General features: G+C 40.3%; 2 protein-coding genes across 5 annotated transcripts in view; one reads left to right on the top strand and one right to left on the bottom strand.

The window, feature by feature from the left end:
• Positions 1–13,688, bottom strand: part of Kctd16 (potassium channel tetramerization domain containing 16) — a 293,096-nt gene extending 279,408 nt beyond the window's left edge. For 2 of the 4 annotated variants that reach the window (XR_008219151.1, XM_052742084.1), the window contains exons 1-2: positions 12,802–13,677; positions 11,297–12,455 (exon numbers count right to left, since the gene is read on the bottom strand). Coding sequence is in view for 3 of the 4 variants with exons in the window: in XM_052742084.1 (XP_052598044.1) it covers positions 11,297–12,128 (832 nt within the window). In the remaining variant the exon portion in view is untranslated. Of the gene's footprint in view, positions 1–11,296; positions 12,456–12,801 lie in introns of all 4 variants that reach the window. The other 2 variants (XM_052742086.1, XM_052742085.1) reach the window with 2 other exon arrangements.
• A 36,596-nt stretch (positions 13,689–50,284) lies between these two features.
• Positions 50,285–66,765, top strand: Yipf5 (Yip1 domain family member 5). Its single transcript, XM_052742083.1, has 6 exons — positions 50,285–50,420; positions 50,796–50,915; positions 57,737–57,909; positions 59,570–59,715; positions 62,513–62,694; positions 63,582–66,765. The coding sequence occupies exons 2-6, from the start codon at positions 50,806–50,808 to the stop codon at positions 63,742–63,744; spliced, it is 774 nt and encodes a 257-aa protein (XP_052598043.1). The 5' UTR covers positions 50,285–50,420; positions 50,796–50,805; the 3' UTR covers positions 63,745–66,765.
• Positions 66,766–72,089: the final 5,324 nt, after the last annotated feature.

The following is a 72,089-nucleotide window of genomic DNA, read 5'->3' as shown; positions in this document are numbered from 1 at the left end:
GGAATTAAATGAGATCTCCATGAGTAAACTGGGGGTGAGGGGTGGGCAATGGATGGTAGGGGACGGGGGATGAGAACATAAAAGAATGGAATGGTCGAGCTGGAACAGGGATGGAGTGGGAGAGCAATGAAAGAGATACCATGATAGAGGGGGACATCATGGGGATAGGGAAAAACCATGTGCTAGGGAAGTTCCCAGGAATCCCCAAGGATGACCCCAGCTTAGACTACTAGCAATAGTGGAGAGGGTGCCTGAACTTGCTTAACCCAGTAATCAGATCAGTGACTACCCTAACTATCATCATAGAGCCTTCATCCAGTAACTGATGGAAGCAGATGCAGAGATCAACAGCCAAACACCAGGCTGAGCTCCAGGAGTTCAGTCGAAGAGAGAGAAGAGGGACTCTGAGCAAAGGCATCAAGATCATGATGTGGAAACCTACAGAGACAACCAAACCAAACTAGTGGGAACTCATGAAATTTAGATCAAAGGCTGTGGAGCCTACATGGGACTGGACTAGGCCCTCCGAATAACCAAGACAGTTGTGTAGCTTGATCTGCTTAAGGGGCCCCCTGGCAGTAGAATCACGATCCACCCCTGGTACATGAGCAGGCATTTTGAAACCCACTCCCTATGGTGGGACACCTCACACAGCCTTGAGGCAGGGGGAGGGGCTTGGACCTGCCTCTACTAAATGTACCTCCCCATGGGAGGTCTTACCTTCTTGTAGGAGGGAATGGGAGTTGGGCTGGGAGGGGGAGGCTGGAGGGTTGGGAGGAGGGAAGGGGAGATCTTTGATTTGTATGTAAACTGAATAAAAAAAATTCTTTAAAAAAATCCCACTAAGGCCTGACATTGAAAGAGGAGTAGGATTCGGAGTGGTGGTGTTTGGGAAAGAGGAGACACAAGGGCAACATCTTGAAGTACAAAAGGAACTAGGCAGATCTAAGAACTGTGTAAAGCCCAGGGTGGGGACAGTACAAATGAACAAATGCTTTTAGAGGGGATGGACACAGTGAGCATGCCAAGGGAGCTAGAGAAATGGGCCACGTGATTGATTTTGTTCTTTCTTTAAGGCATGAAGTGTGTGGCAATTAGTCCAGAGTAAGACCCAGTGGCTAGCAGCTTGACTTCTGCTCAGTCATGGGCAAGGTCCTCTATAATAGGTTCACCTTCCATTCTCTTCATGAGTCTTTTATACAAACCAACAAAGCTTATAATGGAAATGTCGGGGTACCAGCTAGTCTAATGGCTTGAGTGCATCTTAAGTCTCATAGTTCTACCTTGAGAGAAGCTTCCTCATCACCTTTTAGCTGATGACTGTTCAGGCACATCCTGGCAGGATGTGATGGAATTATGGGGCTTTTTTGTGCGTAGGTTTGATGCCTCTAATGTATTTTACCATACTGTTACTATTGCTTTTAAGATACATCTGTGACTAAAGATAACTACTGAGTAAAATAGAGAGCAAATCCCATTAATTTTACAATTCGCATTTTCCTTTGTTAAAAAGTAGCATTATAAATTTATTCACTCGCTCAACACATGCCTATTGAGAACTTCCTGTGTCTTCAGCACTGTGGTACGCATTGGAAATGATTTCTGAATCAGATTGACAAGGCAAATTAGTAGTCCTTAAAAATTAAAGTATTAATAATAAAAAACGCCACTTTGAGAGTCTTCATAAATTAAGACTAGAGACATAAAAGTATAATATTTAAAAACAATTACTAGTCACATGGAATAGCATTTGGATTCTGATTTTGAACATACACGTTTACAAGCAATGTTTTCAACAGAAGAGAGAAATAAAGAGTTAAAAACGATGATATAGGTTCAGGGCATAAGTACAATCATTATACATCTATCATTGGGAAAATCTAGTTAAATGAGAAATGACAGGATTATTAACAACATCAAAGTTCTTCTAAGCCATGCTAGGATGTAACTTTTATGACTTCGTCAGTCAGCTAGTATCTTAACATCAACAAATGAATTGAAGATTTAAGCATTTTCTCTTTTCTAAGCATTAATATGAAAGCTAGTCTAATGTTCTGATATCCTTAAGTTCAGGTTAGGTGTGCCCTCACTATCCTCTTGTATGTTTATGTACATTTCCCATCACACAAAATTGTAATTTCCCCTTTCCTAATCTAATCTCTCCATAAACCATGAGCCCTAGAGAATACTATACGTGAATATAGTATTCTTTTCATGAAATCTCTCAGTATTCAAGGAGAATAACAGAAGTATCTGAGCCAGCAGTGAGTGGAGCAAGGTCCCAGTGGCCAGCAGGTACTCATGTGGCCAGAAGGAAATGAGTAGGACACTCCACAGACAACTGAAGTGAGAGTTCAGTCAGCCTAAAGATGAAGAGCATTCTAGTGAAAGGGGGTCAAGATGTTTTAGAAAACACTGCACTGCATCTTTTTGGTGCATGCAGATGGTACAGATGAAGGGAAGTTTGAAGTGCCTGTGACTTCCAATCAATGGCGTTTGTGCAGGTTGTCAATCACTTCCTCAGCAGATTGTGGAGAAATACTGGAAATTCATTAGCATGAAGAGTTCATGAATCAGGAACTAGACACTTTGCATACAGATTTCACATTTTCTACCCATCTCAAGCAGAAAGCTCTATGAAATGATACTTTACATGAGACGGATCCTTACAAAGTAGGAATTACTAAAATCTTTGCAAACAAACTCAGTAACTATTTTATTACTTTAAACTCCAAAAGCAGGTCTAAAGCTGTGGAAAGCACTACAGAATGTCAGTCGCCACATCCCTGTTCCACATGAATGTCCATCCAGAAAAGCAAAGCAAAATTCCTTATTTGCAAGGTATATTTTTCTTGGAAAAATAAAAATTAATACCTCCCCATTCTGTTGCCGCCTGACAAAGTTGAATTCTACACAGTTACCTTCTGTTTAAAAAAGAAAAGATTTCAACTAGTTGACTAGAAACCAATTAAATGAAAACTGGGTCCTATTTTCAATCACATTGCTGTGTAAATGTGCAGAACCATGCCTATAGAAAAATGGCTTCAACAGACGCAATCGGATGGTCAGTCTTTAAAGAGAGTGATCCATGATGTCCGCCCAATACTCAACGTACTTTATATGTCAGGTGGGCTCTTTTTCTCTTTGTGGAGTATTTTCAGAACTCCTCAGATATTTTCATCTGCCTCTTCAACACTCCAGCATACATGAGCACAACTTCTATTATACTGCTCACTGGAATTTTTCTGTTCCTCCAGGATCCCTTTAAAAATGATCATTACTATTATTTGAACTTAGTCCCCCCTTGCTTTGTTTAGTTAATAAGCAGTGTTGACTGGGTAGTTCACAGTTCCCCAAGACACAATATACAGAAGCTTGAAAGTCTTAGACTCGTCTTCTATTTTCCTGAGTGCAGCTTGTTCATAAAAACACTGTATCACACTCACTCGGTTGCTGTGCATTGTTCGGGGAAATGATTATAAGTTTCTGTCTCAGAATAGGGCTGAAAAAGGTAGGTAAGAGTGAATTATTTCACATGGAGCAGTTTCTGAATAGGTCACATGGTAGCACATGCTAATCAACAAGCTCATTTCCCTGTCATATCAGACCACAGAGCTACGTACAGGTGGAGAAAAATGTCTTCTTTTTGCTTCTGGAATAATTTAGATCCCATTGTCAGTGGCCTACTCAATAATCATTTCTTCTGTCACCACAAAGGACACTCTCCAGGCTGAGATTCATTAAAAGGGAATTCTAGTTCCATAGAGACTGAATCTATAATTTTAAGGTGTATTCTTACTTTTCAATCCCATTACATTGTTATCCTAGGCTCTGAAAGCCAAAGGTTGAAGTGCATTTGGGGAACTGGCCACTGATAACAGTTCCCAGTATAGAATGCAAAAACATAACTTTGCTGGATTGTCAGATCTATTCCTCTCTCTCTTTTTTAATATTTACATAATCTTATTTACATATGCTTTCAATTCATGCTTAGAAACTTTCATATTCATAGGATACAATGTGCCATTTAATTTGAAGTCTTTTGTGGTGTTTGCCTTTATAGTTATTCAATCAAATGAATAATCAGAATTTCCTTCTATCAAGTATACTTATACATAATTTTCATTCATGCATGCTTAGGTCAGTAAATGAGACGAAGAACTACCAACAAGAAACCGACAAGTTACTTAGCTGAAGTCCTGTGACTATTCCCTGCCCGAATTCCCAGGGGCCTGGGTGTTCACATCCTGAACACTGTCTGGTACCAGACATTCTCTTCTGTGTTTGTACATCAACCATTTGAGCCTCATAATCCTATCAATCAACTACTGTAGTTCTTAACCCCACTTTCCAGGTAAGGAAACTGATGCTTGCAAGGAAGGTCATTTCCTAATGTTAGCATTACTAATAGGGAACAAACAGGGATTGGAATTTGAGCACTGTTTTTAAGGACAAATGGCACACTTTCCACCTGTGCTCCAATCACCAGGCTCTTAACCACAGTGTATTGGTGAAATTATTAAGGCCACTCCACGTAGTTAAAAGGAGATTTATTTAATGGTCCCTGCCATTAAGGAACAGGATTGCTGATGGGAATCAAAGAAAGTAAATGGAACACTTGGGCAGAAAGAAAATAAAGAAGACAGGTCTCATAACATACTTGGTACTCAGTCAATTTCTTTTCCTGTTATGAGTATTTCATCAATTCTGCATACTTTTCTGAAACCTGATTCCCCTCTGGGCTTTTCCTTAAATACCAGTCCCACCCAGCTTCAATTTCCTCCCTCTAGCTAAAGGAGGACAGGAGACTTTGCTGCTGGTAAGTGTTCTTCTCATTCCCCTGGGGCTGGAATCACTGGGCAGGTGTGAAGAGTTAGAGCATCTTTCTGTGACACTTCCACTTTGTATGTAAAAGGAGCACTCAATGGACATTAGGAAGAGTCCTTACTAGTCATTACAGCATTATTCACACCATTGCTGGCCGCCAGCATTTCTTTTAAGAGCTATTCTAACAGTATTCCCAGACAGTGGCATTTATGGCCATGGCAGAACATTGCAGTCGACATTTTTCCATTTTTTTAAGAAATAGATCGACAGTGTACCTACCTGAGTGTTAGTACCAGGAATTATGATGAACTGGAGAGACACAATTTCTATTTTCACAAATTTGGGATATAGAGAGAGGCAGATAAGCAAGAATAACATATTAGGATTGGTGTTATGGTAGAAGAAACTAGGGGCCTGGGAGGCAAGTATAAGGCATGCCTTTTCCAATAGTGGATCAGGAAAGGCATCTAAAAATGTGACTTCCAGTTAGGACAGGTGGAGGCAAAGTTCCAAGCATGGGGAACATCATGTGTAAGAATGAAGAAGCAGATATTTTTTTTTTAAAATCCAGGAACTTAATGAAATGTATTCCAGTGATCTTGAAATGCACAGGTGAGATGCAACAGTAGAGGCCAGAGAGGGAAGCAGGGGTCATTTCAAATGTACAGGGTCCTGGTGTATAGTAAAGGCTCACCTCAAGAGCACTTCATGGTGAAGAAGTGGAAAAGTGGCATGGTCAGACTAACACTTTCAAAACCTCACCATGTCTGCAGCACAGACACTAGATCCAAAGGGGAGTATCAGGTGGGGAGGACAATTCAAGTGTCCAGCAATTGTCTAGAAGGGCAACAGTGATGACTCAGACAGGAAGGAGTAGCATCTATGACTGTGGAAAGACATGGAAGGGTTTTTGAAAGAAGAAGAAGAGAAGAAGAGGATGCACAATAAATTAAAGAGGTTCCCTAGGGAGAATGAAGGCTTGGGATGCATTCTGGGGTTATTTTTCCTGAAGAATTAGGTGACTGAAGATACCATTTCCTGAAATGGGGAAACACACAAGAAGAAACTACTTGGAAACAGATTGTGAATTCAGTGGAGCGTCACCACGGCTGAAAGAATCCATGGATTCTCAAATACAAAATTAGAGTGGGTAGAAGGTGACTTCTCCCACCCAGATGATTCCTACTCACAGTCAGCAAGACACAGTGCATATCCTGGGAAGCTCACTGTACTCCTAAAGGCAGCCTGATCCAATGATGACAGCAAGTGTGGAATAATGGATGTCTCCTGAAGGACTGGAAGGAAAAGTATGGTGCCCCTTGTAATGTTTACTTTGTCGAAACAATGGACTTGGAAAATGAATGGAGAGAATAATCCCCATTGCTGTCTATTCATATAGTAAATATAAAAGCTAACAATAAAAGGATATCCTTACTTTGCCTTCCTAACATGTAGCTTCCAGTCTGCCTATATAAATTAAAATTCACTTGCCATAAACAATGAAGAAGACTGACCGGAAATATTGAAACTCAACTGACCAGTTCAAATGCCTACATCTAACAGGTTAACAGTGCCTAACCAATTGGTTGCACAGAAGTTGCATGCAGTGTTATTAAATTATGAAAGAATATAAGGAAACTATATCAACTAAATGTGTCTCATATGGACACTGATTCACACAAACCAGCTAAGTTAATGTGAGGAAAAATCAGGAAAATTTGAACACTGGCTAGATATTTGATAGTGAAGACATTGATTTTCTGTGCAATAACTGTATTGCATATTTTTTTAAAGTTTCATTTTGTACAAATACTGGCTATAGTACCTGTGGATGAATCACAAGACCAATACCAGGGGTTTACCCCAAAGTTATCCAGAACAGACCAAAGGTAAGGTAAATTAGAGCATAGATGAAGGATGATTACCTCATGCTAACAGTCACAACCATCAAGAGATGGATGTTGGTTAGATCAAAGTGTCTCACAGACTGCCTCTGCATTTTTTTACACTTGAAGTATTTCTACAGTAAAAATTTAACAAACTACCCAAGAACTATGAGATTTAAGAAAAGCTAGAGCAAAAACCAGAGAAGAAAAGCAGCTGTGAGTAATGAAGCAGACCTTGTCTATCAGTTTTGAGGGAATGGCCTTCAGAAATGTGGACCTGAAGTACCTCAGGCATTTCTCTCTATGCTTTATGTGTGGATGTATTTTTAGGTGTTCTGTGTTGGGAGTGTTTGGGTATGCTCACAGCTCTCTTTATTTCTAACTTATTTGATAGGACCTAAGTGGCATTAGGCTATGGGTAATACTTGCTCCTTTCTTCCCAATTGTATGTGTATTTTTAACGTTTCAGGACATTTGAAAGCAATGTTAGAGACCTGTCCTCTTCCCTTTCTTCTCACACACTGACGCTTGTCTTGCTGCCGAATTCATTCAGTAATGTCATAGTCCCAGGAATAACCTATTATAATCACCTCCCACCAGGGATTGAAGTAAGGCAACAGATCTTATTTGGAATAGGAGTGAAAACAATATACAAATGAATTACTAGTATGCTTATTTAACTATTATATGGAGCCCATTTCTCAGCACACAACATCTTAAAGAAATAAGGAAAAAATGATGTCCTCCCCTCTGTACTTGGCCCTCCAATATCTGCCTGGCGTTGAACCTGTGCTGACTTCATCAGATTGCCTTAGACTAAAATAAATGGTGATTTGTTTTTAATTAAAAATTAAGTAAACTGGAGTCTCAAGAACATTACTTTCAGGGTAAAAGCCTGCCTGATACACAACTCTGGAAAGTTCTCGCATGTTCAGATACTTCTGGGAGAAGTAATGTCCTACCTTGAGAGCATTCTATATATAACAACAGTACAGAAGTTTTCCTGGCAACAAACCCTAGTTTTAGCGTGGGGAGATGGAACTTGACACTTGGAGGAGCTTTGACAAGGAGACAAGAAAACACCTAAGTTACAAGGTCAGAGGAAAAAGTCACAGGAAGAAGAGATACAGATAACAAGCATCCTTTACTCCATGATTTGGTCTACACTCTGGTTCAACTGAATGTGCCAATGCTGTGTCTCTATGAGGAATAAAAACTGAAGTTATTGCCAGTGTCTGCCACATAAACAAGATAAAAGGCACTACCGTCATTGGGGGTAGATGCATTTCGGCTTCCTCTTGTTTTCCTATGCAAGCATATCCTTTATTTGAAGTTGTGTGGTCAATATTGCAGAAATTATTCACAGTCGATACAATCACTCCTCAGTTCGTGGTCTGAAAATTGAATTCTAAGTGGGAAATAGTTGCATGATCTACTTTTTGACAGTCTTTCCTTAATCAACAGCATATGTATGTATGTATGTATGTATGTATGCATGCAAGAAATTTGAGACTTTTGTTGGTGTGACCCTTTAAATTTAAGGAAACAAAGTGAAAAGAATAAAGGTTAAAACATATGCATGTGCAGTCATTTGTACAAAAGGTGGTGAATGGGCAGCCATTTGTACAATTAATAGAGCTCAGAGTATACACACACTTCAAATACTATCTTCTGAACTAAACTCTCTACTTGTGGTCATGTTGTTCCATGAGAATGTTTTTAAAAAACCCCTGTGCTTTCAGACATCCACCTGAAGTTACTCTTGAGGCTCAGAAAAGATGTGTGACAGTCTTTGAAAAAGCCTTAGAAACCCAGTGCCCGTCCCTTTCTGTGTGTGCACTTGTGATTTGATTACAGTTGGGCCTCTGGTTTCCAAATTACTGAATTGAAACTTTATTTAAAGGTGAGCCAGGGAGCACTGTTGGCTCTTTATGGTGCTGCCTTTTATGAATTGCTTGAAGAACAAGGAGGTGCGACTTAGCTGATGGGGTGAAAAGGCACCTTTTCATTGCTTTAAATAAAGGTAAAAAAATGTCTAGAATAGCTTATGAGTTGATTCTATCACAGACACTTCTTTTTTGTGTCCCTGTCCTACTCATTCTCTAGTGACTGAGCAAGACAGCTTACATTTCTTCTGTCTCTCCTTAACATTTGCAGATACCAGGTAACAAAACACTCAGAATTAACTGACGCTGACCATCAGTTCTAGGCCCACATGAAAGGTTAAAGGCAGCAATGATGCTATCCATCTAATCTGTTGACAGATGGAATGCTAATCTTGCAAGACTTGGGTGAAAAAACAGACAAACAGGGAAATGGTTGGGAGGGCAGTCTTCACTCCCCATGGCCGATAACCACCCAAAGCAATGCATTAGTTCCTTATGTTCAATGGTTAATATGATGTGGATCCAGGCAATGTGCTTTTACATAATTCCTGAGTTATTAAAATTTTGATTGCTTAGAGTTAATTCCTTGCATCCAAGGGGTGTGTGTGTAGTGTGAATTTACTACCACTAAGTTCAGGAAGAAAATTAGTTCCTCAGAGAAAAGCATCTTTGCATGCAGTCAACTCCCTGATCTAGAGCACTTCCCATGGTTTCGGCCCATTAAGCGGAGCACAACAGCTTGATGAATTAATGCTTATATAGGCACAGTTGGCAGCTTCTAATTAAATAATTATGGCTAAGCAGCTGCACGGAAGCTGTTATGCACCCTAGAAAGCCAGCTGTCAGTTTTATTGGTCCTAAGACAGAGGAAGAGTTAATACTTAGCTCTGAATGTTGGGTACAAAAGGGAAGTCTATGATTTGCAAAATATATACTGTTAGTATGAAGCTCCTGTGCATTTGTGCCAGCCTATCCGTAGAGATACGGAGAGCAAACTACTGCTCCACAGCTCAACAAAAGAAGCAGCAATTATATGATCAGGAGATTGGAACATTTCCAGAGCATTCTAAAGAGGACATAGTGTCAGACAGATAAGCCCTTGATGAATGCGGAAACACCACTGACCGAGATGGCCAAAGTATCATTTAGGTGGGTAAATGATTGAAAGTCAAGTGTACAAACCTCCATTTGACCTATCTTTAAAGCACATTTTCCCCAAAAGTTTGAAGAAGGCGTATGTTCTACAGGATGACAGACAATGTCAGCTCCTTACAGAAGGTTTAAAAATCAAGAATCTTATCTCTGTATCCACAGGAACTTTGCCAGACAGAAGAAAGCAATATTTGTTGGTTAAGCTCTGGCCTAAACGAAGATACTGATTGCCAAGACCACAATTAAGGCCACTGGACCAAATAATGTTTGCTATTCCATACATATCGGTAAGTTCTTGGGACTGATTTAATTTTTTCTTCATGGGCCACCCTGTCCATGCAGTCTATGCATCCTCACTTCTGAGTAGATATGTGACGACCCACTTTGGAAAACTCCACATCCCATTGGCTTCTCCACCTCCACCAACTCCAAATGGAGAAACACAACTATAGGCAAAGCCTGGTCCAAGAAACTCAGTCTTCCCTTTATATTTAAACAAATGTAGACATCTTAATCCTGATTTCTGAAGGTGCTTTCAAAACAGCCGAAGGAAATGGAATGTTAACACTGAGAACACAGTCTCTGTGGAATGAACTCAACATCCAAGCCCAAATCCTGCAAGCATCACATTGTATAGACCAATTTACTGTTCATCCTCCAAAGACCAATGGCTTGTATTCACAACACCCTTCCATAAAACAAAACTATCCATACCATAAGTCTCCATTTAAGCACAAGAACAGACTTGGAGAGCCCTACTTGAAAGGCACTGACAATCACATCCCCTCATATGTACATACTGATTTTATTTTATGTCAGGAATTCTGTCAACTCAGTATCTGAGGTGTTTGCATGTGATTGGCAAGTCTCAGAGACCTAGTTCATTTTAGGTGGATCTTAAACAAAGTTCAGCTTAATTAAACCTGCAATGTAACTTCGGTCTCAGTAGAAAATGTTAGAGAACCAAACAACAGATTTGCAAAGCCCATAAAAGTGAATTTCAGGCCTGGGGGAAACGGGGGGCTTTTCAGCAGTCTGTACTGCCATCTAGCCAAGACCACGTCACTCTGTACAACATCCATTTGTGTTCTGAAAGCCACTAATGAAAGCAAGCCTGCAGCAATCCGCTTAACAGACCCCAAGAGTTTAGCGGAAAGGATTGGCAGTGGTACTTCATCCACACTGACTTTGCAAAACTCCAAACCCTGAGAACCCACAGCCAAGCTGTAATCAGCAACCTTACCTTCACAAACCACTATATAGAAAAAAGTCACTAATGCTTATTTACGAACTCTTCCAGCATCATTGATCCCTTCTAATTTTTGAAGTCTAACTATCCTGTGACCTCACTGGAAAAAACAAGAAAGATTTCTCTGGGACCCGGTAAGGCACAAGAACTGAAGTGCAGCCACCTCTAGGGCTCCATAGTTTTAGCATAGCTGCAATCCCAAACCAGTATCCTTAGACCCTAGCAAAAGACGAGACCACATACATCTGTGAAGAAAAGTCGAACACACAAAAATAAACAGAAGCCTTCCTACTTACGATAGAAGACGTATTCGGTATAGCTCGACCAGATCTTGTCCTCTGTATACTGGTTGACAAAAGATGCTGTCACGGAGGAGTTACAGGCCACCATGTGGAATCCACACTCTGACAACATATCAAAAGCTCTTTCCAGATGTTTGAACTTGAGATAAAATCTGGAGGTGTATCTTTCTGGGGCTCGGTCTGGGTCTCTGCTTTCATTCAAAGTTTCTCCAAAGACTTCCTTTGCCAAGGAGATCCTTCCGCAAACCAAAATCCGGGGAACTCTCCGAAACTTGGCATCTGCTTGCCCCTCTCTGCCCAAGGTACAGGATCCCCTGTAGCCCACAGTAATAAAACCCCACTTGCGGTCATGAGGCAGCAGTGAAGAAGGGGGGCAGATTCTTGTGTCGCTTCCTTGGGAGGCATCCTCAAAATCACTGTGACAGAATTCATCCGGGCTTTGCTTGACTTCCTCGGGGGCCAGGAGCTTGACGAGGTCAGGGAGCTGGAAATACTCAGCCTCTCTTTTCAGCCTTCCCCTTTCTGGAAAGTGATCAGGCAGTACTACCTGCCTGTCCCTGAGATAGTCCAGAATATAACGGAACAGGAAGCCATCTCTGTCAATGAAAAACCTTCCCTTGGAGTCCTTGGCTAGATCGTTAGCGTTGTCTCTCTTTGGGGAAAACATTTTCCACAAGAGGGAATGGGGGATGCTTATTAATGTGGAATGGCGGGTGAAGTAAACCTGGCCCCCAACATTCAGCTCTATGACTTCGGGGAAGGAGTTGGGAACTGCAGCCCCTTGATCCCGAGGATAATAACGACTACAGTTCCCACTCAGAGCCATTGTCCCTTTCTTGTGCAGCTTCCTGGACTTAAAGGTACAATCCGACGACAGAGTCACAGCCTCAGGCTTTGCATCCAGTTGTAAGGGAGGGAAAAGGTGCTAACTTGTTCAAAAATGACCTCCTCTTACCCCGGTTTTGCTCTTTATTCCCCCAACAAAGCAAATTTTAGGAGAGTCCACAGGTGAAGTAATGTTGGACAGGAAGTTTAAAGCTGTCTGGTCATGAGCTACTACTTCACAGAATGTAATAATCAGCTTGTCTACATTCGATCTTCCATTAGGCCGGGTAGGCAAGAAGGCCGAGTGCCCAGTTACTCAGAGGTCTGTCTGAGGGAAAAGAGAGAAATTATTTCTTCAGACCCAGAATGAGTCAGAAAGAGGGAGACCTCCGGGGAGAGGAGGGGGGGTGGGGGGAGGAAGAGGGAAGGAAAATGACAGGGAGGAGATTATTTTTACATAAGCAGCCTGTAACTATTGACTTTAATCACTCCTTAACAGAGTTAGTGCTTCCTTCAGACTGTGCTGTCTTTAAGTTAATCTTCATGACACTATCAACTGCTGTTCAAATCAATCCTGTTTGTAAATCTGATGTAAACGGCATATGCAATTTTCAACTTCCAAAGAGACCCGTTTTTTCAGCAGGACAGAGAAAGCCGTGAGTCTCTGCGCTTACCTTAGCGAGTGCTGGAGACTTAGTTCTTGCGAAGAAATAACCTTTTCCAGAGCAATCGGAAACCACAGCCACACTGGGTCTTGTCAAATCCCACACAGGTAAAGGACAGAGGTATCAGTGAAAAGTGCCAGAGAGGTGTGCTCTCGGAAAATAAACGATCCCGCACTTACGCGCTCGGAAAAGTACGTTTGTGTATATGTATGTGTGTGTGTACGTATTCACTCCCAAATCTCTAGTTAAAATGGATCGAAAAAAAAAAAAAAAGTTGAACCGTGAGAAGGAGGCTGAGTCGAAGAAGTGAAGCAAAGGAAAAAAAAATATTCAACCAAACCTTCGGCAGGAAGAGAAAAAAAATCAAAATCAAAACCTTTAGAGCAGATCCTTTACACCTGGGAGAGTTGCAAGAGGTAACTGGACTTTGAGGCGTTCAGAGAGCCCAGAGGCAGAGAGACAGACAGATGCGCCCAGCCAGGGTCGCAGCAGCCACCCCACCTGCCGGCAAGGGCAAAGGGACGCCCATATCCCCGCCAGGTAGGGGAGCGAGAAGAAGCCCGGGCGGCGGGGAGATGAGCTCCGGAGCTAGGAGGTCCCACGGTGCCAGGAGCAGTTCGGATGCTGTTGTGTGAGCAGTGCAGGCAAGAAACCATCCAGGGAAATGACTATTACATCATCTTAAAGGAATAGGGCTTGGAGAGAGCGGAGGCAGCTCGGAGTCACGTCCTCGGCGGTGACAGGTTGCCAGCGCTGACGGGGACGTGGCGCCCGCGGTGGGCACTGGACGGGAGGCGCTGGTTGCTGGCGCAGGGCGGGGACGCTGCGCTGCACCGACCCCCGTCCCGCCTGTGATCTTGAGTTTGCACAGCCACCTCTGGGCTCTTTCTTCCTTGTTTTCAACCCCACCTCCAACCCCCTGCCCCCCACACATAAACCTTCACACTGGCAGTGATTTTAATTTGAAAAACCTCCGGATGAGCTCTTCAAATGCATGACTCTGCAGAAGAGCGCATTTCTTCCTCTAAACCATTTCCCCTTTAATCCTAGGAATGTTCAAGTTACAAGTCTTTCGGATTCTTTTTAAGCCTTTGATTACAGTCATATTCATTCAGATGCTCTTCCCCCTTCATTCTTTTGGCCAACACACGCGCGCGCGCGCGACACACACACACACACACACACACACACACACACACACACACACACACACACACACACGACTGAGGATGCTCTCTCAACATGATTACTCAAATGTGCACAAAAAGCTTGGAGTTTTAGCAGCAAGTCACTATCTTGACTTACCTGTGAGAAACTGCTACCTGCAACCTGTTCTGAGGCTTCCTCCTTACTGAGACTCTCTTTGGATGTTCCTGCCCATCCCAACCCATCCCAAGAGGACTCCCGTGGAAGACACGCCTGCTAAGAGATGTTTTACCCCTGTCCCAGAGGGCTCCGTTAAGTGCATCATTAGAGTTTCAAGAAGGCATTTCCAGGGCAACCTAATACACTAACGAAGTGCTTCCAGTTGAGCCTGCCAGTCAATAATGGCCTAGCCAACTGCTTACAGTAAGTCCACCATTTCCCCTTAAAATGCCAAAGTCCTGGGCTCACAGCCCTGATAAGAATGCACTTTTTCATCAATACAGGTGAGGCACACACCATCCCAAACAACTGCTATTTTAAAAGCTGAAAATCAAAAATGAAGTTGAACACATTTGAAGAAATGTGTGTGCTCACTGCCAGCTTTTGCACCATGAATTAGCTTGAAGATCTTTCAACAGCTGACTAAATTGTGTGTGTGTGTGTGTGTGTGTGTGTGTGTGTGTGTGTGTGTGTGTAACAATCCTTTCTTTCAATAACCATTGGGTTACTGAATATATTCAGAGTATTAGCTCACTTTCAACCCCTGATTATATTTGACTTTGCTGCTTTAACTAATGCATTAACTTGCTCTCTCTGGCCTCCATTGCCTGATTTTAAAGCTGGAGCAATTAAGGAAAGGTTTATTATGTGATGCGCTTATATCGCCATCTAGTGTCCAAAACTATCAGTACAGTTGGGTATCTGGAAATTTGGCTGAACTAAAAATATTACCTATTTTTAAGTTTTTATACTGAACTGAACTTACTTTGTATTCACTATTCACCATGATGACAAAATAAGGATTCCATTTCCACCAGGTGAGGGAAAAGAGTGGATCTGAGTCTATGCTGACTTAAGTACAGGTTGGGGTGAATAAGAAAACAAGTGAATGTTGGGTTTCTCTTGCTACTGTTGTTGCTGAGACAGGGTCTTATGTAGCCCAGGCTGACTTCAGACTTACTATGTATCCAAGGTTAACTTTGACTCCCTGATTCTCCTTCCTCTTCTTCCAGGAGCTGAGATTACAGGCACCACCGTACCTAACCTCTGTGTGTGTGTGTGTGTGTGTGTGTGTGTGTGTGTGTGTGTGTGTGTGTGTGTGTTTCTCATGCACATGCATGGTAGTGAGAATGGACCCTCACATGTGGACAGTAAAACCTCTACCCCTGAGATTCATCCTCATTTTGAGCCTCTCTGCTTTAATTTTTAAACATGTAATAGTACATTATGGTCATTGCTTCAGAGCTCGAGTTCTTCATTATGTATTCTAGATCAAGGGTAGGAAGGATAGCTGATAAGAAAACAAGAATTTCAAGATTATTATATATTCTAATGACAAGTCATTTTAAAGAATTTCTAATATTAACTTAAATTGCAAAGCTAAAAGATCCTACAATTTCAAAGAAAATGTTCTCAATTCAAAACTGAGGGTAATTAAGTATACCTTTAATCCCAGCACTTGGGAGGCAGAGGTAGATGGATCTCTGCGAATTAAAGGCCAGCCTGTTCTATATAACAAGTTCCAGGATAGCCAGAGCTACATAGTGAGACATTGTCTCAAAAACCCAAATAGAGAGGGAGAAGGATCTATAGCAAGAATCTTAGAAGGTCTTATTAATAAAATCAAACCTGGAGCCAGGTATTGGGGTGAACGCTGGAAGGTCAGAGAGACAGAACAAGCCACAGCTAACCTCACCTGGCCAACTTCTCAGCTGGTCTTGTTTCCTCAGACTGGAAGCTTCTGTGTCCTCATCCCAATGGCTCTCAGCTGAACTGCTGCTCGAAAGCCTGAAGCTTAACCAGCTAAAAGCTTCCAGTGTCTGCTCCTCACGCCTTATATATCTTTCTGCTTTCTATCACCACTCCCTGGGATTAACCACCACAAGGATCTGTTCATTGGTCTTCGTTACAGAAGTTAGGTTATTTTCAGACCAATCATTCATTTGAAAGTGATAATTGCTATTAAATATAGCTATTGATGGCTTTGCAGCTGCCTCTATTTATGCACATTGCACTTTGCCTGTCTCTACCTTCCCCACCACACTCTTAACCTCTCCTCTTCCTCCCTCTCCCACAACTGCTCATCCCTTCCTAACAGTCCTCCCACTTTCAGGCCATCTTAAAATTTTTAATTTTTTTTTTATTTTAGATTCCACATATGATAGATATATTTATTTCTAAGTCTGGCTTATTTCACTTAGCATGATGACCTCTAGTTCCATACATTTTCTAGCAAATAACAAGTTGTTCATTTTTATGGCTACATAAAACTCCAGTGTGACCTGTGTGTTTGTATGTGTGTGTGGGGGGGGGGTGCTTTGTGTGTGTGTGTGTGTGTGTGTGTGTGTGTGTGTGTGTGTCTGTGTGTGTGTGTATGTGTGTGTGTGCTAATCTTTTCTTTATCCATTCATTTGTTGATAGACACCAAGGCTGATTCCACATCCTGGCTACTATGAATAATAGCATGACAATGAAAAATGGATGTGTAGGTATCTCTATTGAGTATGGATAAGATTCCATCTGGTATACCCAGGGGTGGTACAGCTGCATCAAATGGTAGTTCTATTTTTAGTTTCATGGGGAACCTCTGTGTTTTCTGTAATGTCTAAATTGGTACCCATTCCCAGTACATAACTGTTCCTTTTCCTCTGCATCCTTGCCAACAGTTATCCTTTGTCTGTTGGTAACAGTCATCTGACTGGAGTAAGAAGGACTACTGGTATAATTTTGATTTTGTTATATTTGTTCGCCAGATGTATTTCTCTTGAGAAGTGTCTGTTCAGACAGTTTGCTCATTTGTTGATTGGATTACTTGTTCTTTTGTTGCTATGGGCTTTGAGTTCTTTATATATTCTTCATATTAGTCATCTGCCACATAAATGGCTAGTAGAGATTTCTCTCCCATCCTCTAAGCAGGAACAGGGAGTTCCTAACTGATACTGGAGAATGGACTGATGGCACCTAGCAAGTTAACACACACAAAAAAAATGAGAAATGGGAAGCCTTGATTCGTATGTTATAACACTCCCCAGTTTTTACTGCAACAGTCCATTTTGAAATAAAATTATACTTACACCCTCAGAGACATATTCTGAGGACTAAAAAGTAAATATTCACCAGTCTACGTGATTTTAGGACCTACAGTTTACCCATACCACCTGAAACACAGTGTCCATTTTTAACACCATGAACATTCTGTAGCTATATATTATAGTTCTGTGCTGAATGTATTCTCTTACTATAGCAAATAGCTGGTAATTGGAAGCTGCTTTGCTAGCTCTCTTTGGTAATATTTACATTCTAATCTACTTTGAGCCTCAGAAATCTGGGCCTCTGTTTCATCGGGAATGGCCAGGAGTTAGGTTTGAAACTGCCCTGAAGCATATTTATGTTGACCCCAGTTACGTAGTACTCCCTATTCCCTCTGTCTCAGGGACAACAAAGAGAGGTGAAATGTAAGAGACAAAAGGCTTGAAGGAAGCACAGAATATGGACAGACTTAAGTAGTGTTAATGTAAGTGAGTATCTCCCGGAGGCTGGAGTAAGGCTGGCTGCTTGGTGCCTCAACAAAAGGCAAGAAGCCAAGTCTAGGCTGGAAGCGTATTCTGTCCTTCGTGTCAGCAGATCACACTGCTGGTGTTATTATTCCCTTCTGGCAGCTCTCCACTGAAACATTGCGGGATGGGACATGCAACCCAAAGGCCAAACAACAGATAGCAATGTATTTCTCTTAAGGGAAGCACGTAGAAGACTGTTTCATCCTGTTCTTTGTAATATTCAAGCATGTAGCACATCAAAACACTGATTATGTAAATTGAAGAACTATATCTTAGTCTGTATCTCATTCCCTACATTTCTACACCCCCCATAGATGAACTGTTGAAGGTATATTCAAGAAAAAGCAGTTTTAATTTGAGGATAATGTAATCACATTCCACACATTACATACTTAAGTTTCCTCTTCCATCCAGCAGAGATAACTTTTACACTGTCTTTGCTCTCAGGAAGAAAATTGACCTCATAAACCCGCTCCTAGTAAGGTGCTGTATACTCGTCATATTATGCACCCCAAGCACTCTGGCATTATCACTGCCATTGTAATGGCTGCTCTTTATGGAGGCTTCACCATGATCATTATGGAGGTTGACCATGATGATCGTTAGTCCTCCTCATGTCCCGATAAACTGGAATCATGACTTAGAGCAGTGGACTCGGTCTCCCAGCTAGAGTAAAATGGCAATAAGAACACCTGCCTCGTAGGTGTATTGTGCAGATTGAATGTTACAAGGTGCGTGGGTCCTCGGGCACATTCAGCAGCTCTCAGTGAACACTAAGTAACTGCAATCAGTATTCATAATGGTGGCGAAAGTAACTGAGTTCACTGTCAGACTCTAGCAGAGGCAGAAAGAAATTACAAATGTGGTTCAAGACTGAAACACAATTCTACTTTCAAAATCTCTGCTCTCACCAGCACAGAATGTCAGGTAATGACTAAAGTTCATTTGAGCAATTTTCCAGTTTATGGGAAATTTTAGGTTTTTGTGAAAGAGACAGAGAAATAGAATGGGGAATTGAAAATAATCCATATCCCAGTGGCTAAAACAGAAAACAGCATTATCTTTCACCAGGACAGGTCACATTCCACATGTACTTTTTAAGCGTTGACGTTGCATCCAGTATGGCACCAGGTAGTTGAGACACAAAGCTGAATGTGGACAGAATTTCACAAGCCCAAAGAAAAATTGTACCAATTGAAACATGATTAAACATCTCAGAATCCTGAGGCCTGCCTTTTATTTCCTTGAACATGCCTAATGCTAAATGCAGCCTTTGGTCCTGCGGTTCATGTAGGATGGGAATGAAGCATTTGACATGGGATGCCCTCTGCTTCCTTCAATACTGTCTTTCCCCTCAAAGACATCTGATGAGTGATGGCAAAATGAATTTAAAACACAACCGCCAAGTCTTCAAATACAACCCAGCAAGTGATTTGCTGTGTCAGAAGCAAAGCATGACAGTAACAAACAGAGGCACTTACTGTTAATGCGAAGCCTCACATTAAAGAGTTTACATGAGCCTTGAACAGTCAAGTTGGATCAGGGAGCCCTTGGAGGTCATCCAGTCCTGCCTCAGATCTAGCTAACAGTTTGAAGTAACAGTGACAGTTCATATGAGCCAATTCTTCCTGAAAACATTCTTGAAGTCTACTCTCAGAATACAAACAAAAATAGAAACAGTTTGTATCACCATGGTGCTTTTGACTAGAACTCTCCAGAATAAAGCTCTTCCAAGATAGCAATCACTGAGATACTGTTGTCAATAAAGCACTGTTGTTAAGGTGGAAAGTCGTGTTGCCAGCTGTAGTACAGAATGGGTGGGTGCAGGGTAGAGAAATTACACATTTCTGTAACAGAAGATGGAGCCCTATTTTAAGTTTCTGTTCAAAATCAAGAAGCTTTTCCGGAACAAATGATGAACATTAGGAGTGCACATTTTGACAATGAAGTTGAATAAATCCAACTTCCATGAACATATTTTCATACTAATCTTAGCATGGCCTAATCAACAATGACACTGGCTCCTTCTCCACCTTCCCCTCCACCCCCTTCTCCTCCTCTGCCTCCTCCACAGTTCTAGGGAACAAACATAGGATCTATGCATGTTAGGTAAGCATTCTGCCACTGAGCCAAATCCCCAGCTCCCAGTTTTTTTTTCTTTTCTTGCTTTTCTTTCTTTTGGTCTCACTATGTAGATCTGACTGGCTTTGAACTTAGAATCCTCTTGCTTAAGCCTGTGAGTGACTCAGATTAAACAAACACTCCACAACACCCAGCTCAACTGTATGTTTCAAATGGATTGGATAATGAGGAAAAGAAAAAATAGGTGCCTGGCTATTAAACAATTATTTCTAGTAGTTGAAACATTTGAATGAGGTAAAGGGAGCTTGCACTGATTAATTTTATGTCAACATGACACAAGCTAGTGTCATCAGAGAGGAGGGAGCCTCAGTTGAGAAAATGCCTCCATAAGATCTGGCAGTAAGACATTTTCTTACTTAATGATCATTGGGAAACAGTCCAGGCCATTGTGGGTGGTGCCATCCCTGAACTGGTGGTCCTGGGTTCTGTAAGAAAGCAGGCTGAGCAAGCCAGTAAGCAGAACCCCTCCATGACCACTGCATCAGCTTCTGCCTCCAGGTTCCTGCCCTGCATGAGTACCTGTCCTCACTCTTTGATGATGAATTGTGAGTGAAATAAACCCTTTCCTCCCAAATTGATTTTAGCCATGTGTTTCATCACAGCAATAGTAACACTAGCTAGGACTGGGAGAAAGACAGAGATCTACCTCTCCCTGCTCACCTCCATAGTCCTTTCCCTACAATTCACATACTGTATTCATTCATTAAAAGAGACTTATTACATATTGCATGTAATATGTGTTGACATACTTCTTATTATGATTTCTATTTATTATGTAGTTTCTCTCTTTATTGAGAAACAGTGTAATTTATATGCCACTAATTATCACTCTTCCATCTCCTTCCTAAGAAACCCGTTTTTGAAATGACATTATTATTGTCATTCCAAAATGTTAAGGATAGCTGAACAAGCCTAGATGTGATACTTAAATCATTTATCTTTTCTTAAATCAGGAAAATACTTTATACTAATATCTCTCAGTTCTCTTTAGCATATATTTTTCTTTTTCATAATCATTTCATAAATGTGTAAATGGAATCTATTAAACATCTTGAAGCAATTTGTAGGAAACAGAGTTAAAACCCCTAGTTGAAAAGAAAAACAGCTTATTTTAGAACCAAGGAGAATGAGGTTCCTGACACTAACAAAACCTCACTGATGAATTCCTCACAACTATGCCTCTGGTCAAAGAAATTAATAAAAATAACAAAAAATACTTACTGTAACTACCAGATGATTCCATGTACATTCTGCTTTACTTCTTGTAATTTCCTGAATAGTTGGCACCCTGAGAATGAAAGACTCTCCTGGAGGTAAAATCATCAACAGCAAGGTGCACCAGGCCTACCAAATCTCCCTTTAATTATGTCAGTCTTATCTGAATATATTTTTATGTTTGTTATATGTCCTCAATATGCAATGCTTAGGTTTGGCACCATGTAAGGTACCAACCCATTATGAGCATAGATCACTACTTCATCTCCAGGCCAAGGACATAGAAAGCACTTTAAAATTATTTGTCAAAAGATTGTTAAGAGTAAAGAATCCAACAGACAGATTCAGGGATGGATGGATGCTGGGTGGATGCATGGATAGATGGATGCACAGATGGATGGATGGATGCACAGATGGATGGATGGACAGACAGACTGGAAGGACGAATGGACAGACAGATGGATGGACAGATGGAAAGATGGATAGATGAATGCAAGGATGCATGGATGGATGCAGGGATGGATGTGGGATGGATGGATGGATGGATGGATGGATGGATGGATGGATGGATGGGCACAGACATATCTAAATGGAATGGCAGAAGTCACAAAGCCAGTACAGCTGCTTGACAAAGATCTAGCAGAGCTGAGCCTCATGATGGTTGCCATGCCAACTTTGGTTTTCTTCTCCACCTGTTGCATACTTGGGGCACTTCTAATATTTGTACAATTTGAGGATACTAGGTTGATAAAAAAATTTTCTTATGAATCGTTTATGCCTTCTCCCAGGAATGCTGCTTCTAAGCTTCCCCAGGAAAGTCCTGAACATACTATTCCCCCTGCTTTTAGGGAGATATCCTTATCTACTTGGAGGTCTTCCTTATGCCTTGGGGATTGTGACATATAAAGAAGCCAGAGGTCTCTTCGTGAGGCTATGAGACATTCTTGAAACATCTGTCCCTGTACTTACACAGGAAAGAGATATTCAAAACAATTAACTTTAAAAGGTCAACAAGATTTGGTGGGCTAGAATAATTGTCCACAGTTCAGATTACAAGCCTCTTCCCACTGTACAGACAATTTCATGGCATATACTTCTGCCCTACACAGAGACATATTGTGGAGGTATGTGTTCCCCAAAATATTGTGTATCCTAATAAACTTATCTGGGGTCAGAGAACAGAAAAGCCACTAGATACTTAGGATAGGCAGTGGTAGCACACACCTTTAATCCTAGCATTCCAGAGGCAGAAATCCATGTGTTCAAGGATACAGTCAAGCATGGTGACTCACACCTTTAATCCCAGAAAGTGAGCCTTTAATCCCAGGGAGTGGTGGTAGAAAACAGAAAGGTATATAAGGCGTGAGGATCAGAAACTAAAAGCTTTTAGCTGGTTAAGCTTCAGGCTTTCGGGCAGCAGTTCAGCTGAGAGCCATTGGGATGAGGACACAGAAGCTTCCAGTCTGAGGAAACAGGACCAGCAAAGGAACTGGCAAGGTGAGGTAGCTGTGGCTTGTTTTGTCTCTCTGATCTTCCAGTGTTCACCCCAATAACTGGCCTCAGGTTTGATTTTATTAATAAGACCATCTAAGATTTCTGCTACAACATATTGATGAGCATAGTATGAAATGGAAAGATGATAAAAGAATGAGATGTCAGGACCAACCTCTCTTAGAAAAGTTGGTTCATGCAGAGTCATTATGATGATGTATGACCAGGGAACAACAGAATGCCAGGATTAGACATATAGACAAATCCTATAAAGATATAAAATATAAACATTGTATTATGCCAGAATTTGAATAAAAACTGCTTTTGCCTGAGAAATTTTCCTAGGCACTCTGACCATTAAAAGTTAATAATACACTGCTTGGGACATGGCAAAATGCCCAGGGTGGCTTGAAGATTTTGTTTTGGTCTATAGTCCTTGAGGCAATCAAATCTACCAGCCTGAGAACTGGCTGTCATATGTCTCTAGATTCTCAAAAATTGGGTTATGGGGTTAATGAGTAAGAATGATAACTTCATTTATTAATGATGCCAAAACTTGAGGAAAAATGATTGGAAATGACAACTCTGTTCTGTCATAGTTTATTAATGATGACTAGAAGATAAGGAAATGAAACACATGTCCAAAACCAAAAATGTTTTGGAACATCATGAATGTATCCCTGATTACTAAATTCTGTATAAATAAAGAAGCAGCCTGGCTGCTAGGCTATCAGGCTGCAAGATTCTTCTGACCACCATGGCCTGGCTCACTTCCTTTCCCCTCCAACTCCTTACATCCTCTGCCGGACCCCTCCACTGCTGGGGATGGCAATGAATGGCTGGGGATGGCAATGAATGGATGCACGGATGGATGGATGGATGGATGGATGGATGGATGGATGGATGGATGGATGGATGAGTGGATAGATGACCAGTCAGAACAGTGGTAAGAAATTTCAGCTAGATACAGAAAGAATGTATTCTTACACAGAATACTTAATTTTCTACCTTCCTAAATTATTAGTACCAAATGATAGAACAATTCAAGTGTTATACCAGAATGAAAAAAATTAATAGTGATGATAGCATCAGAAAATTGTCCATTCATAAATATATATAGTGGGTAGAGAGATGTACATGTTTCTCTTCTAGAATCAAGAAGCTTATAGAAATAAAAAAATTGTTCTTGAGGGGACATCTCCCTTAAAGCAACAAAATCCTAATTTGGGGTTTCTTTCAAGTACTAAAAAAAAAAAAAACACTTCAGCACATTTGGGTGAGGTTCTAGACTAGTCTAACGTGACTGTTTTATGTCATGGTCACTCTGTTGTATTTCCAGAACTCTGTGTGGAGTGGGAGACTTCTTATCAGTTAACCTGCACAATGAGCACAAGACTGGGCGGGCAAAGCACAGCAGTCAAACAGGAACTGGAAAACAATGCCTCTTTCCTCTACAATGCAGAGTTTCAAAGCTTCCCCCAAGGAACCTGCATGTTTTCTTCATAGACAGTGATCTGAGCCTCATGCCCAATTCACAATTACCCTGAGGCCTCTCCAAAGCACATGCTGCTGTGCGATGTGCAGTTCCAATGGCTATCAAAGTGCATCAGCCATTTGAACGGGAGCCACTGTTTTACAACATCCTGATAAATCTGGTCGCCATTCGTCAGGAAAAAGAACACTTATGAATAAATGGAATGAAACAAAAAAAGATTTAAGTATCTGACAGAAAGGAATGCGGCCTGATGTCTCATGACCAAATTCTTGGGAATAATTAACATAACTGTGTTTCTGACATTTCATCACAGACACAGAAGCTACAGTTAGCCCTAGGTAGGATATACTGAAATCATATCCAATACCTAGTAGTCAGCCTTGAAATCATATACATACAAGCAACACTAACTATATCAACTTAGCATCTTGTATTATATGTTTACGCATGTGTGAGTAACAATAACACTCAAAGAAAAAGAAGCCATGAAACTGAGAGGGAGCAAGAGAACATGGAAGGACTTGGAGGGAGAGGACAAGAGAGGGTTGGAGGGAGGAAAGGGAATGAGTAAAGTTATGTAATTATATTTTAATTACAATTTCAAAGAAATTAAGGGAGGGAAGAAGAAAGTTAGATCAATTGCAAATAGTAGAGAAAAATTGTCTTATTTGCACTAAAGAGAGTAAGTAAATGTATCCTTTTATACCCATTTTATCTAAGGATACTTACACTTACTAATGTCAAATGGAAGTATTACCAGAGTCCACGTTAAGAAAACTAATGTTCTGTAATAAAGACAAAGTCGCATGCCCCAAAATATCATCTACAGTCACGGGTGAAGGCTGTGGGATGTATATTTGTTTTTATTCCCAACACCACACGTACACAGTGTGGGGATGTAAGAGGACAGCCTCTGGCTAATCAGAAGCAACATTGTCCTCTCTCAGAGATCCACTTAATGAGAAAAGCTGCTGAAATTCCACAAAGGAAGCTTTGGGCTTCTCTCAGACCCATCTTTCCCTTCCATCTCTCTTACCAACACTCACCAACTCCCATGTTTCTGAATACTTTTGTAAAGGAAATTAGGTCAGGCACTCCAGAGGCAATACCAATGAACCAGACACAAACTGACTCCTTAGCAAACTTACCACACAGAAGGGACTAACACAGGAAAGCATTCGGGAAGTGACTGATAACCAGGAAGAAAAAGAACAGTTTGTGTAAAAAGAAGCAGGTATTCTATGGAAAACAAAAAGCTATCTAAAGACAAAGTTACTTACTGAAACTCTAAGGAGCCTCTTGCTTAGCTTGAAGTGCCCATTAACAAATATTGATGAACTAAAGACAGTGTCATCTTGGACCACTTGTACCATTTCCTGGATTGGAAGTCAGAGGGGCACTTATCTAGAATTAATTTAGAACTGCTCCAGGCTGATCTGATTCCAGACCTTAGGAATAGTTTATGTGTGTATATAAATGCTAGTCCATTGCTGCAGCAGATCATGGAGCTAACGCATATCTGGTTTCCAGCCATTTCAGACTATGGCCATTGAAGTGGTACTTCCCAGTCTGTTTACATATCCCACCAGGTCCCACTTGTCATTAATGACTTGTGTGCCAGGGCAATCTGGTTCAACATGGCTAGCTAAAGGTGTGAGCCAAAATGCTGCTGATTCTCCAAAATGCCAAGGAAGATGCTGGACAGTAACAGGGGAGCTTCACTGTAACAGCTCCAAATTTCTCTAAGGGTATAGTCTAAGAAACCCAGATCAGCAAGTAATTATTGCCTAGGAGAAATCCTATGAATCACATAGAGCAGCATAAGCTTCCTGTCACAGAAAAAGCTAAATAGAAGAAATCTGTGGCATATTTCATCAGATTTTCAGAGAAGGAATGATAATTTCCAAAGACTGACAGTAGCATGTACCTAAAGAACTGTAAAATACTCACAGCACCATATGGTTCATGTGAGCATTCTAGCAGGAGAATGCTTGTAGGCTGGGAGGTGGAGTTAAGAGAATCTCAAACACTCTTCCTATTTCAGCTGTTCAAAAGATCTAATAATGAAGACTAGCCTGATGATTTGGGGAAGTTGACTTTGGATAAGTCTTAGTAGTTCTTCAATGCAGTTGAGTAACATAGAATATCTAATGAGAGGATAAGAGTCAATTTGACCAACACAAGGCAACAACTTCAGTAGAGTTTTGGTCCACTTTCATTTCAAATGTCTGGCTTACTGTCAGGTTCGTTATTTGGGAAATAAATCTACCAGGAAATATTGAAGTAACATGAGCACTAAAAATTACTTTCTGAGGCACAGCTGGCAAACTTTCTCCCAGTCTGTAGGCTGGCTGCTCACTCTGCTGAGAGTTTCTTTTGCATAAACTTTCCTAATGCCACGTAATTTCTCCTTCTCCTTCTCCTTCTCCTTCTCCTTCTCCTTCTTCTTCTTCTTCTTCTTCTTCTTCTTCTTCTTCTTCTTCTTCTTCTTCTTCTTCCTCCTCCTCCTCCTCCTCCTCCTCCTCCTCCTCCTCCTCCTCCTCCTCTTCTTCTTCTTCTTCTTCTTCTTCTTCTTCTTCTTCTCCTTCTCCTCCTCCTCCTCCTTCCTCTTCCTCCTCCTCCTCCTTCTTCTCCTTCGTTTTGTTTTTGCTTTTGTTTTGTTTTTGAGATATGGATTTTCTGTATAGCCCTGGCTGTCCTGGAACTCACTCTGCAGACCAGGCTGGCCTTGAACTCAGAGATCTGCCTGCCTCTGCCTCCTAAGTGCTGGGATTAAAGGAGTGCACCACTACTGATTTTTTCCATTAATTCTTGAGGCTATTTCCTATGCTAGGTCGCAGACAGTGAGTTGATATCTAGAATATGTAAAGAAATGCAAAAATTATATGCCAAAAAAAAAACAACCCAAAAACCCAAACTGCCAAACAACAAGTGAGCTAACGAAGTGAACCGAGAGTTCTCAAATCAGGAAATGTAAGTGGCCAATCACTATTTCAAAATGCGTTCCAACATCATTAGCTGTAAGAAAAAATGTAAATGAAAACCATTTTGAAACTCCATCTCACTCCAATCAGAATAGCTGGGATCAAGAAGTCAAATAACAAATGCTGGTGAGAAAGTGGAGGAAAAGGAACCCTAATTCACTGTTGGTGGCAGTGTAAACTAGTGCACGCACTATGCACATCAATGTGGAGAATCCAGAAAGAACTAAAAACTATCATATGATCAGCTATCCCACTCCTTGGCTTGTACCCAAAGGGCTCCACACCTGTTGTATGAGTGACACCGTTCCTGGGGAGAAGTGAACATGCATTGTTCACTCACTCCAGATAGTGAATTGACAACTGTCCAAAATACTGACACTAGCACAGTCCAACTTAGTGAACCAATGAAGGGTTGTTTTTTATTTCACTCTCATACATTTATTAGGCAGCTTCCCTTCAGTCTCTACATAAACTTTTTTTAAATTTTTTGAGATTATAATATAATTGTATCATTTCCCCTTCCCTTTCCTCCCTCCAATCCCCATATACTAGCTCTTTCAAATTTATTAGCTCTTCTTCTTTTTTTTAATATATGTATGTGTATGTACATATATTAGTAACATACATATATAGTTTCTTCACTATATGCACATATGTATATATACGTGTGTATATACATATAGGTATATATGTGTATTAATATGTATGCATACACATATGTATATATTCCTAAATACATAACTACAATATACTCAGTCCATATAATGTTATAGGCACGTGTTTTCAGGACTGACCATTCGATAATGGATAATGGATGTGTGTGCTCTTCCCTGGGGAAGACTATGAGTTTAATTGGAATTGCTTATAGGAATATGTTAAAGGGTTACTTATAGGAGCAGAAATCACTCAAAGACAGCTCCATCACCAAAGCTCAAGCCAACATGGTTGCCAGCCCATGAAAGCTGGAAAGCTGGAGCTCACTGGACAACTTGCAGGCAGCCCAACAGGTTTTAGAGTGTCTCAAACAATTCAGTTGGTCAAAGCCTTTTCCAGGTATCTTGGCTGCTTTCTTTGTTTTCCAGGCAGTTCAGTTTGTCTAAAAGTATCTCCTAGCAGTGCTTACTTGGAATGCTTAGAGAAGTAAAGCCTAGTAAGTCTGGTCCATTTCAGGGACTTCCTCAAGCCTGAGTTGGTTACTTCCTGAGCTTAAGGAGCTTCCTTGCAGGATGGAAAGTTTCACCTCCATCTTAACATCTTGTCATTTTTTTAACTCCTTTCTAATACTGTGTCTTGATGAGCTTTCCCCAAGATGGAAGGTTGTAACCTCAGAGGAAACTGCTACACAGCAGTATCCTACCACAGATTGATACTCACAGGCTCTATTAGTCAGGGTTCTCTAAAGCAGTGGTTCTCAACCTTCCTAATGCTGCCATCCTTTAACACAGATCTTCATGTTGTAGTGACCCCCAACCATAACATACCTCTTTGCTACTTCATAACTATAATTTTGCTACTGTTATAAATAGTAATGTAAATATCTGTTATGCAGGATATCTGATGGGTGACCCCTGTGGGGTCACAACCTACAGGTTGAGAACTACTGATCTAAGGTAACAGACCTGAGAGAATAAATACACATATCAATATTAAAAGGGTATTTATTACACTGTCATGGAGGATGTAGTCTGATTGTCCAACAATATGGCTGTCTTGCAACTGAAAGACCAAGAATCTTGTAGCTGTTCAGTTCACAAGGCTGGGTGTCTCAGCAGTCCCAGTCTGGTGCTGGAGGATTCATGGAAAGCTGTTGGTCTTCAGTCTATGTTGGAATGCTGAAGAAGGATTTAATAGTAGCCACAGCAATGGGATAAATAAACTTGGCAGGAAGAGTAAGAGCAAGGAGGTAAAAAGCATAGTTCCCTTTTTCCCTGCCCTTTTATGTGGGCTGCCAGCAAGAGGTGTGGCTCATATTTAGTATGGGTCTTAATGTTTCAAGTAATATAATAAAGAAAATCCCTTTCAGGAATGCTCAGCACCTTGGGTTTTAGTTGATTCCAGATGTAGGCAAGTCAACAACCAAGGTTAGCCATCACATACATCTATGTTTACTGCTGCATTATTCACAGTAGGGAGGAAAGGAACCAGCCTAGATAACCACCAACTGATGAACAGATAATGAAAACAAAAATGTAGCACATATGCACAATGGAATTGCATTTAGTGTAAAGAAAAATGAAAATTTGAAAATTTCAGTAATTGGATATAAATTGAAAGTATTATATTACACCAAGTTACTAGAGCTCAGGAAGACAAACATCCCATGTTCTTGCTCCTATGGAAATACTAGTTTACAATGTTTATAGGTGTGCATATAAATGGAGTGTGGGTGGGTGTAGCCATGAAGCTAGGAAACCAGGCGAGGGCAAAAAGAGGTGCTGAAGAAGTGGGGGAAGGCAGTATAACATGTGAGACAGACATGGAAGAAGCAGAAAGGATGCTGTAGATGGGTTGGTGGAAAGACATGGGGCAGGCCAGGCAAGAGTGGGGCAGAAGAGGGGAAGAGAGGATCAACAAAACAAATTTTATTAGTAATGTCGTAATTAGTAGAACACTGTGCATGCTAATTAAATAAAAATAAACACATAAAAATTATTGCTTTCCACACAGCAAAGTAGTAGGAAATCATGATTAAAGGAATGGGCTTTGAGATCAGGCCATTTGGGGCCTCTGTCTTCTACCACAAGCTTTCTTCCTGTGCAACAACAGCTGTACTTCCTCTACAGAGATGTAAGAACTAGTAAGATAATCTGTGTTGAGTGCTTCATTCACCATTTAGTCCATAATACCAGCTCGACAACTACAGGTTGTCTCTACCACTTCCCTGATGCTTAGTGTCTTTGTAAATATATTCCCCCCAAAACCCAACTTATGTAACTGGTTCTATGAAAGCATGGGTACTGCCGTTCACTAATACTGGCATCTTCCTCAGGACCCTGTACAGATTCAAAGCAAAGGAAACAAAGTTCCATTAATCTCCTTTGGGGTTGCATAGCCTCAGACCAAAATATTGTTTGGGTAGGTCAAAAGGTCCCTTGTAGAGGACTGCCACAGTTGTTTGCATCTGGATAACATAATAGTTATTTGCCAAATTGTCATTCTTGACTATCTTTGGTCCCATAGTTCCCAGACTCTACTCTTTCAATGTTGGATGCCACTTGTCCCATTGTGGTACCCTGTACAAAAAGAAATTAACACTCCCCTCTTCTACCTTTTCTTTATACTCCCCTCTTCTGACTTATGTCAAACTCATACTCCTCTCTGCTGACCTAATTCAATCTCAATGGACCATCAACACTATGAAAATGATTTCAAAATTTATATAATTGGCTTCGATCTTTTCTCAGTTTCACATGGACTACAGAACATAAGATCAGTCCTCTTAACATTACATCATTTTATTCTACTAAGTTCTTCATTGTGTTAATGGCATCACGGGCCTCTTTCCACTGGCTAAGTGAAAATTCATTATCTAATTTCCCCATCCAACTTTCCATTGCTATAACAACATATCTGAAACAATTAAGTTACATAGTGTAAAAGAATAGTTTTAGCTCACAGTTTTGAAGGTTCTACTCCATATTCAATTGGCCCCGTTGCTTTGTGACTACAGAAAATCAGCACAAAGTTGTGGGAGTGTTTGTCAAAGTAAAACACCTTATACCATAAGTCAGAAAACAATGAGCAAAAGAGGAAGAGGCCAGGGTCTCATAAGCCCCTTACGAGGTCATCAGCAGTGACCTGAAAACCTATTACTCTGCTTCTCAAAATAACTGCCTCCCAATACTAGAGGAACAGATAGTTAACACTCGGACCTTCAGAGGGTATTTGGCATACACAAGGTACATCTTTCCACTGGTCCTCAATCTCCAATAACCAAATCAAGTCACTTTGTTCTCACTACAATTCTTTCAGATGTCTGTTCTTTTCCATTTGTTTATCTTGTGTTTTGTTTCTTTAACACATTTTTTTGCTTGATAAATAATTTTTGATAATTTACCACGAGCCAGGCTACCTGCTCAATCTGGGAACCCAGAGACAAATAAGGTAGACAGGTCTTTGCTTCATGAAACTTCCATTATAGATCCCAACCATAGATCCTAAAAATGTCAACAAATAAATAATCAAGATAATCCCCAAAAGTTATACGGTCTGTAACACAGAAATGGGGCTCATGAAATGATGTGTTGGGTGAGTCCAAGAAGAAGTGGATAAATACTGTAAGCTGGAACTCTGAGACAAAGAGTCGGCTATGTGATTTTTCTGGAAACTGTGTTCCAGGAGTGATGCTCAGATAAGGCTAAGCTGGATTTGTTGAAGGAACTGAGACACTTGGAAAATTGGGATCCAGAGGTAGAAAGAGAACAGGGTGGCCTGAGAAGAAGATGGGGCAAAGCTACATGGAGTCTCATCTACCACATGCTACAAGTATAGATTTCATTCTACGTAAGCATCAAGTGAGGTTTTTGTATTCACTTACTTTTTAAAATACCACTTGGGCTAATGTGGTGGTAATAGATTGTTAGAATAGCAGCCCTGGCTGCAGGGAAGTGAGCAAAATGAAGCACAGGGATCCAGTGATACACCACAAGTAGCTCAGTGTAGAGTGAAGGAGAATAGGTGAAGGGAAGCTGGCTGAGATTGTAGGTGTACCAGGGAGTTACAGGGAACAACAGTACTGCCTGAATTCACTGACATTCTCCTTGCTTGTAAACTATGTCATCCCAGTTCATTAAACACAAGCTGACAGTGTTATCTTTATAAATATTTCATCAGTTAACTTCATATCTTTAAAACGGATCTTAGCATATATTAGTTGAAAGTCCTCAGTGCAGGCTCAAAGCCCTCTGCTACATGCTCTCACTTCTTTCAGAGATATATTCAAATAGGCTCATGAGGAAAGGAGAAGAGATGGATAACTAAGGAAGAGTCCTGAGATGCACCTTTCACACACAAGGACAGTCCCAGAAGTGGTAATGCTCTTGACATATGAAGGACCAACATTCACGGCTTTTACACTGTTCTTAAAACCAAAAATTTCTGTCACCAATGAAACAGCCACAGTGCACCGCACAGTGTCTGTGCTCTGACTTCTAAGGTAAGAAATCTCAAAGCCTGGGAAATAAAGAAATCAAGGAGGCCACACTGAACATAAATGTGTGTATAATTAGCCTTGCTGCAACCCTTGACCTCATCTGTTACCCTGTGTACAGTCTCCAGTTAGAATGTAATTGAAGAAGTACCTCACTATGAAATTTAATGATCCAGTTATATGTAGGGAGAAGTTGAAGGAATAAAATATATAGCACGTTGAACATATGTTCGTTGTCCTTGCCTCTAACAATCATTTCTTGAAACTGAAAATCCCACCAAGCCAGACCGGGGAAGTCACCAGTATTAACAATCCAGAGCGACAGAAGGGGGCAGTGTGAGAACAGTTTCTTGCACAAGGCACTAGGAAGCTGTCCTGAGCAACACTGCTCATCCACTTGGGATCCTGAAGGGAAGCTTGGTTTATTTGTATCGCCATACTTCCTAAGTCTCAAACCACCCCCAAACAAGGTGAGCAATGAAAGCCCCCCTGGTACATCATCCTGAAATACCCTTCCAGACCTTTTAAGAAACTGACCACTTCTCAAGTGTAGTGTAGCTTCAAGAAACATTAATGCAAGTTCAACTTCACACATGTGCTAATTCACTGCTTGGCCTTTTATAAAAGGAAGAAAAAGGAAATTCTCCTGTACTGACCATATTACAAAAAAGAAAACCCTCAATAACTTGTAGCACACTGTCATAGGCAGGCCTTAAATTGTCTCTCTGCTAATAAAGATTATAATAATACATATAGGTATAAATCCAGGCATTTACTTGGAACCAGTAACTGACAGCCTGGTCCTACAGAATGGTAGAAACAAAAGTGAGTCCAGGTCCTCAGAGTAACTAGGCACACAACCTAGAGACAGGTCCATCTGTGTAGGGAGGTGAGGTGACCAGGAAGCCCAGGAGGAACAAAGCTGCCTGTCCTCAAGCTTTAAGGAGTGAGTAGAGTGAAGGCTTGGAGAAAGGTCACGGCTAGCAAGGTTGCAATTATACAGGTGGACTCTGAAGAACAGAGGAAAAGGGTCTATGTACAGAGAAGAAAGGCAAACACATCTATGTGTTAGGGGGAATCCGGAGGATGGCAGGTGTCAGGAAATGAACAGTGAATGGTCCAATCTTGCTAGAATCATCTGTAGGGGACCAGTGGGCCAGATGACAAGGAGTTTGAGTTTGTTCTGTGAAAATGAGTAGACATGTTTCTGACAAGAATGACAGAGAAGTAAGTTGCTCAACAGAGCCACTTCCACGGTGTAATACAGAACTCATCCCCCTCAGTCTACAGTCCCTGCTCAGTGCAGGAGACTTCCACCAAATGCTTTCATCCGTAGCCTACTAAGGGGAGTGGCTTTGACACTGAAGTTCCAGCCATTTCAGCTTACGCAGCAGTTTCAACAAATGTGTATGACACTAATGAGGGTCACAAGCACTTAGTGTATGACACTAGTGAGAGTTACATGTGCTGAATGAATAACACTGGTGAGGGCTACATACACTGAATGAATAACACTAGTGAAGGTTGCATGTTCTGAATGACTAACACTAGTGAAGGCTGCATCTGCCTAATGACTAACACTAGTGATGATTACATGCACTGAAGGCAGAACACTAGTGATGTGATTATATGTGTTTAATGTATAACCCTAGTGAGGGTTACATGCCCTTAACGGATAACACTAGTGAGGATGATGTGAATTTAATGCAGAACACTAGTGGGGATTATATGTTTAATGCACAACACTAGTGAGGATCACATGCATTTAATGCATAATACTAGTAAAGATCATATGCATTTAATGCTTAACACTAATGAAGGTCACATGCATTTAATGCATAATATTAGTGATGGTCACATGTGTTTAATGCATGACACTGGTGAGAGTCACAAGTATTTAATGTTTAATTCTAGTGAGGATTATATGCACTAAATGTAAAATGACAATTTGCAAGGATCACTTTTATATGCATCATGATGTGTATTTTCATTCATTCATTCATTCATTCATTCAATAAATGTTTGTTGAGAGTGTCCCATGTGTTGGGCATTGCTGTGATGTGAAAATACAGAAATAAACACACAGACAGCCAAAGTGTCTTTATGGAGTTGGCATCATGGATAAGAAATGAAGAAATATGTTAAATGCCAGATAACAAGTATTTGTAGGAAAAATAGCCAGGTGAGGGAGACATCCATTACCATGCTGAATGGAAGGGACATCAACAGCAGGGGGCAGAGAGAACAAGGAAAAATAGAGGCAAAATGCTCTTTTTACCCTACACAGGTTTTGTACAAGCAGGTGAACAAGAACACATTAGTACTGTCAGTACTGATACTAACACATATACGAGTAGATGCCAACTACTGAATCACTACTCAGTGACCACCACTGTGCTACCCATTATTTCACTTACTCTTCACTGAAAGGATAAAAACGCAGAATGTGGGTACCTTCGGCAGGCCTGCCAAGGGGTGCCCCTAAGAGAACACACCCCGAGCAACAGAATTAGAGCAAAAGTTTTATTCAGGGAAGAGGGGAAGGGAACGAGGGAAAGGCCATCTTGGAGTGGGGACATGAGAAAGGCAGACAGACAGACAGACAAAGCAGACAAGAGAGGAACAAGAGAGGAAAGAGAGAGGACTGTGAGGGACCGGCACTTTTAAATGCTGCACGAATCTCATAGCTGACGTGAAAGGCACCTGGCAGCAGCTGATGACGTAACCACCTCTGTGGCCAAGGCATGCTGACCGCGGCCGTGGGAACTAACGTTCATAAACAATACGTCTTATTAAGTAGCACTTTTTTATGTAAGAAAATAGGAGCATCATAACAGAGGGTGTGGGAAGATGGCTCAGTGAGTAAGGGGCTTGCACAAGCATGAGGATCTAAATTTGAATTCCTAGCATTCATGTAAAAGCTGGACATGGCAGTATCCTCTTATTGCTCCAGTGCTGGGAGGGTGCAGATGGGTCCATCACTAGAGCTTGCTGATCAGTCAGCCTAGCTGAAACCTAGCTCCATGTTTGGTGAGAGTCCCTTGCTGTGGCTAATCTTGTCCAACTTGACACACTTGGGAAGGACAAATTGAAGCATTGCCTCCATCAAACTGGCCTGTGAGCAGAGCGTGTCTATGGGACATTTCCTTGATGGGAGGGGCTGGCCCACTGTGGGTGGTGCCATCCTTGGGTGGGTAGTTCTGGGCTCTACAAGAAAAGGAGCTAAATGTGAGCCTGGGGGAAAGCCAGTAAGCAATATTCTGCTATGGTCCCTACTTTGCTTGATGAGAATCTGCCTCCACTTTCCTCAGTGATAGACTGAGACCTGGAAGGGTAAATCTTTTCCTCCCAAAAGGATGCTTTTGGTTATGGTGTTTATCACAGAACAGAAAGTAATCTAGAGCAGATCTTGTTCCAAGAAGTAAAGTGAAGAGCAATAGATGACAGCAGATGTTTACCTCTGGCCACTGTGTGTGCATGCATGGGCACGCACTCCCCCCGCCACACCCCCCCACACCCCACACACACCACAAAAGAAAACAGAGAGATATGGAGGACAAGCCAGAAATAGGGGAGGGGAAGGAAGGGAAGGGGAGGGGAGGGGAAGGGAAGAGAGGGGAGGGGAAGGAAGGGAAGAGATGAAGAATGAGATAAGTTTCTTGCTTGAGTAAGTAAGGATACAGACATCAGTTTCAGTGTAACGTCAGATTCCAAAACCAGCATTCTTAACCCAGACACTGAATCTGGGTACAGAGATAAATAAGGCAGGGACTCTGCTTTGTAATTGTTCATATTCTAGTAAAAGAGACAAACTTGTAAACAAATAATTTCAGTGTGGTCATCGGAACTGTAATCCAGGTAATAATAAAGGAGACAGGAAGGGAACAGTGACTAAGGGGTGAGGAGTCATCGAGAGCAGGCATGTTCCTTTGTGTTCATATGATTCATTGCTCTCTCTGGGTCTGGTTACCCACATCTAACCCATGGCTCCCTGGGGCTGCTTTCCGGTGGACTTCCCCTACTGTGGTTTGCCAGCCTTATCCTGCACACAGTAGTCCTGACACAGGAGCTACGTGAAGTCTTTAGAGCCACTTAGGAAAGGAAAGAAAAAGAAGACGATGGGTAAGGAACGTGGTGATCTATCAATTAAAATGAGATGACTGTACCATGGTATGATACAAAAGGAGGGATGCTGGCAGAGTAACCCCTCAAAACCAGCAGATGATAACCTCAAAGCCGTGTGCACAGTAACACAGTCACTGGGAAAAGAAGACTGTCTTCCATAAATACCCGCATTACCTAGCACGGTTTGTTTTCAACTTTTGGATTCTTTTTTTTTAATTTTTATTTTTATTTTGCAATACAATTCAGTTCTACATATCAGCCACGGATTCCCTTGTTCTCCCCGCTCCGGCCCTCCTCACCTTCCCCTCAGCCCACCCCCCATTCCCACCTCTTCCAGGGCAAAGCCTCCCCCATGGACTGAGATCAACCTGGCAGACTCAGTCCAGGCAGATCCAGTCCCCTCCTCCCAGGCCGAGCCAAGCGATCCTGCATAGGCCCCAGGTTTCAAACAGCCAACTCATGCAATGAGCACAGGACCCGGTCCCACTGCCTGGATGCCTCCCAAACAGATCAAGCCAATCAACTGTCTCACCCATTCAGAGGGCCTGATCCAATTGGTGATCCCTCAGCCATTGGTTCATAGTTCATGTGTTTCCATTCATTTGGCTATTTGTCCCTGTGCTTTATCCAACCTTGGTCTCAACAATTCTCGCTCATATAAACCCTCCTCATTCTCGTTAATTGGACTCCCAGAGATCCACCCGGGGTCTAGCCATGGATCTCTGCATCCAGATCCCTCAGTAGTTGGATGGGGTTTCTAGCATGACAATTAGGGTGTTTGGCCATCCCATCACCAGAGTAGGTCAGTTCGGGCTGTATCTCAACCATTGCCAGCAGTCTGTTATGGGGGTATCTTTGTGGATTTCTGTGGGCCTCTCTAGCACTTTGCTTCTTCCTATTCTCATGTGGTCTTCATGAGAACATGGAAACAACCTAGATGCCCTTCAACTGAGGAATGGATAAACAAAATGTGGTACATATACACAATGGAATACTACTCAGCAGAGAAAAACAATGACATCATGAGGTTTGCAGACAAATGGATGGATCTAGAAAAAATCATCCTGAGTGAGGTAACCCAGACTCAGAAAGACAAACATGGTATGTACTCACTCATAGGAGGATACTAGATGTGGAACAAGGATGACTGGACTGCTACTCACATCACCAGGGAGGCTACCTGGAAAACAGGACCCCAAGAAAGACACGGGGATCGCCAAATGACGGAGAAATGGAAGAGATCTACATGAACAGCCTGGACATGAGTGGGGGTAATGAAGGGCGAGGGTCGAGGGAAAGAGAGCTTGGGGGAGCGGGAGATCCCAGCTGGATCAACAACTTTTGCATTCTTAACCCTGGCCCCCAGGGGAGCATTACAAAACACATGGATTCCCTGGAATCATACTCGAATTCCTTTGTACCGTTTGCATTTTTTCCTAGAGATGACAAATTCATCCAAATTTCAAAACAGTGTCATATTGCATAAATAGATGGTAGACTATTTATTCCTTAAGAAAGATATCAGAATCATTTAGAAGGTTCCAAAATTCTAAATGAGTGCCTTATTATAACACAGCATTTATTCATCATTTTTATCAAAGTATCTGCAAATCAATGGTGCACACACTGAGGTTGCCATATATGAACACAGCATGGTGTTGGGACTTACCTCTAGTTAAAGTGTACTTAGGTAGCCTTCTCTCTTCTCCTTGAAACTTCTGTATAGGAAGATTGTCTCTTCAAGGAAGAGGTCAAGTTGGTATTGATTCTCAACTCCTATGAGTTGTAATGCTGGGCACTTGCTGGGAAGGGTGACATTACATCACCCCAATGGAATTTCAAGTTCTGCCCATTCCCTACCACCTAATTCTTACCATTCACAATTCACTTCTTTATTCATTGGTTAGTCACTGCCTTGCTAAATTTATTCTGTAGACAATGAAGCGTTGGGGACACTTGAACACCTTCCCATTCTTTATTGAAGCCACTCAATGGCATTTGCCAGAGTTTGAAATGCCCTGTCTCCTACCTACCTTGCTGAATGAACACTTTTGGTAAAATATCCTTAAGGAGTTCAAAGAAAAGTTTAGAATTAGAAAGCCCACATCCAGATGTATAACTTTAAATTCTACTGGGCAATAAATTTCTGAAACTATTTTCTCATCTTATTTCCATCAAGAGATATAACAAAAGAGAAGCTGTAGTACATTTTTACCTTGATGGTAAAATGGTCTGCATTCTGCAGACAACTGAAATTCTGGGAGAGGTGCATGGTAAATGGTTACTGGTTTTGCTTAAGTCCTGGCAAAGGACACTTTGCAAAGAAGAAGCATATTGATAGTAAAACAGGTGACATCTAAGATTTGGACAGGTTTGTTAGGAATCAAAACATTTGCTTAGCCACTTTCAATTGTCCTGAGAAGCAAGAAAGTGGAGACTACCAGAACCTGCCTCTTTCCTTGCCTTGTGAACAACAACTCCAGATATGGAATTTTCCAGTTTACCAGCATGGGAGCTCCACACTCAGAAGAGTGCTGTCTACTAATCCAACCGTATTCTCTCCTGGAAGGTCGATGGGTGAAGAGAGGGTGGCTGTGAAAGAAATGATGTGTGAAAAAAGAAATGTTTTCTCATGAAATCTCACCCTGGGACAGAGCACTGCTCGTGGGAATGCTGTAGCAAGCTCCTAGCTGACTCTCAGAAAGCAGCCTCCTCCTATACCTGCAACGCTGCTTAGGGACACCTGAACTTATTTTATAAAGAAGCAATTAAAAGTCCACTTATTGCTAACCTTGAGTCATTAACATCTTTTTCCCACGTCTTTATACATGCTCAGTCAATAAAATTTAAACTTAAAGCTTTGAAAAGAAGTCGTTTCTCTCTCTTATCATCATTCTGGAAGTTTAATTTGAAGATCGTACTGATATTATAATTTATATTCTGGACTTTAAGATGAAACTCTGTTACTTTCACCCTTTCCCTATTTAAATAAAAACAATGAAAGTTCAAAAATGAGAGGAAAATGAAATTTAAAATACCACTTGAATATCTGTATTCAATTAACATAGTAATTATTAGAACAATAATAAATCAGAACAAGGCATTGTCATTGACAAAAAAATTCTCATAAGTGATCTACAATCCATGGCTGGGAAAAAGAATCTTGGGAAAAATTATTTGAGCCAGTAAGTGATTTTTTTTTCATATCTCTTACATGCATAAGATTTGTGTCCTATGTGGTATTAAGTTTCTGTTTATATGGAATTTAGGAAATGTTCTAATGAGTGTTATGATTACCTGAAGAATGTTCATTTGAATCATATCTGTACCCACCACTGATATTCTAATCTCTTGCTGCATAGCCATTTCCTCTGGATTGAAACCTTTCCTCCTGGGGAAAGAAGCTTGTGCAACTTGCCTGGTTTGCTCAACCAGCTCAGTTAACTGTAATATTTCCAGGGCCCCTCCCCCAAGGTTTTAAGTCTGACAGATGCTGGGGACAGGAAACTCTCGTGCTGACCAAGCTGTCTGATATTCAGGGGGCTCCAGGGAGGCTGGCAGAAGTGTCTATCATGCTGGGGTGGACTTTTCAGCAATGCTTTTGAGTCTGCCATGTTCCTGTAACCTGTCATCAGTTCAATTAAGTTATCTTTGGGCACAAGTGTTTCTTGGGTCTGTTGTCTGTGCCCTTTCTGGGGTGAATAGTTGTTTGTGCTCATCTTCTTAGGAAGTCACAAAACACTTCTGCAAAGGAAGAAATAGGGTTTCCTTGTACTGTCATAGCCCATCACCGACATCTGGCACTGATACAATAGCTTTTCAATGAAAAGCCAGTCAATGGATACATGAATTAATACATTCCCATTGTGCATGCATGTGTGTGTGTCATTTTTATGGTAAGGAAACTGAGACAAAGAAAAGTTTTTATGGGTAATATTCCAAAATAAGTGGCTAAAACACACATCTCATTTCCTCACCCTTTCTTTATTGAGAACCATCTATTAGTAGTATAGCTTCCATCACTACAATAAAGCATGACATCTCTAGATGGAAAATTGCAAAAAATATTCTCATTTAGATTATTTTTTTGCAAGGTATGACACCTTTAAAATACATTGGGCAAATAACCTTTCCTTGTTAATTCGGAATATGCTAAAGGCAAAACAAGGAGTCCATAGTGTTTGCCTTAAGCAAACTTGGTTCAAAGCTCCTACTTTAAGAGACCTTACAACTATTTCTTAAAACTACAAGATCACTCAAGAGCTTAACACAGAAAAGAACTGATGTTCAGGATGATGCATAGTTCTGATTACTAGCACAAATAATTTACTATTTAAATTTTCAGTCATGTTCCCTTAGGCTCTGGATGAGGACTGTAATTTATTATCTCCCACCATTATTTTGTAGAAGTCTAACACAACATTGGTAAAACTGACCTCATATTTATGGTTTTCCCTTTATAAGCTGTAGCTTGTATATACTGAAATAAGCCCTATTTATTTGCTGGCTTGGCCAAATGAGGGTTCTGAATGTCTTTCCTAAAAAGTGAACCTCAGATATTGACATAATCAGTAGGGATTGACTCAGGTAATGAGCTCCTTGTTATAATGTGAGAAATTTGCATTAGATATTCAGTAATCTACAATATAATCTCATGCAGAAGAGACCATCAGGATCACAGCAAAGGAAGACACAGAGGATACTTTGAGAAGATTAAGTGGGTGTAAGAGAGGCAACATCATGCTACAGTTAAGGCTATAGATTCCAAGCCTGCCTCTCAATTCTGATTCTACTACTTAAAGCCATGTAACTCTGAATAAGTCACTTACTTGTCTGCACCCTTGTCTTCTGCACACTAAAGACAGTATCTACCTCATTGAGAAATATTTTATCACTATACTTAGATCCAAGATAAATGGTGGCATAGTATATCAAACATCAAGGGGAACAGATTTTATTATTTGCTAATAATTTCATGGTATGTGGAGAAAGTTGATGAACCTAAGTGTCTCTTTTTATCAAATGACTTGAACATACATTTCTCCAAAGAGGCATGATATGCTTAATATCATGATTATTTAGGAAAATACAAATCAAACTACCATGAGGCATCACTTCATCCCATTGTGTGTTGGTATGGAGAGAAGAAAAGAAACAAGCATGGACCAGGAGACTGAGAAATCAAAACCTTCGTGCATTGTTGTTTAGAGTGTAAAATGCTACTGCCACTATGGAAGATAATATGGTAGTTTCTTACCAGCTTAAACATAGAATTACCTTAAGTTCTAGCACTTCTGATTGTCTACAGCCATACCACTCTTGACTGTACCCAATCTCATCTAAGTACATACACAATAGAATTGAAATCAATGTGTCAGATTGTACATGCATGTTCATGGCAGAATTATTCACAAGGGCTAAAAAGTGGGAGCAACCCACTGCCCGTCAGTGGATGATTCAATAAATAAAACTTGGTATATACATTTACATATATATTAGCAAATATTTTCTGAACACCCACCATTTTCTAGAAATGGTTCCTGACCTTCAATGAAGAAGACTGTCTTGTGTTTCTAGGTGTATTTTAAAGCCATGTGAGGGAGCAGTAACACATAGTTTACAGTTCTAGCTGGATGTGTGACATCAGATAAGTCTCACACATCCTGAGTCATCTTTTTCTCATTTGTATAATGAAGTGCATGTGGTGAAGGAATAAAATACTTTTCCTTCTTATATTCCAAAAGATTTGAAAATTATATACAAATAGGATGGAAAGAGGACATCAGAACTGGTAGGGGGCAGAAGACGAATGGGATAAACACTGTGCTGATGTGAAATTCAAGAAAATGGCATCATCTTAATATCATGGAAACCTTAAGTTAACTAAACAGCAAATACTCAGTGTAACTTGATGCATGGGACACATGAAACAGACTAGCGATCCAGAGTCAGTGGTTCCATAATGAAAGTGTTTGATGTAGAGGCCACATTTTCATGAGGAATAACTCTGCAAAAATTATAATTCCTTAGCAATGGAATATCATCTCTAGATACACATAACAGCTGTGGGGACTTGACTCCAGAACTGCAAGAGAACCATCAACACAGTCAACCTTGAAGTCATCCTTCACTCACAGTTCAGGGACTAAGACAAATTTAGAATTCTTACTTGAGGGTGGGTTGTGCCCTGTACCCCTCTCTTATTTGTTCTTAGGTTTTCCTATGCTTATTATATAAATTTAAGTCATATCATATGAAGCTTTATATCATATATGTAGTGACATACACTAAGTAAAGCAATGAAAAATGTACATCATGTCAGTCACTGTCCTTTGTAATGGCAGTACCTTAAAATCTACTCCTAGTGAAACATGACACCACCAGTTGATGTGCCACTGTGGAGGAGGGAAATCTCACAGGAACACACCCCTACGTGAAGAGCTATGAGAAATCAATAGTTCATGAGAGAGGAGGAACCAGTGTTCTATTGGTAGAAATATTAAGGTGACTCCATGTAGTTAAAAGGAAGGTTTATTTTGTGGCATAACTTACAAGTGAAGGGATAGGTTACAGGGTCTGGGAAAGGTGAAGAGCAGTCCAGCGGTGTTCTCTGGAGAACTCCGCTGGGTCTACTTCCAGCATCCAGGATCCAGGAACCAAGAGAGCTGGCACATCCGGATCTCAGATTTTCAGGGCTCCTCTCTCGGTTCCACCTTCTAAGTGTGACAGTTACTGAAGCCTCAATGGGGGTAGTACTTCCAGGTCAAAGCTGGAACAGCTACTCACTACAGTGTTCTTCAGGGATGAACCTCTGATAGGTTATTCAATCCCAGTGACCAAATCCACAATAGTAGGAAGAGGTCATAAATTCGAGAGGGAGTAAAGGAGGTACATGGGAAGAGTTAGAGAGAGGAAAAGGGAAATTATGTAAATATTGTAGTCACATAGGAAATTCTCAAAAACAAACTACCTAGAACTCCAAGAGCACCATACAGCCATAATCCTATTCAGTCTGCATATGTAATTATTTACATATTCCAATATCCCTCTTCTTCTGCCTCTGGTAACCATCTATTTTTTTATATATTCAAGTTATCTAGGCTTTTACATTTTACAAGTGAAGAGAGCATGCAGGGTTTTTAATATCTGTCTGATCTTCAGTTTCATTCACGTTATTACAAATAGCAGCTTAAATAACCAGAATAACATGTCACTCTGGCTTTTGTGTATATGCTGTGTGTGTGTGTGTGTGTGTGTGTGTGTGTGTGTGTGTATGCACAATTTCTCTATCCAGTGATGTAGATTTAGATTGTTTCTATTTCTAGGCTATTTAGAATAGTACTTCAGTATAGTACAATTGTCTGTGCAAGGGGCTGATTTTACATCTTTTGGAAATATTTTTTAGAAGAGGGACTTCTGGGTAGATATTCTACGAATGAATCCCAGCTTCTCTGATTATAACATATTGGCTGTTCTTTCCCACTTTCATCCTATCAGAAGGAGGTAATTTTAAAGCATGTAAAAAAGAAAAATCTTTGACAGTGTTCCTACGAAAAAGTAAAATCTAATTCCACTTTTCTTGAGTCAGGGCCAGTCTTAGAGACATGTTCCTGTCAATGGATACATATGCAGTGAGACTTTCAAGGGTGTTGTAGAATGTCCCAGGAATCTTGCCACTGCATTTGGAGAAGGTTCAAGTCACTTAAAGAAGCCACGTATGGATGCTCTGATTGACAGCTCTGGATAATCCCCTCCCATCACAGTTCTAGATATGAGTGGATGCCAGGAGCCATCCCTGGCTGTGGATGGATCCTGCAGAAGGTGTAAAGAGTCAGTGGGGGAAGGAAGTGAGCCAGGCCATGGTGGTTGGGAAAATCTTGCAACCTGACTGACTAGCAGTCAGAGTGTTTCTTTATTTATATAGACTTTGGTAAGAGGGATACATTCATGATGTTCCAAAACATAGATCATATCATTTTGGGTTTTGGACATGTTTTATTTCCTCTTGCTCATCTTCTAGTCATCATTAATAAACTATGACAGAACAGAGTTGTCATTTCCAATCATTTTACCTCAAGTTTTGGCATCATTAATAAACAAAGTTATCATTTTTATTCATTAACCCCATAACCCAATTTTTGAGAATCTAGAGGCATACGACAGCCTGTTCTCAGGCTGGTAGCTTTCATTGCTTCAAGAACACTAGACCAAAACAAAAATCTTCAAGCCACCCTGGGCATTTTGCCATGTCCTAAGCAATGTATTATTAACTCTTAATGGTCAGAATGCCCAGGAATAATCCTGAGGCAAAAGCTGCTGTAGTTTTTATTCAAATTCTGGCATAATACAATGTTTATAACTTTATAGAATTTGTCTGTATGTCTAATCCTGGCATTCTGTTGTTCCTTGGTCATATGACATTACCGTGACTCTGCATGTGCTCACTTTTCTAAGAAAGGGAGGTTCTGGCATCTCATATTTTTATCATCTTTCCACTCCATACTTTGCTCATCAGTATGTCTCTGTGTAGGGCAGAGGTATGTGCCACATAATTGTCTGAGTGTACACTGGGAAGAGGCTTGTAATCTGAACTGTGGACAAGACAACTCTTCTAGCCCACTGAATCATGTTGTCCTTTTTAAGTTTACCTTGTTTTGAATATCTTGTTCCTGAGTAAGCACAGGGACAGATGTTTCAAGAATGTCTCATAACCTCATGAAGAGACCTCTGGCTTCTTTATGTGTCACAACCTCCAAGGCATAAGGAAGACCTTCAAGTAGATAAGGATATCTCCCCTAACAGCGGAGGCATAGTATGTTCAGGACTTTCCTGGGGAAGCTTAGAAGCAGCATTTCTGGGAGAAGGCATAAATGATTCATAAGGAATTTTCCATCAATCTAATATCCCCAAATTGTACAAATATTAAAAGTGCCCCAAGTATGTAACAGGTGGATATGAAAACCAAAGTTGGCATGGCAGCCATCATGAGGCTCAGCTCTGTTGGGTCTTTGTCAAGCAGCTGTGCTGGCTTTATGACTTCTGCCATTCCATTCAGATATGGCTGTGCCAAGTGAACTTTCAGATACTACCTTGCCTTCAAGCCCAACTGAAGCTGTGTGGAACAAAGGCCAGCTGTTCCTGGCAAGCCCCTGCAATCTACAAATTTGTGAGAGACTCAAATGTGAAAACAGGTGTTCAAAGCCATAAAGTTTTGATGTTTTGGTTTTTACTCTTTCATTTTTTTTATAAATAATAGATAACTCAAACATAGGATAATGGTGTTCAGGAATATGTCAGAGGAACTTAGAAATAAATGACCTGGAAATTAAATTAGTGATTCTGTAGATTCCTCTAGGCATGGATCCACTAATCCTGTTCTAATACAGCTCAAAGGATTTTCAAGATACACTATTCCCCAGTTCCCCTATGTTCCATGAACACCAGTGATTAAGATCATGTCATGGAAACTGATGAAGACTTCTTATGTATAGTGTTGTTACCACTAACAGAAAGGACGTCCATTGGCAGATATTTATAAACATTCTCATAGACAGCAAGTCTGCAAACTTGAGCCTTTTCTGACTTGGACATTCTAGTTCACAAACACAAAATGGTTGAGTCAGGCTTTATGGAAACTACATAGTGACCTTACCAAGCTTTATGCTGTCTTAGTTAGGAATGTTATTGCAGTGAAGAGACACCATGACTACAGCAACTCTTATAAAGGAAAACATTTAATTGGGGCTGATTTGCAGGTTCAGAGGTTCAGTCCATTGTCATCATAGTAAGAAGCATGACATCCTATACGCAGATATGGTACTGGAGAAAGAGCTGAGAGTTCTACATTCAGATGAACAGACAGAAAAAAAAAAGTGACACTGGGCCTGGCTTGAGCATCTGAAACCTTAAAGCCTGCCTCCAGCAACACACTTCCTCCAGCAAGGCCACACCTACTCCAACAAGGCCACTCCTAATAGTGCCACCCACTACAAGCTATGGGGGCCATTTTCATTCAAACTACCACATGTGCCTTGAGGAAGAATTTTTTCCAGGAAAGGACAGAAGGTGGATAGATTATAGCCAGCCTGCAGGGGAGGGGAGACTAGAGTGTTTTCAAGCTTAAAATATCAAGAAGTCTATTGTATGTGGCAATTGACATATTTCAATAAATATTTGTTAAATAAACAAAAAATACCATAAACAGCATTATTTTATGTACTGGAATATGGATATAAACTAAGCATTCCAATTAAGTGTCTAGTATAATTAGTTTGTTCCCATCACTTAGCATCTAATCATTGTCATCTACCAGCTGTAAGGGATAAAAATGATAATGGGTAAATCTGACACCAGCCATTTTGGCCATGATTGACCAAATCTCTTTAGATCATTTTTTTTTTCCCGAGACAGGGTTTCTCTGTAGTTTTGGTGCCTGTCCTGGAACTCACTCTGTAGCCCAGGCTGGCCTCGAACTCACAGAGATCCGCCTGCCTCTGCCTCCCGAGTGCTGGGATTAAAGGCGTGCGCCACCACCTCCCAGCCTCTTTAGATCATCTTTAACTCATTTTCTTAGTGAAATAAGAGGCCGCCCCAGGTGACAGAACACATGCTATACCTTAAACTGGATATGATATTGGCAACAGTTTATGACTCGTATCCAAGTATAGATTTTTGAGAACACTGTATGTCAAGTGGGCCACATTGGGGTGACTCTCAGGAAGAGAGTGCACTAATAAGGGCTGAAGCTTTTAGAATCTAGAGGATGAGGTGATCTCTGTATCTGCGGCTGGATAAAACTGCTTATTTTTACTTCACTAGCTTATACAGGGGCTGAATACTGGGCTGGGTGCAGCTGCTTGTCAAAGTAGCAGAGGAAGCTACTCAGTGGAGGGCTTTCCCTTGGAAAGGTGGGCATATCTGGCAATAACACGGGAACTGATAGCTAGAATCTTGGGGCTCTGAGAGGATAAAAAAAATGTCAAAACATCAAGGCTACACTTGAAATCTTGGCTCTGCCTTTATAATACACCCCTTCACTTCTTTTTAAACATCACCTGTAATATCATGGATGCTCTCCTAAGCACTTTAATTCTCATATGTGAAATTAGACTAATTAGGAGCATTTGGTCATTTTCAGAGACATTTGCTGTCCTGATTTTCTGTGAAGAGAGGTCTTTTTGTTTGTTTATGTTAGAGCTATCTAAGCAAATTTAGGCTAATCTCTGGGGACTCTCTCAAAATTTGAGCATGATATTGGGACATTTAATTTCAGACAAGGAAAAGAGGCATTGTTACATTAAGTACAGAAGTCGAGTGGGAATTAACAGGAAGAATATTTAGAGGCAAGGAAATGAAGGTTATTTTTTATGTTCTGGGGAGGGATGGCACATGTTAAGGTGTGTGTGTGTGTGTGTGTGTGTGTGTGTGTGTGTGTGTGTGTGTGTGTGTCAGAGGACAGCTTTCAGAGTCTGCTCTTTCACTCTACTACATAGATTCTAGATATAGAACTCGGGTCATTTGCCTTGGTAGCAAGTGCCTTAACCCAGAGCCATCTCATGAGCTAAGAAATGCTTCATATAAACCTTCAAAAATACTCCTTTAAATTAAGTTAATCTTTCTAAAATCAAATCTCATCAAGACTCAAAATCTATTTATACTCCCTTCCAACAGGGGAAGAAATCACTCTTAGACAGTAAGGGATTTATGATGTTCAATAGATTATGTGAAATTAGGAATACAGAAGAGTAAAAAGCACCTTGACTGCTTAATGTAAAACCAAAACACAAAAATGTGTTTGCCTTTTATTTCCAGAACCAAATGCACACTTTAATGAAAATCAAAGTTTAATTTCATTTGCATTTAAGGAAGAATTCAGTTGGTTTTATAATAAGCAGTCTTAATAACACAACAATCCCATGTATATGGAAAGTATTATGGTTAGGCTACCACAACTTTTACCTCCAAGGGAGAAAATTAAAAGTGAAAACATGATTGTTTCAAAAGTTCTAACTTATAATTCTTAAAAATCAGCATAAATGGAAAAAATTATACAAAATATCTGTGCTTAAGAACTTGTATTCTTAGCCATTAGTGTTTCCTTTCAGCAAGCCTTTGCTCATTTATAGTTTGATGGCCTCTTGTTTCAGAAACTGACAAAATCTCATTTCAGTATTTGCCTTCAGTAAGCACTAGACTACCTTTAAACCCAATTGAGGAATTTACTCTATACCAAATTGCAAACAAGACCACCAGAGAGCAGCTTGGGTACTCCACTTCTCTGAAATTTCTTCAGCAGGATAATACTCTTGGCAATCCTGACAACAAATGGACATTGGCATGGATATACAATCAAAATGAAAAAAAATTCAGGTTACTGTTCATCTGAGAATGTGTATAGGAAAAGGCTTGGTCTATGTGTGGGCAAGGAAATAGAGTGAGAATAATAGGCTGTTTTGGATTCACTGTTTTTCCAAAGTGACACGTTAATGTCCATATTTCCACGATGAGAATGTAACTTCAGGAAGATCCTTTATGGAAGCAATCAAAGAAAAAATGCTATCATTAATGCCTTCACCTCATAAGAATGGTTGGCCTGATTAAAGGCAACTCAGGACACAGATAGACCTGCCATAAGGGAGATCTGCAGGAAAAGACAGGAAGCGTTCTATGTGACCATGAAGACAGAAGTTGGGTGATGTATTTATAAATCAGTAACACTGAGGTCTGCAGTATCCACCAAAACCTGGGAGACAGGTAAGTGTTGATTCTCCTCTACAGCCGTCAAAGAGAAGTAATCCTGTAATGCTTGATTTTGAACTTAAGGATTTTAGAAATGAGAAAACAGTTTTTGGCTAAGCTGCTCAATTTGTGGTACTTTGTTAGAACAAACCAGGAAATTAATACAGCCTGAATACATTTACTTCAAACCATCACATTACTCTTACTTGCTTTCATCAAATTCCAAGAAATGGAAAATTCCATGAAGCACTTTTGCTTGCCAATATTTTCTATACAAATTACAACAAAAGCATGGGTATGTGGTATCATAGTTGCTGTGGCTCATGTATCAACATTCTTTAAAACAGCTCTTCATATGCCTTTTCAATTTTTTTTTTAAACATTTCTTTCTGAGGACTTGGGGAAGAGTTTGCATAATGGACATAGGACATTTGAGATGGACTTTAACACATATATAGAAACATTAATATGTATGCACATATATCCATGGTATAATATCTTAGCAAATTAAATATGAACTTACCTAATTAAATATTGTAAACCAACGGACTTATTGGTCAAATAATAAATATTACTTCTTAGGCTGAATAAATAAGACTGAACGTTTTTTTTAGATTAAATACTAGCAATTTTGTGTAATGCACTCTATACACAAGTAAATGATACATTAAATTTGACAATGTGAGAAATAAGCCGTAGACAGTTCACACGGTATGAAAACCGGACATATGGTCCTTCTCTTACACTTGTCTTAGTAATATACAGCAATAGTTGCTAATGAGTATCACTTAGTATTTACTGGTGACAGACAGTTCTAAGTTTCCAGCTGCTAACACAGAATGAACTTAGACTCACTCACAAAAACAAAGCCATTAGGCTATAACGACTAAATAATAGACATAAAATCCTCAGTGCAGCCCCTGAATCAACGAGTCCAGAGACTCCGAGGTGTTGCCCGAGTCGCTCAGCGTTTCTGTTCTTCCTCCTGCCCAACATTAGGAGAACTGCTCCCTCCTAACTAGGAACCAGCCCCTGATCGCCAGAACTCACACTCCTGGCTCCACCGCTAACCCGGTTGCCGGAAGCGGCTCCCTGCTCCCTATTGGCCCGTGTCAGGACGAATCAATCAAGTCCGCTCATCGGTACATCCCGCCCCCACCGGTCATACACACACTCATACGACCCGGGTGTTCAACCAAACCCGACTGCGCAAAGCCTGCTCGCACGCCTGCGCGGGCGGGCGTGCCCCGGAAGCAGTTCTTTGGGCCGGTGACACGTAGCAACAGGGCTACTGCAGGGTCTGGAACTGAGTTTTGGGGGGTTACTAGGGGCCGCTGGAGCTGCAGCCGCCGCCGGGGGAGCGTTTGGTGAGTGTCCCCGGCCCCTGTACCCCTCTCGGCGTCTGGCAGCAGTTGTGCGAGCCGGCTACGTGGTCTGTTGGCGCGGGCTGTGCTCTTTCCCTCAGATCCCCCCACTCCCTCTCAAGACCCTGGGCTGCGCCGCCGCTGTTTTCCCTCTCGGTGCAGCGGCGCCTCCGCAGGACCTCGCCCCTACCGCAGGCCTGTCAGCTCCGCAGTGTCCAAGGGTCTTCTGGGGCCGCAGCTCTCCCCACCCCCACCCCCACCCCCACATGCTGATCGCGGTTCCAGCAACGCTTTCTGTCTTCTTAAGCAGAGGACCACAGACAAATGAAGGAGGACCTAAGGGGGTAAACAGTGTTCGCCGTCTCTCTTCTCTTGCAGATCGTTGGCCATGTCAGGCTTTGATAACTTAAACAGCGGTTTCTACCAAACAAGTTACAGCATCGACGAGCAATCTCAGCAGTCCTATGACTATGGAGGAAGTGGAGGACCTTACAGCAAGTAACTTTTCAGCTTTGGCAACTTACTTAGTCTCTAATTAACGGATGAATGTATTCAGAATGCCCGGTTCTGCCTTAAAAAATGAATATATGAACTTGTTCCTATTCGGGAATGTGATTTGCTGTCCTTTTGTTTTGTTTTGTTTTGTCTAGAGAGAGACGTGACATTTGGTTAGAGTTTGAAGGGGTTACCCTGTTTATAATTTGTTATTTTGTGAAAAAACAAAAAAAAAAACAAAAAAATCCCTAGGGTGCCAAAAAAGATAAGTAACTTGTTGAAATAATATTTACAAATGGTCTGGGTGGGTTCTTCAGGTACCTAGAATATAAGACTATTTAGTCACTGAAATTTAAAGTGGTTTTTTTTTTTTCTTTTTTTTTTTTTTGATAGCTTATTTGGTAGGTGAGCCATGGTGACTTTCAAACTCTATCCACAGCTATATAAAGAGCTCTGTGACACAGGTTAACAGTGTAAACTCCCCACTATGAGTCATTGGGTGACGGATGTGGCAGTTGATAATCATTTTTATTACTGCTCATACTGGGGTGTTATAGTTAGTACCAGAGAAGTTATCAGTTTATGGTTGAAGAAGAGAATTCAGAGACTTTAGGTTCTGAACTGTTAACAGTAAGATCATCTCTAATACCTGGTGTTTGGGGACTTTGAAGGTTTTCAGCTAGTCTCTTCTAGACATGTCCTTAGTCCCTTGGAATGATGAGATTAAATCTTCCTGGTCTCTCTCTTGAAGGAGTTTCTTGTGCTTACCCCTTTTCAAATGGTCTTGTATTTTTCTGAGAATCTTACAGCAACAATGGGCCTGTTTTCCAGAAATGCATGACTCATATATACCCATATAAATGTGCATATAACTTCATACAGTGTATGTGTCAGCTGTGTACATCTATAGATCTTGAATTCAAATTTCGTGAAGAGTGTTCTGGGATGAGAGCAAAGGAAAGCTATGAATCCACTCAATCCATGAGATATAACCACTGTTAGAATGTGTTTATATCAGTATGTGTAAATAAATGTGCCAAAACTTTCTTAAGCACAAAGAAAATTGTGGCTATCTTTTTTATAACCCAAGGATTATTTTAATCGACGTAATTTGAGGCATAGATAGGTAGATACTATGTGTGTATGCACTTTCCTGCTTATTAACCTGTTGAACGAAAGGAGTATATGAAAATACCCTTTATGAATTAGGATTTTTCTTTCTGTTATGTTCTCAACTATATGCCAGTTATTTCTTCCAAATCAGTTAATTGGGCAGAATTTTAGAAAAATCATACAGAGAGATTTCCATTCGTTTACCACAATACATATTTTAGTGAGAACTTTGTGTGCTTGAGAGCAAATGAATGAAGTTTGATCAGCGTCCACCTGGAAAATCCTAAACAACAGAACTTTGAAGAGCCTGCCACGATATGTCGGCCTTTTTTTGATCAAATAGTCTTTCATCTTTAGACTGATTAGACGTTTTCCATTTAGAGTGCAGTTTCCCAGGTTGGTCTCTTTCCGGTTTTGTATCCTGACCGTGTTTTTGAAACTTCAATCTGTGACTTGTCCTCTCGTTACACTCAACAATGATCTGACATTGCTTTTCCACACAGCAGTTATGTAGATACCTGTTGTTGGGTGTTCTGCTTCCATTCGAACCAACTGTGATGTCAGTAAGCATGGCTTCATACTAGTGGAGATATTTTACATAACCATAGCTATCAGCTAGCGCATTTAGGTTTATGAATTATGCTTGAAAAAAACAAAAGGTATGCTACAGAAGCAACAATACATATGAGTTTCCAATGCTTGATTGAAAAATAGATTCATTTGCTTCTATATGTGCCTGCAAATAGATCTGCCACCTAAATCTATTTGCTTTGCTAACTTGTTAATAGAAATCAGTGATAACTTTAGTTGTTAGGGAAAATCTAGGTTCAGATAGCATACTATCTATACTATTGCCTTAAAGTTTGGCTTACTAGCCTTGCTGTAGTCCTACAGTTGCCCTGTGAGGGCAGCTTTGACATTTTATGGGTTCCTCTTGTACTTCACCATGTCATATGGGTATCCCATATAGTTTTCTAGATATGCCCCTAAAATATGTAGTAATACCAGTCACTTATTTTTCAGAGACTGAGACCTGTTGTATTTTTACCTTTAACTTCTCTGATAATATCTTTATGAAACATTTTTGTGAACATAAGTAGACAACCTGTCTTAAGAGGTTTTATCTTTGCTGCTGATACACAAAGCTTATGACAGTGTTGATTTAGCATATGCTACTTTGCCTGCTGTGAAAGCGTTGCTGTAAAAATCAGGAATGCCACAACAGTTTGGTTTGTAATCACTGTCGAGTGACCCCCATTTTTCAGAACAGGTCCTGGCAGGACGGGGAAGTAGTAAATGCCACAGTGTTGTCTCTTTGACTCTGCATTTGGAAGATGGGATGACAGTCCCACCTTTGGAGTGGTGCTGCTTGCAGTACCTCTAGATTGTAATCAGTGGTACTCACTGTGAGCTCCAGACTCTACAGGAGTCTTAGGATATGTTTAGAGATCTTCTAGATTCATAAATAGTTTTCATAACAATATTAAAGCATTTTCTGCCTTTCAAATATATTCATAGTTGCACTTATGTTGCAAAGATAGTGTTTGTAAAACTGCTGGTACCTGAATCTGAATCAAGGAACTAGTCTTGTATTTGTTATCACCATCTACTTGGGAGGTGGAGTAAAGCAGTTTCGTTTGATTCCCCCAATGAAGCAAGAAGAGTCATGATTGTTATTTAGTCCTGACCTTTTAGTACACATCTCTTTAGTATTCTGTCACACAACACTCCTTTTCCATACTGAAATTACACCATCTCTAGGAAGATACACAGGCTGCTTAATTTACCCATCGAGCCACTTGCTTTTTGTGGAGACCATATTTATTTGAAATAATGGACACACTGTTTAGTCAGAATTCAATATTTCACAGATAATTTTTCAAAAATTAGTAAGTGAACCTGTCATTTCAAGGAAAACAGCTGCTAGTACTGTCACCAGTGGTCAGTCTCAGGATTTCAGACAAAATGAGGAGTTTTGGAAAACTTGTGTTCATCATGAATAGCTTCCTAGCAATTGAACATTTTTTTTTTCCTAATGAAATTGGGGACAATTTTAACAAATGTGATTTTCCAGTGTTTAGAATTAAATATATATCAATATTTGAAATATATATATAAAACTAATATTTTTAAGTGGCCAGTAATGTTACACATTTATATGAGAAATGCTACCCATTCAAAGTACAAGACAAATCATTGTATTTTAATGTAGCTAGGGCATAAAAAGTTCATTGGTGCTGTTTCAAGTTCTGTGTTGCAAATTGAATTTTCAAAACTGCTGTTTTGTTTTGAGTTTAAATGTAACATAAAAAATATTTATGGCCAGGAGTGTTGGTGCACACCTGTAGTCTCAGTACTCATGAGGCAGGTGGATCTCTTGAGTTTGAAGCCAACCTGGTCTACATAGTAAGTCCAGATCAGCCAGAGCTATCTTATTCTAAAGTGTAATGTATTTAATGTTACTTTAAATGAATTAATTATTATTATTTTTTTTTTATTCTTTTCAAGATAGGGTTTCTGTGTAACAGTCCTGGCTGTCTTGGAACTCGCTTTGCAGGCCTCGAATACACAAAGATTCCTCCTGACTCTGCCTCTCAAAGGCATGAGCCACCACCCGGCTGAATTAATAGTAAATATTGATAGTTAATAACTCCTAAAATACTTTTGGTTTCCAGTAGATTTTTAAGGCTATAAAGGAGCTCTATGACTAAAGTATTTTAAAACTGCTAACTATACTATTCTCTCTGATTTTCTTTTGTATTCCTTCTTCTCTCCCACTCCCTGCTGTCTCCCAAGAATAAACTAGAGTCTAGTTAGCTTATAGAAACCTTTGTATGGAGATTGTCTTGTGATGTCATGAACTCTGAAATGCTAGCAGATAACACAGCAGCATATTAGACTAAATCAGGAAAAGAATTATTATCCTTGCTCAACTAGCTAATCCTGATAGAGGTTGTTCTTGTGTGAGTGGGTGTGCACATAAGAAGTCAGCATGTTATCATTCCAGAAAAGCTGGGAAACTGCAGATATAAAATGTAATTTTGAAGTAATGTGAGTAAAGAAGGATTTTGAAGAGGTCTTTATTGCTTATTAAGAGTTGATGACCTCTGGAGTTAAATAACCTGGTTTTGAATCCTCTCACCACAGTGGCAAATTATTTAACCCAAATTTCAGTTTCTATATCTTTATAGTGAGGACAATAGTAGGCTCATTTCATAGGATTATAGTTAATATGAGACAATTTACATTAATAGATATTTTTAGGACTTTTGTTTTAAAATATTTTTAAAATAATTACTTTAATTTATACTTATAAAATTATACATTACATTAAACACTTATAAAAAAAGCCAATTGCTTTTTAAATTTTAGTATTTTTGTTCTTTGAAAGTTTTTTTACATTTATAAAGTGTGTGTTGATTGTATCTGTTCACCACCACCTTTCTCCAGCTCCTTGTGCCTTCTAGTCATCCCTCCCAACTTCATGTCCTCTTTTTTTATGGTTATTAATAACATCCTGAGTCTAATTAGTTCTGCCTTATGCACATGAGTTTGTGGCCATCTACTGGGTCATGAGCAGTTTACCTGGTGGCTGTGTCCTGGAAAAAAAAAAAAAGACTATTCCCTCAGCAGCTACCAGCTGCCAGTAGCTTTCCTATAAGGGCAGGGCCTTAGGGGCCCCTCCCCAGCCATGGTAGCATCTGTGATGGCCTTGATCTTGTGCAGACTTGTTCAGGCAACCACAGGACTGTCGGCTTGTTTTGCAACAGCCAGGTCACATCCAGAAGTCAACCTTTCACAGCTTTCCTCCCATTCTCTGGCTCTTACATTCTTTTCCTCCCTACTTCTGTGAAGTTCTCTGAGCCTTGAGTGGTGGGAGATTGATACAGGTGGCCCGTCTACAGTTGAGAGCTCAGTGTTATTTATACTTGGCACTTTGACTAGTCCTGAGCCTCTGCTTTAACCACTACTGACTGCAAAAGGGAAGATTCTCTGACCAAAACTTAGAGCAGCACCAATCAATGGGTATAAGCATAAATATTCAGAATGTAGTGTAATAGTGTGGCCATTTAGGAAAAGAACAGCAGTAGGTTCCTCCTACAGCCTGTGGTCTTCCCCAGCCATAGGCTTTTGACCAAGTTTATGGTACCAGACATGAAATCTGTTCTGTGGAGCAGGCCACACATCCAATCAGAAAGTAGTTAGTTATTTCCATAACCAGTATGTCATTACTGCGTAGTGGGCACAGCTTGCCAGCCGGTCAGTATTATATCACCAGCTAATTTCAATCAATAATAAATGTTGTCCGACATATTTAAAGGTACAGAGTCTATATGAAAATCCAGTACTCTACATCTCCCTAGTAGCAGGTTTCTTGACTTAGCAGCAGCTATAGTTAGAGGTTCTTGTGTGTACTCTGGAGATAGTCTAAGTTATAAAAGTGCATTTATTTTCTATAAAGTACATAATATGTAGTATTTTTAATATTACTTTTTTCCTCACTATTTCTTGATTGTTATTTATCAGTATACATAAAATTACTTCATTCTTTTTAACAGGTGCATAGTAACTTCTTATGCACGTGTTACATTATGTTTACTTCTGGCTATTTTTCTGCCTTTTGCTATTGCAGTAGTACAGCAACAAATTCCACATTGAGTGGCAAAACTGCATATTTTGCAAGCATACTTTGTATGTAGTATTAGAACCTCTAAAAATGACTTTGGATAGCTGAACATTTACCATTGTCTTTTTTTTTTTTAATTTAAGACAATTTTAAAAATTTTAAATTAGTTTTTTTAAATCTTAATATTAATGGCTATCATTACATTTTTGCCTTTTTCAGACAAACCAGAAGTAATCAAAATTAAGTAGGCCAAATATTTTTAGGGCTTTCGTTTTAAAATATCTTTAAAATAATGACTTTAATTTTGTACAGTATATAATAGGTTAGTCCACAGAAACACTAGACTTATGGTGAAACAGGTACTTACAGACAGGGCTTTAGTGCAGTCCTCTTCCCTCCTAGTCACTAAAATGCCAGGGTAAAGTGTTCTTCCTGAAGACTAGGGATTTGGTGTAAATCCAGTAAGGCAGTAAGTGTACAGTCTCTTTGAAAATTTTAAAGCACAATTCAAACACAAGATGGCCTCAGAGCATTTTGTTAGATTCAGAAAGCTTTCACAAAGAACATGCTTGATTCCCTCCTGCCCTCCAGTTTGAAACTGATGTTTTTTAATCAGGTCTTCTCATTTGCAGACTCTACCATACTATGAAGTGTAAGACAGAATAATGATTCCATAGATATCCAAATTATGGAAAATATAGTCATGTCTATCATCCCAAACCTTCATTTATCATCTGCAGCATACATTTCTTTCAGAATATATTGTAACATTCTTTCTGTTACTAGGGGAAGAAAGTAATCCTGACCTAAATTTTTATTTGTTGGCATCCTGATGTTTAAAAGGGTGATAGCTTATCTGCTTGTTTGCTGACAGCAAAAGGAGGGCTCTCTGTAAGAGCATCCTTCTCCTTGTAGGTTGTCAGCCTGTCAGTCCTGGTTTCAGCACTGTTTCTTTGTGATATCTTAGAAAGAGGTTTGCAAATGACTAAGCATTCTTTAGCTGTCAAGAAAAAAAAAATCAAGGAATACTGTCAATTGGTTAAAAGACTAAGCATTAAACTTCCAAATTTCCTTTGATGTACAGGCAGTATGCTGGCTATGACTACTCGCAGCAAGGTCGATTTGTCCCTCCAGACATGATGCAGGCACAGCAGACATACACTGGGCAGATTTACCAGCCAACTCAGGCCTATCCTTCAACTGCACCTCAGACGTACTATGGAGACAGCTTTGAGGAGGAGCCTCCTTTGTTAGAAGGTAGGATGGAACAGTACAGGTAGAAGACCCTGTCTGAAAAGCATGAGGCCAGAAATATTTTCCATTTTAAAGTAGTTTGAATTTTCCAGGCTCTCCGTAAGCGTCACTGGTTTGGCATCTGTAATTAGAAAGTCTGAAATGACCCACTCCCTTTGTTTTCCCTGGACAGGATTTTGCTGTGAAACCAGGCTGACCTCAGACTTGCAGTAGTCCTCTTCCACAGCCTCCCAACTGCTAGGATTGCAGGTGGAAGCTATCATGCTTAGATTAAAACAGCTTGAATATTATACTGGTGTTCAGAGCTTTCAATTTCAGAGCATTTCAGGTTTTGAGTTTTGAGACTAGAGCTGTTCAGCATATGCTCTGGTCTTCAGCTGGTTAGTGAGCAAAGCCTAAATTGGAGATGTTGTCCTTTTTTTTTTTTTTTTTTTAATTAAGAAAATTTTTTTCATTCATTTTATACACCAATCAATCAAAGATCCCCCTCTTCCCTCCTCCCACCTCTCCAGCCTCTCCCCCCTGCCCCCACAAAAAGGCAAGGCCTCCCATGGGGAGGCACATCCAGTAGAGGCAAGTCTAAGCCCTTCACCCTGCCTCAAGACTGCACAAGGTGTCCCATCATAGGTAGTGGGCTCCACAAAGCCCCCTCATGCACCAGGGATGGATTCTGTTTCTACTGCCAGGGGGCCTCCCAAGCAGATCAAGCTACGCAATTGTCTCACCATGCAGAGAAAGTTGGATCAATGGCTGTGGAGCCTGCATGGGATGTTGTCCTTTCTTATGAAAAAACAGTAGATAGCCTTTAGTCAGTAACTTATTTAGAAGAGAGTTTATATTGGGCCAGAATGGACCATGAAGAACTAATATTTAATATGACAGTGTGAGCATTGGCTTTTATGTCAGATTATTAATTATATTCTGCCCATGGATGAAAGCAGTTAGCATGGTATTTATAGTTCTGTGTGGAAATAAACTAACAGAACTGTTGATTGCATAAAAACATGGTGGTTCTCAAATTACATTACAGAAATCTGAACACAGATGCCTAGAGCCATAATTGTATGTAATCTCATGGGGTACCTGGGTATTCCTGAAGCCCCAAGTAAGGAGTCCCTTTGGTTAGCCATGTCCACATGTTCTTGTACTGTATGAGGTAGAGTGTGTCTGTTTCACTGTGCCCTGTCCTTTCTAAAGCCGAAGGTAGGCATCAGAAGACTCAGTATAATGAGAATGGTCCAGAGGAGAGTAAAGTGTCATTGACTATTGCTGTACCCTCTTTGTTCCTGTGTATTTAGTATTGTGTCCTGTTCCAGCACTGATTCTAGAAACATCACAGATCTTAAAATTGGTAATGAGAGTGTCCAGTGCTGCCAGGTGGTGGTGGTGCACACCTTTAATCCCAGTACTTGGGAAGCAGAGACTGGCAATCTCAATGAGTTCCAGAACAGCCAGGACTGTTACACAGAGAAACCCTGTCTCAAAACCAAAAAAAGAAAAAGAGTGTCCCGTGCTGAAGACTATTGAAACGGAAGGAGTAGCTGTTTGTCCTCGTTCTATGGAGTAATGAGCTTTCAAATGTAAAATGTTTAAGTGAATTTATGTAACTGCTAATGGCATATCACAAATTCCAACTGACTTCCTTGTTTTCTTTTTATCTTAGAGTTGGGTATCAATTTTGATCACATCTGGCAAAAAACACTAACGGTGCTGCACCCCCTGAGAGTGGCTGACGGCAGCATTATGAATGAGACCGACCTGGCAGGGCCCGTGGTATTCTGCCTTGCCTTTGGAGCCACACTGTTACTGGTAAGACTAAAGAGGAATTTTCAATATTCCACCAGAAGACATTTGGAGCCTCAAGTCTGATAGGTTTTAGGATGTATTGAGTTTCTTGAAATTATACCCATTCCTTATTTCTCTGTCAATAGGAAATATTAAGCAACATATGTAGAGACTTATTTTTTGAGCCAAGTGTAGGAGACAGAGCACAGCTGTAACCAGAGCCTTGAGAGACTGAAGCAGGAAGATTGTGAATTCTAGGCCAGCCTGGGATTTATATTGAGATACTGTTTTAAAGAAAGAAAAATATATATATATATATATTGTAAGAAGTAGTCCAATTATTAGGGGAAAATAATAAAAAAGTAAACATCATAATTTCTTATTTTTAGGAAATGGACAATATTTTTTACTGTGTTGCACTTTTAAAAGCAAATAGAGATAGTGGTTTTATTTATTGAATCTTTTCCTAGTTTGGTTTATGTTGTGTGATAAAATACCCAGAGGCCTTAGGGTTGGGGGACCCAAAAGGAGAAGTGGTTGTTTTCCCTCACTTCCCAGTTACAGTCCATCCATCCCTGCCTGGATGTCGAAATGTCGGAAGCTTCAGATAATCTATTGCATTCACAGTCAAGAGTAGATAGAAATAGACACATTCATGCCCACTGCTCAGCTCACCTTTTCTACAGTCCAGAACACAAACCTAGGGAATGGTGTCAACCTCCGTTAAGTATGGTCTTCTCCCCACATCCTCGTATTCAAGGCAGTCCCCCACAGACATGGCCACAGCTAGCCTGACCTAGACAGTAGCCCCAGGGAATGGTGTCAACCTCCTTTAAGCACAGTCAAGGCAGTCCACCACAGACATGGCCACAGCTAACCTAATCTAGACAGCAGCTCATTGAGACTCCCTTCCCAGAGGATTCTAGACTGTCAGATTTAAAATTAACTATCACAGATGTCTAGCCCTTGGTCAGTGTTTTATTGTATGGCTTTCTTGTACATTTTAATTTCTAATGAGTTATAATATTAAAGAATGGCAAGTTTTTGACTCTACCTCTCAGTTCTCCAGGAATATTAAAGTATATTGAAAGAAAAAGTTGCTATTTGTTTTAACTCAATCTGAATTACAAGAGATAAATAATGTAACTGATAGAAAATGGGATCTGTAGCCAGAAGACCTGGGTTTGTACACAACACTCTACTTGGCCTTTGACCTGGCAGTTTAATCCTTTACATCCTGCTGGTGGATAATAACCCTGTACTGCCCACTAGCCTAACAGGGTTGTTTTGATGTGCCACCACAGCCAGCTTGTTTTGAAGAAAAAATCAGATAGGCAGCCGAGCATAGAGTCTTATACCTAAATCTCAACATTTGGGAGGCTGAGGCAGGAAGATTTCTCTAGGTTAGAGTGAGACCCTGTCTCAAAACAAAGAAAAGCAAACCAGGACAGGCTATGTAACAATACTTTGCCAAGCTAAGAGCATGGTACAAAGTGGAATTTATTATTTATTGCTTCATTACTTCACTCATCAGTGAACTCAGCTTCAACCTGCCACAGCCTATATCGAGTATTTACAGGTAAACATTACATCCTGCAAAGGCCTCAATCTGTAGAGGCATTCACAAGATTTAGTCTTCTATAACAAAAGTTTCACAAAGCAAAGCTCCTCTTTTGGGATTTCTCTGCACACTTGTTTTCATGAGAGTGTTTTTTCATGTGGGAAGGTTGTAATTTAGCTCATGACTGCTGTCTGAAAACCATTTAATAATCTTTATCTTAGACAAGGTCTCACTGTCTACCTGGTCTGCAACTCACTATATAGATCATGTTAGTCTTGAACTCAGAGATCTGCCCATCTCTGCCTCCTGAGTCTGGGGTAAAAGATTTTTGCCACCATGCCTACCTGATGTCTTTTATAAGAGCAGAACTTCCAAGGTGTATGCTTTTGTTTTCAATCAAAGGACTGTAGAATCCAACACAGATTTGGAAAAAGAATGAAAAGAAAAAAGTTCCTTTCCATCGTGTTCATCTGGTTTTCTCACCCTCTTAACCTGGGCCCTGGCTTCCCACTTTTCCTAGATTGTTTCTTCCTTTGTTTGTTCAGTTGTATGTCAAGCTTAAATGCTACCAAGAAATATAAGAAAATACTTGTGTTGGGAAGTGTTGTGTCAAAGTTAAGTGTTTGAAGTCAGGGCCTGCACAGATTCAAGCCAGATAGGGTCCCAGCACTAAGGGAGAAGTGGACATGGATGTCTTCTCCTGACCAAGAAGCTGCCTGCGATTGACATGTAATTGAAAAGGGTCTCACTGGGTATATTAACCACACTTCCAGGCAGGCCCCATGTGCAGGAGTAGATGGCTAACACGAAAGGAACTCAGTGATTATTTTTGTAGAATTTGTCTCATACAACTTTGCTTGGGCATTGCTTTTTTGTTTGGTTTGGTTTGGTTTTATTTTCTTATTGGTCTTTTACTTGAATATTTTGGTTTCTAAGTTTGTGGTTTTGTGGGTTTATGTGTATGTATATGTTGTATATTTGTATTTGTTTTAAAGAGATAAAGAAAGGGTATGGAGTAGTGTGGGGAGGATTTTGGAGGATTGGGAGAGAGAAAAAGTGTAATCAAAATATAGTCTATGAAAACTTTTTTTTACTAAAATAGAAGAGTGTGGAACCTGTCTGCTTTATCCCTTTCCAGTGCACCTCTATAGATTTTGATGCTTGTGAATTGAGTATTTTATACATGTGTCATTTAATGTGAAATGAGGCCCCAACTGACACTTTTTATTCTAACCTGTAATTTCTTTTCTTTTCCCATAGGCTGGCAAAATCCAGTTCGGCTATGTATATGGGATCAGTGCAATTGGATGTTTAGGAATGTTTTGTTTGTTAAATTTAATGAGTATGACAGGTGTCTCATTTGGTTGTGTGGCAAGTGTCCTGGGGTATTGTCTTCTTCCCATGATCCTGCTGTCCAGCTTTGCAGTGGTATTTTCTTTACAGTAAGTACTGATCTTAAACTCAGATTTAGTTGGCTAGTTCTGTGTAGTAGGATTTACTTCACCTTCAGTTTGAGATAAAGCCCTGGTCCAGCAAACATATCTATTGTGCCTCATCTAGATTTGAACTCTGCTATGTGTGTTTTGGGTGATGAACAATGAAAGTGAAAATGAGATTTGAAGTCTTCTGTATGATCTCAGTTTTTACCTTTGATCAAGAGTTTTACTAGTGTTGTGTTTACCAATACCATAGCAATAATGAATTGAATAGTTGTGATCATTAAATAACACATGGAAAAGTTCAGTTCACTCATGTTAAAATTGTGTTTAGCCTCCTTGATATTCTGGTTATATCAATCTTGAAGCAGTTGGGCTTCTTGAAAACATATGATTAGTAAACACATATGTAGTAGTGGGGAAAGGGAGTGCTGATACTATGAGTGGAGAGAGACCCTGGAAGCTGTTGAGCATCCTAACCATCCTAAGCACTGACCTTTGAGCAAAGGGAGCCAGCCCAAGTACCAAAGCAGGGAAGCAGCTTAAAGAGCAGGATAATTATACTGTCCACATTACATGGTTGAGCATTCTTGAAGTCACTGTGCAAGTACATTTCTGAGTTTGACAAAATAGTCTTGTTTCTGCATATGTCTATATGTGGATTTAAAAATGTCCTGAGGCTGATGTACTGCTGTCCAGATGTGCTAACCCTGCAGTTTCCACACATAATCCGTGGTAGTGTGGGACTGTCCTTGTGCTCTCTTCTGCAAAACAACGCATTAAAGATCCCTCCTTTGGAATAGGGTAGAGTTGTGGTTTGGTTTGGTTTTCAGTATCTAATCTTACTCATCTTTCCCATGTTTTGTTTTGTTTTTTTGTTTTTCCTGCTGCAGAGGAATGGTAGGAATTCTTCTCACTGCGACGATCATTGGCTGGTGTAGTTTTTCGGCTTCCAAAATTTTTATTTCTGCATTAGCCATGGACGGACAACAACTTTTAGTGGCATATCCTTGTGCTTTGTTGTATGGAGTCTTTGCCCTGATTTCCATCTTCTGAACTGATTTGTCTGGGATGTGGATGTCAGTGGGCCGAACTCACCCAAAGGACCTTGGACTCTTCAAATTGGACCAGCAAAGCACTGCAGTGCAGCTAGCTCATGCCGATGACCAGTAGCCTGGAAGCAGCAGCAGTAGACAAGTCTTTCGTTCATTGGTACAGGACAGTTGACATTGTGTGGAGTCCCTGCAAATGACTAGCTCTGCGTGCTTATTCTTACACAGCTAAGAAGTACAATTTCTTTCCTGATCCTGCAGCCTTTGACAAACAACTCTTTTCCTCACAAATTATATTATGATGTTTTTGATAGATTTTTACCAAATGGGAAACCAACCACAAAGCTGATAATCTTTCCCAAAAACAATCCAGTTACAGTAAAGAAGAAACAAGTCTTATTGCAGAAATATTTTTCCAAGGAATTAGGAAAGAAAATGCTTGCAGTATCCTCAAGTTAAGTGCACTGAAGTAAAGCTGAACAAACAAAATCCCAATGCAGAGCTTTCTGAGTTTACGCTTCAAATATTTGACATTCCTATAAATTGTCTCATGAAATCTGTGCTGAAATTCAGAGATACAAGCAGTTCACAGTCTACCTTGTGGAGATGAAATGTGAACAGTTATTTAGACATTAGGGTCAACTAATCTGGACTGGCCACATGATGCTTAGTTTTGTCCACATGTCCCAGGAAGAAGAAATCAATAACCTTTTTTTTTTTTTTTATTGAGAAAAAAAATATTTAAAATTTCACAATTTCAGTATTGCTGTTATCAATGTACAGTGAATTTGATGCTTATTAAATTTTCCCAATTAACTCTGCTGTTGAGTTTATTTTCACTAAACTACTATTTTCTGTCTTGTTTTCATTAGGGTTTCATTTTGACTCCTGATTTAAACCAAGTTTTAGAAATAGAAGTCATTCTAGTGTAGAACCAGACAAATATGAAGTGAGAAGCAGTTTTCTTCGAATGGCAGTGTTAGTTCCTGATTTTAAACTCACTTGGGTTTGTATCATTACACCATCTGGTAAGAGAGTCTGTAGGGAAATGCTGTATATCTTGTGTGTGGACTCCTGGCTTTAAAACACCTCAGGTTCTGGACAGTATTCCGTAATAGTTATGAGCAAGGATGGAATGGAAACTAAAGTCTCATGTTTTTCATAAGAGGGGGCCAGCAGCCAAAAGAAAAATACCCTAGAATGCTAATGCTGTATTTTAGAATATGTTGTCAGGTAGAAAAGGAGCCTCACACACAGGTTCTTCCTTTAGTCTTGATGTTCTGGGTTTAGGTACTGACGGTGAGTCTTGGGCACATTTTCACATTCAACCAATCACTTTTGAAGCGTGTCTCCAGTCTTGGTAGTCCCTTCCCCCTTCTCTGGCTTGTTTGCTTGCCTTTGGAGAGTGAATGTTGAGACAGGATCTCTTGCAGCCCAGGCTGAGCTTGAACTCCTAACATTGTCATTTTCGATTCATTTTACATAGTTCTTGTTGAGGCAAATTCGCGGATGTCTTCTGTTAATATGCTGCTCTTTATAGTGAATAAGGAAGATAATGCTTGAGAAATTGTCTCACACTTGGTTATATTTAACCCACTGTTACCCAATTCCCCCAGATAAACCTAATTTTCTTACCATTTGTTGCTTCCCTTCATCAAAATCTTTTTTATTTAAATCATTATTCTGTGGTTTTATGCTGGTGTTGGCTATGTTTCTTTTAAATGTCCTTGTATGCTACTGGCATACAATTTGTTCCCGTGTTCAACAAAAAGTTACCAACATGAGATATTTAACATTTAATTATTTTTCTATAAAAATGGATACATAATGTAATTGCATCTGATACATGGTTTAATTTAAAAATTTGCTTAGCACATTAATCATGTATAGCACTTCTTCACGAAACTCTTAAGCAAAAATCAATATAATGTAACCACATTTGTGCATATGTTGAAATATAATATAGTATGTCTGGTAAGTGTTGTATGGCAGCCTTTTTGGTAAACAGTATAGCTTAAAGTTCACCATTTGAATAATTGAAAGCTGCTATGAGGGCACAGATTGACACATTTCACACCTCACTGTTGGTCTTGTATTCAGTGAGTGGAGCAGTACGTCGGCACTAGTGAGTGATTCCTGTATACTGATGTGCATGCCAAGGTCATATTTTACATGTGGTTGGTTAATTATGCCTATGGTCTACATGTACATTTTACATCTTTCCTGTAATTGTGTATTGCCTACTGTTTTCAAGAACCATACTAGGTTTGTAGACAAACTTTATTCATGTGCAGACACAAAGTTTGCTCATCTTTTGAAATCAGAAAATCAACAAAATGATGAGTTTCATAAATGCATTTTTGTACATTTATATAAGGACTGTTGATAAGAATAAAACCATGCCTTTGTGGGTAAATGGATAGAACTGGAATTCATCATGTTAGATGAATTGCACAATACTTAGAGAACTATCAGATAATTCAGGTAGAAGAAAATGGAGTGAAGAGGAATAGAGAGCAGTGAGAAAGGGGAAGATTTCACCTGTCAACGTCAAATACAGCAGCAGGTCTACTCAAGCAATGCCTCACATTCAACCTGTCCTTGCCTGGTGTTCACTGAGATGTCACATCAAATCCCAGCTGCTAGTTATTCCATGGTCTCCATTTTTATAAACCCCAAGGGTTTTTTTAGGAATAAAAGCTTAATTTATCAAGCAGTATATCTCATTGCATGCTTATTTTAAAACCCAGATTTTAGAAACAAAACATTTACTATCAAGCAAGAAGCAAAAGTACTTTCTCATAAGTACACTTCATATTTATATGAATTAAGCATTTTTTCTCTTTAAAGTATAATTAGGATTGTGTTTGTGATGGAGTGGGAATAACAAGATATTATTGGCAGTATCATAAGGAAGAGTTGGCTCATAATGCTTTTCATGGGTAGATGAGACTGACTTGTTAGCTTATCCCCCAACGTGTCCTGTTTATTTTCAAGCCGCCTAAATAAAGCCTAGTCTTCTGTCTCTTGTCTAGTCTACTTCCTTTCTACTACCCATGAATTGCCCTTATTCAGCACCAAACCAGGGGCAGAAGCTAGATTAGAACTGCATTTCTAGGACTTGGGTTTTAAGCTGTTGCTTTAATCAGTAAACCCTTAGAACTAGGCAATAAGGAAATTGAGTTTTAGTTATTAAATTATTGATATTTAAGGGTTGGCAGAATCCTTAGTTAAAAGTATAATTAACAAATGTCTCTGAATGGTTACAAAAAAAAAAAAAAAAAAACCCTGACACGTGAGCGCTGGTGGAAAGAGTGTGGCTTTTGCATCACAGGCAGATCTAATTCCCCCTGGCCTTGTGCCTCAAATCCCACTCCAGTTAATGAGAGCCTCATCTGCTGACGGAGCACAATGTCCTGGGTTTGTGCAAATGCATGAAAATGATTATTTCCTCAAATGAGGACTAATTAAACATAGAGCTGTTCTAATTTAAAAGCACAAACACTTTCTTAAGCACATTAGGTTCTAAAATTCAGGTATTGCATTTTTGTGAGCTTAACTAATTAGGCTTGCTTGTGTAAATAAATTTGTTCTGTTTCTGAAGTTAACACTAAATCTTCAGAAAGCTTGCAGGGTGAAAAATTATGTATCAAAGTCGTTTCAGACTTGTGGCACACAGAATAAAGAAATGAGAAAACTAAGTATTCACTGAAAATATTTTAGGTGCCTATAATTTTTCCTTTTTATCTAGTTTGATTATTCTGGTTGTCCTAAAGTAGAGAAAACAAAGTTACTACTTTTTTTCTGAGTTGAAATACTGTTCTGAAAATGTCTAGCAAATGTAACAATGTGTTTGTAGTTTTCAGTTTTGTGGTTCCTGACATTGAAGACCTTGATAGTCTCTTTATTTTAGACCTTTAGTGGCCCAAAGTTTTTTAAATTTTACTATGTTTTAAAATTCAAAATGGGAACACCTTTATTTCATTTTCCAGTTAAACCATGATGTAAAAATTAGCACGTCAATACAGAATTTTAAAAGGCATGTTGATAAGCTATTTGGGCATATAGGCATACATAAGCCTTAAAATATACTAACAAAGTCTAAATGTAAGTATATTTCACTGGTGTGCATTTCTGGAAGGGGCAATCTTTAGAGATAGATCAATAGGTGCCATAGGGTGGCAGGTGCATGGCAGCAGCAGAGGAGGTTTGTGGGAGGTGTTTAGTAGATTCAGCTCGTTGCACATCCTTCACTAGAGTTTCTCCGTCACCCCTTTGCTAGGTTTTTTGGTTTTTTTTTTTTTGTTTTTTTTTTTGTTTTTTTTTTTTTTTTGTCAACACAGGCTAGAGTCCCTCTGGGAAGAAGGAACCTCAATTGAGAAAAAACCTCCATGAGATTGTCTAGAGGCAAGTCTGGGACATTTCCTTGATTGGTGATTGATCTGGAAATATCTGGGAGGGTCCTACCTACCCACTGTAGGTATGTTATCCTGGGCAGATGTCCTGCATTATGTGTGTGTGTGTGTGTGTATGTATATGTGTGTATATAACAAAACCACAAAACAGTCTGAGCCATGGAGAACAAGCCTGTAAGCAGTGTTCTGTGGGAGTCTGTGGCAGTCCAGCTCCAAACTGCTCCCACCTTTTGAAGGGTTCTTGGGTGGAAGAGAGAAGAATGAGGAAATATTAGATAGAAAGATAGAAAGAGACAATGAAAAAGACAGAGACACAGGATAGCTTTGGGGAGGCCCTGGGTCAATACCCAGTCACTCAGAGCTTTATTGAAAAGGGCTTTTTATAATATGCCAAGGGGAGAGGCAAATGACCTCCCCCCTTGCAAGATCAAAGCACAAAGTACCAACAAGTATAGACCTTTCCAAACACCTAGTAACCATGCCCGTGGCCAAATCATCCCATTATGCAGCCCTGCTATAGAACTTTCCAAACACCTAGTAACCATGCCCCTGGCCAAATCATCCCATTATGCAGCCCTGCTGGGTAAAGCAAGCTCAGATTCTCTGACCTTGAGTAAGGTCTCACTAGGATGCCTCTGTGGGCTATCACAGTGTTCATGGTCTCTGCTTCAGTTCTTGCCTTCAGATCCCTGCCATGAATTCCTGCCCTAGCTTCCCTACATGGACTGTAAGTTGTAAAATGAAATAAACACTGTCCTCCTCACGTTGCTTTTGGTCATGGTGAATATAATAGCGATAGAAAGCAGAGCAGGCCCAGAAGAAACCCTGTCCCTCCCAACACGGTACCACTGATTTCCCGACAACCACTAGTCAGTTCTCTGTCTGGATTTGCCTGTTCAGGATATTTTATACAGTTAGAAGCATGCATATGGTCTATTTGTTTTGATTGTTTTTGCTTAACAATGATTTCAACATTTCATTAAAAAAAAAAAAAACACTTAAGAGCATTGTGATATAGCCTGAACACTGAAATTTACTTAGCCCTTTTTAATGACTACATGTCATTTCATTTGTTTGAAAGCTTAACTTGTCCAGTCTCCTGTTGCCAGACAGTTTAGATCTTTGTCCTTTCTTAACAAGACAAAATGGTGTTGTGTTAGTCATGACAGCCTTTGTTTCCAGAATGCAGCATTTACTCATAATGATGCTCTTCGATCATTACTGGAAGCTCAGAACTTAAATTCTGGAAATGTCAAGAATTTCATTTTCCAATGGTTTCCTGTGAGTCTTTTATCTGTTGAAACATGCACACCTCATCTGCGACTGGACAAAGCGTTGCTGTGGTTCTCAATGACCTCATCCTTGTTCCTCTGATCTTAGGCAATGGAATCCTGCCAAGCATGCAAGGTCCCCTCCACACCTGCAAATGCTCCCACATCACAAAGGAATGCTTCAAAAGGAACTCCTTGCTTGTTTATTTGTTAGAGATGCCCTGACAGTCAGTTTTAGGTCACTGGCTTCCCACAGCATTTGTAGAAGTCCTGGCACATGCTAATTTTACATTTCACCCTGAATGGGTCTACATACCACTGAATTTAGTAGTATCAAACTGAATTGTATCAACACTCAGTGTTTGAAATAAAGTACATGATACGACAGTGACTTTACTCAAATTTGACTTCACTAGCCAATTTGTTCCTAAATTACCAAGAATTAAAATTTACCCAATAAGAACTCCACTTCTACTTCTTAGACATCTGTACAAATTACTTTGTTTCCTGTAATGTACTGAGTTTTTAAAAGTTGAGTTTCTTTTTTTTTTTTTTTTTTTTTTTAAATTTATTTTAATTTATTTTGCAATACAATTCAGTTCTACATATCGGTCACGGATTCCCTTGTTCTCCCCCCTCCCGTCCCCCTCACCTTCCCCCCAACGCCCCCCCCCCCCATTCCCATCTCCTCCAGGGCAAAGCCTTCCCCACAGACTGAGGTCAACCTGGTAGACTCAGTCCAGGTAGGTCTAGTCCCCTCCTCCCAGGCCAAGCCAAACAATCCTGCATAGGCCCCAGGTTTCAAACAGCCAACTCATGCAATGAGCACAAGATCTGGTCCCACTGCCTGGATGCCTCCCAAACAGATCAAGCCAATCAACTGTCTCACCCATTCGGAGGGCCTGATCCAGTGTGGACCCCTCAGCCATTGGTTCATAGTTCATGTGTTTCCATTCATTTGGCTATTTGTCCCTGTGCTTTATCCAACCTTGGTCTCAACAATTCTCACTCATATAAACCCTCCTCATTCTCGTTGATTGGACTCCCAGAGATCCACCCAGGGCCTAGTCATGGATCTCTGCATCCAGATCCCTCAGTAGTTGGATGAGGTTTCTAGCACAACAATTAGGGTGTTTGGCCATCCCATCACCAGAGTAGGTCAGTTCGGGCTGTCTCTCGACCATTGCCGGCAGTCTGTTGTGTGGGTATCTTTGTGGATTTCTGTGGGCCTCTCTAGCACTTTGCTTCTTCCTGTTCTCATGTGGTCTTCATTTACCATGGTCTCCTATTCCTTGTTCTCCCTCTCTGTTGTTGATCCAGCTAGGATCTCCCGCTCCCCCAAGCTCTCTTTCCCTCGACCCTCGCCTTTCATTACCCCCACTCATGTCCAGGCTGTTCATGTAGATCTCATTCCATTTCTCTGTCATTGGGCGATCCCTGTGTCTTTCTTGGGGTCCTGTTTTCCGGGTAGCCTCCCTGGTGATGTGAGTAGCTGACAATTCATCCTTGTTTCATGTCTAGTATCCTGCTATGAGTGAGTACATACCATGTTTGTCTTTCTGAGTCTGGGTTACCTCACTCAGGATGATTTTTTCTAGATCCATCCATTTGTCTGCAAACCTCATGATGCCATTGTTTTTTTCTGCTGAGTAGTATTCCATTGTGTATATGTACCACATTTTGTTTATCCATTCTTCAGTTGAAGGGCATCTGGGTTGTTTCCATGTTCTGGCTATTACAAACAATGCTGATATGAACATAGCTGAACAAGTGCTCTTATGGTGTGGTTGAGCATTTCTTGGGTATATGCCCAAGAGTGGTATAGCTGGATCTTGGGGGAGATTGATTCCCAATTTTCTAAGAAAGCGCCATATTGATTTCCAAAGTGGTTGTACAAGCTTGCATTCCCACCAGCAGTGGAGGAGAGTTCCCCTAGCTCCACATCCTCTCCAGCATAAGGTGTCTTCAGTGTTTTTGATCTTAGCCATTCTGACAGGCGTAAGGTGGTATCTCAGAGTTGTTTTGATTTGCATTTCCCTGATGATTAGGGATGATGAGCAATTCCTTAAATGTCTTTCGGCCATTTGAGTTTCCTCTGTTGAGAATTCTCTGTTTAGTTCTATAGCCCATTTCTTAATTGGACTGTTGGGCATTTTGATGACTAATTTCTTGAGTTCCTTATATATTCTGGATATCAGTCCTCTGTCAGATGTGGGGTTGGTGAAGATCTTTTCCCATTCTGTAGGCTGTCGCTTTGCCTTGTTGACCGTATCCTTTGCTCTACAAAAGCTTCTCAGTTTCAAAAGGTCCCATTGATTGATTGTTTCTCTCAGAGTCTGTGCTACTGGTGTTCTATTTAGGAAGTAGTCTCCAATGCCAATGCGTTCAAGACTACTTCCTACTTTCTCTTCTAGCAGGTTCAGAGTAGCTGGATTTATGTTGAGGTCCTTGATCCACTTGGACTTAAGTTTTGTGCACGGTGATAGATATGGATCTATTTGCAGCCTTCTACATGTTGATATCCAGTTTTGCCAGCACCATTTGTTGAAGATGCTTTCTTTTTTCCATTGTGCACTTTTGGCTTCTTTGTCAAAAATTATATGTTCATAGGTGTGCGGATTAATGTCAGGGTCTTCAATTCGATTCCATTGGTCCACATGTCG

Source organism: Peromyscus californicus, unplaced genomic scaffold (assembly GCF_007827085.1).
Source record: "Peromyscus californicus insignis strain IS unplaced genomic scaffold, ASM782708v3 Scaffold_17__1_contigs__length_78620276, whole genome shotgun sequence".
In the NCBI taxonomy this organism is placed as follows: Eukaryota; Metazoa; Chordata; class Mammalia; order Rodentia; family Cricetidae; genus Peromyscus; species Peromyscus californicus.
Note: the sequence above shows the minus strand (reverse complement) of the source record. Positions and strands in the feature narration are given on the sequence as shown.

Bases quoted from the DNA above. Each gene is read 5' to 3' on its own strand.
- Yipf5 (XM_052742083.1), top strand. From the start codon at position 50,806: ATGTCAGGCTTTGATAACTTAAACAGCGGTTTCTACCAAACAAGTTAC. The intron at 50,916-57,736 runs GTAACTTTTCAG...TTTGATGTACAG, and splicing joins AGTGGAGGACCTTACAGCAA to GCAGTATGCTGGCTATGACT. The intron at 57,910-59,569 runs GTAGGATGGAAC...TTTTTATCTTAG, and splicing joins GGAGCCTCCTTTGTTAGAAG to AGTTGGGTATCAATTTTGAT.